Here is a 72,089-nt window from a genome sequence, read left to right on the forward strand (position 1 = left end):
TGAGATGTGATATCCAAATCCTTCCCGTTCCAAACCTGAGACCCTTCCTTTAGCATGAGATGTGATATCCAGCACCTTCCCATTCCAATCCTGAGACACTTCCTATAGCATGAGATGTGATATCTCAATGCTTCTAATATCAAAACTGAGACCCTCCCTATAGCATGATATGTGATATCTAAGTCCTTCCCATTCCAATCCTGAGACCCTCCCTATAGCATGAGATGTGATATCCAACTCCTTCCCATTCCAATCCTGAGACCCTTCCTATAGCATGAGATATGATATCTCAATACTTCTAATACCAAACGTGAGATCCTTCCGATAACATGAGATGTGATATCCAAATCCTTCCCCTTCAAATCCTGAGACCCTCCCTTTAGCATGAGATGTGATATCCAACTCCTTCCTATTCCAATCCTGAGACTCTTCTGATAGCATGAGATGTGATATCTCAATGCTTCTAATACCAAACCTGAGATCCTTCCTATAACATGAGATGTGATATCCAAATCCTTCCCCTTCCAAACCTGAGACCCTCCCTTTAGCATGAGATGTGATATCCAACTCCTTCCCATTCCATTCCTGAGACCCTTCTGATAGCATGAGATGTGATATCTCAATGCCTCTAATACCAAACCTGAGATCCTACCTCTAACATGAAATGTGATATCCAACTCTTTCCCCTTCCAAACCTGAGAGCCTTCATATAGCATGAGATGTGATATCCAAGTCCTTCCCATTCCAATCCTGAGACCCTTCCTTTATCATGAGATGTGATATCCAACTCCTTCCCATTCCAATCCTGAGACCCTTCCTATAGCATGAGATGTGATATCTCAATGCTTCTAATACCAAACCTGAGACCCTTCCTATAACATGAGATGGGAATATCCAACTCCTTCCCATTCCAATCCTGAGACCCTTCCGATAGCAGAGATGTGATATCTCAATGCTTATACCAAACCTGAGATCCTTCCTATAACATGAGATGTGATATCCAACTCCTTCCCATTCCAATCCTGAGACACTTACTATAGCATGAGATGTGATATCTCACTGCTTATACCAAACCTGAGACCCTTCCCATAGCATGAGATGTGATATCCAACTCCTTCCCATTCCAATCCTCAGACCCTTCCTATAGCATGAGATGTGATATCTCAATGCTTCTAATATCAAACTTGAGACCCTACCTATAGCATGAGATGTGATATCCAAGTCCTTCCCATTACAATCCTGAGACACTTCCTATAGCATGAGATGTGATATCCAACTCCTTCCCATTCCAATCCTGAGACCCTTCCTATAGCATGAGGTATGATATCTCAATACTTCTAATACCAAACGTGAGATCCTTCTGATAACATGAGTTGTGATATCCAAATCCTTCCCCTTCCAAACCTGAGACCCTACCTTTAGCATGAGATGTGATATCCAACTCCTTCCCATTCCAATCCTGAGACCCTTCTGATAGCATGAGATGTGATATCTCAATGCTTCTAATACCAAACCTGAGATCCTTCCGATAGCATGAGATGTGATATCTCAATGCTTCTAATACCAAACCTGAGATCCTTCCTATAACATGAGATGTGATATCCAAATCCTTCCCCTTCCAAACCTGAGACCCTCCCTTTAGCATGAGATGTGATATCCAACTCCTTCCCATTCCATTCCTGAGACCCTTCTGATAGCATGAGATGTGATATCCAAGTCCTTCCCATTCCAATTCTGAGACCCTTCCTATAGCTTGAGATGTGATATCCAACTCCTTCCCATTCCAATTCTGAGACCCTTCCTATACTCTGAGACTTGATATCTCAATGCTTCTAATACCAAACCTCAGACCCGTAATATAACATGAGATGTGATATCCAAATCCTTCCCCTTCCAAACCTTAGACCCTTCCTTTATCATGAGATGTGATATCCAACTCCTTCCCATTCCAATCCTGAGACCCTTCCGATATCATGAGATGTGATATCTCAAAGCTTCTAATATCAAACTTGAGACCCTCCCTATAGCATGAGATGTGAGATCCAAGTCCTTCCCATTCCAATCCTGAGACCCTTCCTATAGCATGAGATGTGATATCTCTATGCTTCTAATACCAAACCTGAGACCCTTCCTATAACATGAGATGGGAATATCCAACTCCTTCCCATTCCAATCCTGAGACCCTTCCGATAGCAGAGATGTGATATCTCAATGCTTATACCAAACCTGAGACCCTTCGTATGGCATGAGATGTGATATCCAACTCCTTGCCATTCAAATCCTGAGACCCTTCCTATAGCATGAGAAGGGATATCCAACTCCTTCCCAATCCAATCCTGAGACCCTTCCGATAGCAGAGATGTGATATCTCAATGCTTCTACCAAACCTGAGACCCTTCCTTTAGCATGAGACGTGATATCCAAATCCTTCACATTCCAATCCTGAAACCCTTCCTATAGCATGAGATGTGATATCTCAATGCTTCTAATACCAAACCTGAGATCCTTCCTATAACATGAGATGTGATATCCAATTCCTTCCCATTCCAAACCTGAGACCCTTCCTATTGGATGAGTTGTGATATCCAACTCCTTCCCATTCCAACCCTGAGACCCTTCCTATAGCATGAGATGTGATGTCTCAATGATTCTAATACCAAACCTGAGATCCTTCCTATAACATGAGATGTGATATCCAACTCCTTCCATTCCAATCCTGAGACCCGTCCTATAGCATGAGATGTGATATCTCAATGCTTATACCAAACCTGAGACCCTTCCTATAGCATGAGATGTGATATCCAACTACTTCCCATTCCAATCCTGAGACCCTTCCTATAGCATGAGATGTGATATCTCAATGCTTCTAATACCAAACCTGAGATCCTTCCTCTAACATGAAATGTGATATCCAACTCCTTCCCTTTCCAAACCTAAGAGCCTATCTATAGCATGAGATGTGATATCCAGGTCCTTCCTATTCCAATCCTTAGACCCTTCCTACAGCATGCAATATGATATCTCAATGATTCTAATAACAAACCTGAGACCCGTCCTATAGCATGAGATATGATATCCAAGTCCTTCCCATTCCAATCCTGAGACCCTTCCTATAACATGAAATGTGATATCCAACTCCTTCCCATTCCAACCTGAGACCCTTCCTATAGCATGAGATGGGATATCCATCTTCTTCAAAATCCAATACTGATACCCTTCCGATAGCATGAGATGTGATATCCCAATGCTTCTACCAAACCTGAGACCCATACTATGGCATGAGATGTGATATCAAACTCCTTCCCATTCCAATCCTGAGACCCTTCCTATAGCTTGAGGTGTGATATCCAACTCCTTCCCATTCCAATTCTGAGACCATTCTTATACCATGAGACTTGATATCTCAATGCTTCTAATACCAAACCTGAGACCCGTCCTATAACATGAGATGTGATATCCAAATCCTTCCCCTTCCAAACCTTAGACCCTTCCTTTATCATGAGATGTGACATCCAAGTCTTTCCCATTCCAATCCTGAGACCCTTCCTATAGCATGAGATGTGATATCTCTATGCTTCTAATACCAAACCTGAGACCCTTCCTATAACATGAGATGGGATATCCAACTCCTTCCCATTCCAATCCTGAGACCTTTCCGATAGCAGAGATGTGATATCTCAATGCTTATACCAAACCTGAGAACCTTCCTATGGCCTGAGATGTCATATACAACTCCTTCCCATTCCAATCCTGAGACCCTTCCTTTAGCATGAGATGTGATATCTCAATGCTTATACCAAATCTGCGACCCTTCCTATAGCATGAGATGTGATATCCAATTCCTTCCCATTCCAATCCTGAGACCCTTCCTATAGCATGAGATGTGATATCTCAATGCTTATACCAAACCTGAGAGCCTACCTATAGCATGAGATGTGATATCCAAGTCCATCCCATTCCAATCCTTAGACCCTTCCTACAGCATGCGATGTGATATCTCAATGATTCTAATACCAAACCAGAGACTCTTCCTATAACATGAGATGGGATATCCAACTCCTTCCCATTCCAATTCTGAGACCCTTCCTATACTCTGAGACTTGATATCTCAATTCTTCTAATACCAAACCTGAGACCCGTAATATAACATGAGATGTGATATCCAAATCCTTCCCCTTCCAAACCTTAGACCCTTCCTTTATCATGAGATGTGATATCCAACTCCTTCCCATTCCAAACCTGAGACCCTTCCGATATCATGAGATGTGATATCTCAAAGCTTCTAATATCAAACTTGAGACCCTCCCTATAGCATGAGATGTGAGATCCAAGTCCTTCCCATTCCAATCCTGAGACCCTTCCTATAGCATGAGATGTGATATCTCTATGCTTCTAATACCAAACCTGAGACCCTTCCTATAACATGAGATGGGAATATCCAACTCCTTCCCATTCCAATCCTGAGACCCTTCCGATAGCAGAGATGTGATATCTCAATGCTTATACCAAACCTGAGACCCTTCGTATGGCATGAGATGTGATATCCAACTCCTTGCCATTCAAATCCTGAGACCCTTCCTATAGCATGAGAAGGGATATCCAACTCCTTCCCAATCCAATCCTGAGACCCTTCCGATAGCAGAGATGTGATATCTCAATGCTTCTACCAAACCTGAGACCCTTCCTTTAGCATGAGATGTGATATCCAAATCCTTCACATTCCAATCCTGAAACCCTTCCTATAGCATGAGATGTGATATCTCAATGCTTCTAATACCAAACCTGAGATCCTTCCTATAACATGAGATGTGATATCCAATTCCTTCCCATTCCAAACCTGAGACCCTTCCTATTGGATGAGTTGTGATATCCAACTCCTTCCCATTCCAACCCTGAGACCCTTCCTATAGCATGAGATGTGATGTCTCAATGATTCTAATACCAAACCTGAGATCCTTCCTATAACATGAGATGTGATATCCAACTCCTTCCATTCCAATCCTGAGACCCGTCCTATAGCATGAGATGTGATATCTCAATGCTTATACCAAACCTGAGACCCTTCCTATAGCATGAGATGTGATATCCAACTACTTCCCATTCCAATCCTGAGACCCTTCCTATAGCATGAGATGTGATATCTCAATGCTTCTAATACCAAACCTGAGATCCTTCCTCTAACATGAAATGTGATATCCAACTCCTTCCCTTTCCAAACCTAAGAGCCTATCTATAGCATGAGATGTGATATCCAGGTCCTTCCTATTCCAATCCTTAGACCCTTCCTACAGCATGCAATATGATATCTCAATGATTCTAATAACAAACCTGAGACCCGTCCTATAGCATGAGATATGATATCCAAGTCCTTCCCATTCCAATCCTGAGACCCTTCCTATAACATGAAATGTGATATCCAACTCCTTCCCATTCCAACCTGAGACCCTTCCTATAGCATGAGATGGGATATCCATCTTCTTCAAAATCCAATACTGATACCCTTCCGATAGCATGAGATGTGATATCCCAATGCTTCTACCAAACCTGAGACCCATACTATGGCATGAGATGTGATATCAAACTCCTTCCCATTCCAATCCTGAGACCCTTCCTATAGCTTGAGGTGTGATATCCAACTCCTTCCCATTCCAATTCTGAGACCCTTCTTATACCATGAGACTTGATATCTCAATGCTTCTAATACCAAACCTGAGACCCGTCCTATAACATGAGATGTGATATCCAAATCCTTCCCCTTCCAAACCTTAGACCCTTCCTTTATCATGAGATGTGACATCCAAGTCTTTCCCATTCCAATCCTGAGACCCTTCCTATAGCATGAGATGTGATATCTCTATGCTTCTAATACCAAACCTGAGACCCTTCCTATAACATGAGATGGGATATCCAACTCCTTCCCATTCCAATCCTGAGACCTTTCCGATAGCAGAGATGTGATATCTCAATGCTTATACCAAACCTGAGAACCTTCCTATGGCCTGAGATGTCATATACAACTCCTTCCCATTCCAATCCTGAGACCCTTCCTTTAGCATGAGATGTGATATCTCAATGCTTATACCAAATCTGAGACCCTTCCTATAGCATGAGATGTGATATCCAATTCCTTCCCATTCCAATCCTGAGACCCTTCCTATAGCATGAGATGTGATATCTCAATGCTTATACCAAACCTGAGAGCCTACCTATAGCATGAGATGTGATATCCAAGTCCATCCCATTCCAATCCTTAGACCCTTCCTACAGCATGCGATGTGATATCTCAATGATTCTAATACCAAACCAGAGACTCTTCCTATAACATGAGATGGGATATCCAACTCCTTCCCATTCCAATCCTGAGCCGCTTCCGATAGCAGAGATGTGATATCTCAATGCTTATACCAAACCTGAGACCCTTCCTATAACATGAGATGTGATATCCAACTCCTTCCCGTTCCAAACCTGAGACACTAACTATAGCATATGTGATATCCAACTCCTTCCCATTCCAAACATGAGACCCTTCCTATAGCAAGAAAGTAATATCCAACTCCTACCCATTCCAATCCTGAGACCCTTCCTATAGCAAGAGATGTGATATCCAAATCCTTCCCATTCCAATCCTGAGACCCTTCCTATAACATGAGATGTGATATCCAACTCCTTCCCATTCCAACCTGAGACACTTCCTATAGCATGAGAAGGGATATCCAACTCCTTCCCAATCCAATCCTGAGACCCTTCCGATAGCAGAGATGTGATATCTCAATGCTTATACCAAACCTGAGACCCTTCCTATAGCATGAAAAGGGATATCCAACTCCTTCCCAATCCAATCCTGAGACCCTTCCGATAGCAGAGACGTGATATCTCAATGCTTCTACCAAACCTGAGACCCTTCCTTTAGCATGAGATGTGATATCCAAATCCTTCACATTCCAATCCTGAGACCCTTCCTATAGCATGAGATTTGATATCTCAATGCTTCTAATACCAAACCTGAGATCCTTCCTATAACATGAGATGTGATATCCAATTCCTTCCCATTCCAAACCTGAGACCCTTCCTATTGGATGAGATGTGATATCCAACTCCTTCCCATTTCAACCCTGAGACCCTTCCTATTGCATGAGATGTGATGTCTCAATGCTTCTAATACCAAACCTGAGATCCTTCCTATAACATGAGATGTGATATCCAACTCCTTCCATTCCAATCCTGAGACCCGTCCTATAGCATGAGATGTGATATCTCAATGCTTATACCAAACCTGAGACCCTTCCTATAGCATGAGATGTGATATCCAACTCCTTCCCATTCCAATCCTGAGACCCTTCCTATAGCATGAGATGTGATATCTCAATGCTTCTAATACCAAACCTGGGATCCTTCCTCTAACATGAAATGTGATATCCAACTCCTTCCCTTTCCAAACCTAAGAGCCTATCTATAGCATGAGATGTGATATCCAAGTCCTTCTCATTCCAACCCTTAGACCCTTCCTACAGCATGCAATATGATATCTCAATGATTCTAATAACAAACCTGAGACCCGTCCTATAACATGAGATGGGATATCCAACTCCTTCCCATTCCAATCCTGAGACACTTCCGATAGCAGAGATGTGATATCTCAATGTTTATACCAAACCTGAGACCCTTCCTATAACATGAGATGTGAAATTTAACTCCTTCCCGTTCCCAACCTGAGACCCTTCCTTTAGCATGAGATGTGATATCCAGCTCCTTCCCATTCCAATCCTGAGACACTTCCGATAGCATGAGATGTGATATCTCAATGCTTCTAATATCAAAACTGAGACCCTCCCTATAGCATGATATGTGATATCTAAGTCCTTCCCATTCCAATCCTGAGACCCTTCCTATAGCATGAGATGTGATATCTCAATGCTTCTACCAAACCTGAGACCCTTCCTTTAGCATGAGATGTGATATCCAACTCCTTCCCATTCCAATCCTGAGACCCTTCCTATAGCATGAGATGTGATATCTCAATACTTCTAATACCAAACCTGAGATCCTTCCGATAACATGAGATGTGATATCTCAATACTTCTAATACCAAACCTGAGATCCATCCTATAACATGAGATGTGATATCCAACTCCTTCCCTTTCCAAACCTAAGAGCCTATCTATAGCATGAGATGTGATATCCAGGTCCTTCCCATTCCAATCCTTAGACCCTTCCTACAGCATGCAATATGATATCTCAATGATTCTAATAACAAACCTGAGACCCGTCCTATAGCATGAGATATGATATCCAAGTCCTTCCCATTCCAATCCTGAGACCCTTCCTATAACATGAAATGTGATATCCAACTCCTTCCCATTCCACCCTGAGACCCTTCCTATAGCATGAGATGGGATATCCAACTTCTTCCAAATCCAATACTGATACCCTTCCGATAGCATGAGATGTGATATCCCAATAGTTCTACCAAACCTGAGACCCATACTATGGCATGAGATGTGATATCAAACTCCTTCCCATTCCAATCCTGAGACCCTTCCTATAGCTTGAGGTGTGATATCCAACTCCTTCCCATTCCAATTCTGAGACCCTTCTTATACCATGAGACTTGATATCTCAATGCTTCTAATACCAAACCTGAGACCCGTCCTATAACATGAGATGTGATAACCAAATCCTTCCCCTTCCAAACCTTAGACCCTTCCTTTATCATGAGATGTGATATCCAACTCCTTCCCATTCCAATCCTGAGACCCTTCCGATATCATGAGATTTGTTATCTCAATGCTTCTAATATCAAACTTGAGACCCTCCCTATAGCATGAGATGTGACATCCAAGTCCTTCCCATTCCAATCCTGAGACCCTTCCTATAGCATGAGATGTGATATCTCTATGCTTCTAATACCAAACCTGAGACCCTTCCTATAACATGAGATGGGATATCCAACTCCTTCCCATTCCAATCCTGAGACCTTTCCGATAGCAGAGATGTGATATCTCAATGCTTATACCAAACCTGAGAACCTTCCTATGGCCTGAGATGTCATATACAACTCCTTCCCATTCCAATCCTGAGACCCTTCCTTTACCATGAGATGTGATATCTCAATGCTTATACCAAATCTGAGACCCTTCCTATAGCATGAGATGTGATATCCAATTCCTTCCCATTCCAATCCTGAGACCCTTCCTATAGCATGAGATGTGATATCTCAATGCTTATACCAAACCTGAGAGCCTACCTATAGCATGAGATGTGATATCCAAGTCCACCCCATTCCAATCCTTAGACCCTTCCTACAGCATGCGATGTGATATCTCAATGATTCTAATACCAAACCAGAGACTCTTCCTATAACATGAGATGGGATATCCAACTCCTTCCCATTCCAATCCTGAGCCGCTTCCGATAGCAGAGATGTGATATCTCAATGCTTATACCAAACCTGAGACCCTTCCTATAACATGAGATGTGATATCCAACTCCTTCCCGTTCCAAACCTGAGACACTAACTATAGCATCTGTGATATCCAACTCCTTCCCATTCCAAACATGAGACCCTTCCTATAGCAAGAAAGTAATATCCAACTCCTACCCATTCCAATCCTGAGACCCTTCGTATAGCAAGAGATGTGATATCCAAATCCTTCCCATTCCAATCCTGAGACCCTTCCTATAACATGAGATGTGATATCCAACTCCTTCCCATTCCAACCTGAGACACTTCCTATAGCATGAGAAGGGATATCCAACTCCTTCCCAATCCAATCCTGAGACCCTTCCGATAGCAGAGATGTGATATCTCAATGCTTATACCAAACCTGAGACCCTTCCTATGGCATGTGATGTGATATCCAACTCCTTGCCATTCAAATCCTGAGACCCTTCCTATAGCATGAAAAGGGATATCCAACTCCTTCCCAATCCAATCCTGAGACTCTTCCGATAGCAGAGACGTGATATCTCAATGCTTCTACCAAACCTGAGACCCTTCCTTTAGCATGAGATGTGATATCCAAATCCTTCACATTCCAATCCTGAGACCCTTCCTATAGCATGAGATTTGATATCTCAATGCTTCTAATACCAAACCTGAGATCCTTCCTATAACATGAGATGTGATATCCAATTCCTTCCCATTCCAAACCTGAGACCCTTCCTATTGGATGAGATGTGATATCCAACTCCTTCCCATTCCAACCCTGAGACCCTTCCTATAGCATGAGATGTGATGTCTCAATGCTTCTAATACCAAACCTGAGATCCTTCCTATAACATGAGATGTGATATCCAACTCCTTCCATTCCAATCCTGAGACCCGTCCTATAGCATGAGATGTGATATCTCAATGCTTATACCAAACCTGAGACCCTTCCTATAGCATGAGATGTGATATCCAACTCCTTCCCATTCCAATCCTGAGACCCTTCCTATAGCATGAGATGTGATATCTCAATGCTTCTAATACCAAACCTGAGATCCTTCCTCTAACATGAAATGTGATATCCAACTCCTTCCCTTTCCAAACCTAAGAGCCTATCTATAGCATGAGATGTGATATCCAAGTCCTTCACATTCCAACCCTTAGACCCTTCCTACAGCATGCAATATGATATCTCAATGATTCTAATAACAAACCTGAGACCCGTCCTATAGCATGAGATATGATATCCAAGTCCTTCCCATTCCAATCCTGAGACCCTTCCTATAACATGAAATGTGATATCCAACTCCTTCCCATTCCAACCTGAGACCCTTCCTATAGCATGAGATGGGATATCCAACTTCTTCAAAATCCAATACTGATACCCTTCCGATAGCATGAGATGTGATATCCCAATGCTTCTACCAAACCTGAGACCCATACTATGGCATGAGATGTGATATCAAACTCCTTCCCATTCCAATCCTGAGACCCTTCCTATAGCTTGAGGTGTGATATCCAACTCCTTCCCATTCCAATTCTGAGACCCTTCTTATACCATGAGACTTGATATCTCAATGCTTCTAATACCAAACCTGAGACCCGTCCTATAACATGAGATGTGATATCCAAATCCTTCCCCTTCCAAACCTTAGACCCTTCCTTTATCATGAGATGTGACATCCAAGTCCTTCCCATTCCAATCCTGAGACCCTTCCTATAGCATGAGATGTGATATCTCTATGCTTCTAATACCAAACCTGAGACCCTTCCTATAACATGAGATGGGATATCCAACTCCTTCCCATTCCAATCCTGAGACCTTTCCGATAGCAGAGATGTGATATCTCAATGCTTATACCAAACCTGAGAACCTTCCTATGGCCTGAGATGTCATATACAACTCCTTCCCATTCCAATCCTGAGACCCTTCCTTTAGCATGAGATGTGATATCTCAATGCTTATACCAAATCTGAGACCCTTCCTATAGCATGAGATGTGATATCCAATTCCTTCCCATTCCAATCCTGAGACCCTTCCTATAGCATGAGATGTGATATCTCAATGCTTATACCAAACCTGAGAGCCTACCTATAGCATGAGATGTGATATCCAAGTCCATCCCATTCCAATCCTTAGACCCTTCCTACAGCATGCGATGTGATATCTCAATGATTCTAATACCAAACCAGAGACTCTTCCTATAACATGAGATGGGATATCCAACTCCTTCCCATTCCAATCCTGAGCCGCTTCCGATAGCAGAGATGTGATATCTCAATGCTTATACCAAACCTGAGACCCTTCCTATAACATGAGATGTGATATCCAACTCCTTCCCGTTCCAAACCTGAGACACTAACTATAGCATATGTGATATCCAACTCCTTCCCATTCCAAACATGAGACCCTTCCTATAGCAAGAAAGTAATATCCAACTCCTACCCATTCCAATCCTGAGACCCTTCCTATAGCAAGAGATGTGATATCCAAATCCTTCCCATTCCAATCCTGAGACCCTTCCTATAACATGAGATGTGATATCCAACTCCTTCCCATTCCAACCTGAGACACTTCCTATAGCATGAGAAGGGATATCCAACTCCTTCCCAATCCAATCCTGAGACCCTTCCGATAGCAGAGATGTGATATCTCAATGCTTATACCAAACCTGAGACCCTTCCTATAGCATGAAAAGGGATATCCAACTCCTTCCCAATCCAATCCTGAGACCCTTCCGATAGCAGAGACGTGATATCTCAATGCTTCTACCAAACCTGAGACCCTTCCTTTAGCATGAGATGTGATATCCAAATCCTTCACATTCCAATCCTGAGACCCTTCCTATAGCATGAGATTTGATATCTCAATGCTTCTAATACCAAACCTGAGATCCTTCCTATAACATGAGATGTGATATCCAATTCCTTTCCATTCCAAACCTGAGACCCTTCCTATTGGATGAGATGTGATATCCAACTCCTTCCCATTTCAACCCTGAGACCCTTCCTATAGCATGAGATGTGATGTCTCAATGCTTCTAATACCAAACCTGAGATCCTTCCTATAACATGAGATGTGATATCCAACTCCTTCCATTCCAATCCTGAGACCTGTCCTATAGCATGAGATGTGATATCTCAATGCTTATACCAAACCTGAGACCCTTCCTATAGCATGAGATGTGATATCCAACTCCTTCCCATTCCAATCCTGAGACCCTTCCTATAGCATGAGATGTGATATCTCAATGCTTCTAATACCAAACCTGAGATCCTTCCTCTAACATGAAATGTGATATCCAACTCCTTCCCTTTCCAAACATAAGAGCCTATCTATAGCATGAGATGTGATATCCAAGTCCTTCACATTCCAACCCTTAGACCCTTCCTACAGCATGCAATATGATATCTCAATGATTCTAATAACAAACCTGAGACCCGTCCTATAACATGAGATGGGATATCCAACTCCTTCCCATTCCAATCCTGAGACACTTCCGATAGCAGAGATGTGATATCTCAATGTTTATACCAAACCTGAGACCCTTCCTATAACATGAGATGTGAAATTTAACTCCTTCCCGTTCCCAACCTGAGACCCTTCCTTTAGCATGAGATGTGATATCCAGCTCCTTCCCATTCCAATCCTGAGACACTTCCGATAGCATGAGATGTGATATCTCAATGCTTCTAATATCAAAACTGAGACCCTCCCTATAGCATGATATGTGATATCTAAGTCCTTCCCATTCCAATCCTGAGACCCTTCCTATAGCATGAGATGTGATATCTCAATGCTTCTACCAAACCTGAGACCCTTCCTTTAGCATGAGATGTGATATCCAACTCCTTCCCATTCCAATCCTGAGACCCTTCCTATAGCATGAGATGTGATATCTCAATACTTCTAATACCAAACCTGAGATCCATCCTATAACATGAGATGTGATATCCAACTCCTTCCCTTTCCAAACCTAAGAGCCTATCTATAGCATGAGATGTGATATCCAGGTCCTTCCCATTCCAATCCTTAGACCCTTCCTACAGCATGCAATATGATATCTCAATGATTCTAATAACAAACCTGAGACCCGTCCTATAGCATGAGATATGATATCCAAGTCCTTCCCATTCCAATCCTGAGACCCTTCCTATAACATGAAATGTGATATCCAACTCCTTCCCATTCCAACCTGAGACCCTTCCTATAGCATGAGATGGGATATCCAACTTCTTCCAAATCCAATACTGATACCCTTCCGATAGCATGAGATGTGATATCCCAATGCTTCTACCAAACCTGAGACCCATACTATGGCATGAGATGTGATATCAAACTCCTTCCCATTCCAATCCTGAGACCCTTCCTATAGCTTGAGGTGTGATATCCAACTCCTTCCCATTCCAATTCTGAGACCCTTCTTATACCATGAGAATTGATATCTCAATGCTTCTAATACCAAACCTGAGACCCGTCCTATAACATGAGATGTGATAACCAAATCCTTCCCCTTCCAAACCTTAGACCCTTCCTTTATCATGAGATGTGATATCCAACTCCTTCCCATTCCAATCCTGAGACCCTTCCGATATCATGAGATTTGTTATCTCAATGCTTCTAATATCAAACTTGAGACCCTCCCTATAGCATGAGATGTGACATCCAAGTCCTTCCCATTCCAATCCTGAGACCCTTCCTATAGCATGAGATGTGATATCTCTATGCTTCTAATACCAAACCTGAGACCCTTCCTATAACATGAGATGGGATATCCAACTCCTTCCCATTCCAATCCTGAGACCTTTCCGATAGCAGAGATGTGATATCTCAATGCTTATACCAAACCTGAGAACCTTCCTATGGCCTGAGATGTCATATACAACTCCTTCCCATTCCAATCCTGAGACCCTTGCTTTACCATGAGATGTGATATCTCAATGCTTATACCAAATCTGAGACCCTTCCTATAGCATGAGATGTGATATCCAATTCCTTCCCATTCCAATCCTGAGACCCTTCCTATAGCATGAGATGTGATATCTCAATGCTTATACCAAACCTGAGAGCCTACCTATAGCATGAGATGTGATATCCAAGTCCACCCCATTCCAATCCTTAGACCCTTCCTACAGCATGCGATGTGATATCTCAATGATTATAATACCAAACCAGAGACCCTTCCTTTAGCATGAGATGTGATATCCAAATCCTTCACATTCCAATCCTGAGACCCTTCCTATAGCATGAGATTTGATATCTCAATGCTTCTAATACCAAACCTGAGATCCTTCCTATAACATGAGATGTGATATCCAATTCCTTCCCATTCCAAACCTGAGACCCTTCCTATTGGATAAGATGTGATATCCAACTCCTTCCCATTCCAACCCTGAGACCCTTCCTATAGCATGAGATGTGATGTCTCAATGCTTCTAATACCAAACCTGAGATCCTTCCTATAACATGAGATGTGATATCCAACTCCTTCCATTCCAATCCTGAGACCCGTCCTATAGCATGAGATGTGATATCTCAATGCTTATACCAAACCTGAGACCCTTCCTATAGCATGAGATGTGATATCCAACTCCTTCCCATTCCAATCCTGAGACCCTTCCTATAGCATGAGATGTGATATCTCAATGCTTCTAATACCAAACCTGAGATCCTTCCTCTAACATGAAATGTGATATCCAACTCCTTCCCTTTCCAAACCTAAGAGCCTATCTATAGCATGAGATGTGATATCCAAGTCCTTCACATTCCAACCCTTAGACCCTTCCTACAGCATGCAATATGATATCTCAATGATTCTAATAACAAACCTGAGACCCTTCCTTTAGCATGAGATGTGATATCCAGCTCCTTCCCATTCCAATCCTGAGACACTTCCGATAGCATGAGATGTGATATCTCAATGCTTCTAATATCAAAACTGAGACCCTCCCTATAGCATGATATGTGATATCTAAGTCCTTCCCATTCCAATCCTGAGACCCTTCCTATAGCATGAGATGTGATATCTCAATGCTTCTACCAAACCTGAGACCCTTCCTTTAGCATGAGATTTGATATCCAACTCCTTCCCATTCCAACCTGAGACCCTTCCTATAGCATGAGATGGGATATCCAACTTCTTCCAAATCCAATACTGATACCCTTCCGATAGCATGAGATGTGATATCCCAATGCTTCTACCAAACCTGAGACCCATACTCTGGCATGAGATGTGATATCAAACTCCTTCCCATTCCAATCCTGAGACCCTTCCTAAAGCTTGAGGTGTGATATCCAACTCCTTCCCATTCCAATTCTGAGACCCTTCTTATACCATGAGACTTGATATCCAAATCCTTCCCCCTCCAAACCTTAGACCCTTCCTTTATCATGAGATGTGATATCCAACTCCTTCCCATTCCAATCCTGAGACCCTTCCGGTATCATGAGATTTGTTATCTCAATGCTTCTAATATCAAACTTGAGACCCTCCCTATAGCATGAGATGTGACATCCAAGTCCTTCCCATTCCAATCCTGAGACCCTTCCTATAGCATGAGATGTGATATCTCTATGCTTCTAATACCAAACCTGAGACCCTTCCTATAACATGAGATGGGATATCCAACTCCTTCCCATTCCAATCCTGAGACCTTTCCGATAGCAGAGATGTGATATCTCAATGCTTATACCAAACCTGAGAACCTTCCTATGGCCTGAGATGTCATATACAACTCCTTCCCATTCCAATCCTGAGACCCTTCCTTTAGAATGAGATGTGATATCTCAATGCTTATACCAAATCTTAGACCCTTCCTATAGCATGAGATGTGATATCTCAATGCTTATACCAAACCTGAGAGCCTACCTATAACATGAGATGTGATATCCAAGTCCATCCCATTCCAATCCTTAGACCCTTCCTACAGCATGCGATGTGATATCTCAATGATTCTAATACCAAACCAGAGACTCTTCCTATAACATGAGATGGGATATCCAACTCCTTCCCATTCCAATCCTGAGGTGCTTCCGATAGCAGAGATGTGATATCTCAATGCTTATACCAAACCTGAGACCCTTCCTATAACATGAGATGTGATATCCAACTCCTTCCCGTTCCAAACCTGAGACACTAACTATAGCATATGTGATATCCACCTCCTTCCCATTCCAAACATGAGACCCTTCCTATAGCAAGAAAGTAATATCCAACTCCTACCCATTCCAATCCTGAGACCCTTCCTATAGCAAGAGATGTGATATCCAAATCCTTCCCATTCCAATCCTGAGACCCTTCCTATAACATGAGATGTGATATCCAACTCCTTCCCATTCCAACCTGAGACACTTCCTATAGCATGAGAAGGGATATCCAACTCCTTCCCAATCCAATCCTGAGACCCTTCCGATAGCAGAGATGTGATATCTCAATGCTTATACCAAACCTGAGACCCTTCCTATGGCATGAGATGTGATATCCAACTCCTTGCCATTCAAATCCTGAGACCCTTCCTATAGCATGAGAAGGGATATCCAACTCCTTCCCAATCCAATCCTGAGACCCTTCCGATAGCAGAGACGTGATATCTCAATGCTTCTACCAAACCTGAGACCCTTCCTTTAGCATGAGATGTGATATCCAAATCCTTCACATTCCAATCCTGAGACCCTTCCTATAGCATGAGATGTGATATCTCAATGCTTCTAATACCAAACCTGAGATCCTTCCTATAACATGAGATGTGATATCCAATTCCTTCCCATTCCAAACCTGAGACCCTTCCTATTGGATGAGATGTGATATCCAACTCCTTCCCATTCCAACCCTGAGACCCTTCCTATAGCATGAGATGTGATGTCTCAATGATTCTAATATCAAACCTGAGATCCTTCCTATAACATGAGATGTGATATCCAACTCCTTCCCATTCCAATCCTGAGACCCTTCCGATAGCAGAGATGTGATATCTCAATGCTTATACCAAACCTGAGACCCTTCGTATGGCATGAGATGTGATATCCAACTCCTTGCCATTCAAATCCTGAGACCCTTCCTATAGCATGAGAAGGGATATCCAACTCCTTCCCAATCCAATCCTGAGACCCTTCCGATAGCAGAGACGTGATATCTCAATGCTTCTACCAAACCTGTGACCCTTCCTTTAGCATGAGATGTGATATCCAAATCCTTCACATTCCAATCCTGAAACCCTTCCTATAGCATGAGATGTGATATCTCAATGCTTCTAATACCAAACCTGAGATCCTTCCTATAACATGAGATGTGATATCCAATTCCTTCCCATTCCAAACCTGAGACCCTTCCTTTATCATGAGATGTGACATCCAAATCCTTCCCATTCCAATCCTGAGACCCTTCCTATAGCATGAGATGTGATATCTCTATGCTTCTAATACCAAACCTTTGACCCTTCCTATAACATGAGATGGGATATCCAACTCCTTCCCATTCCAATCCTGAGACCTTTCCGATAGCGGAGATGTGATATCTCAATGCTTATACCAAACCTGAGAACCTTCCTATGGCCTGAGATGTCATATACAACTCCTTCCCATTCCAATCCTGAGACCCTTCCTTTAGCATGAGATGTGATATCTCAATGCTTATACCAAATCTGAGACCCTTCCTATAGCATGAGATGTGATATCCAATTCCTTCCAATTCCAATCCTGAGACCCTTCCTATAGCATGAGATGTGATATCTCAATGCTTATACCAAACCTGAGATCCTTCCTATAACATGAGATGTGATATCCAACTCCTTCCATTCCAATCCTGAGACCCGTCCTATAGCATGAGATGTGATATCTCAATGCTTATACCAAACCTGAGACCCTTCCTATAGCATGAGATGTGATATCCAACTACTTCCCATTCCAATCATGAGACCCTTCCTATAGCATGAGATGTGATATCTCAATGCTTCTAATACCAAACCTGAGATCCTTCCTCTAACATGAAATGTGATATCCAACTCCTTCCCTTTCCAAACCTAAGAGCCTATCTATGGCATGAGATGTGATATCCAGGTCCTTCCTATTCCAATCCTTAGACCCTTCCTACAGCATGCAATATGATATCTCAATGATTCTAATAACAAACCTGAGACCCGTCCTATAGCATGAGATATGATATCCAAGTCCTTCCCATTCCAATCCTGAGACCCTTCCTATAACATGAAATGTGATATCCAACTCCTTCCCATTCCAACCTGAGACCCTTCCTATAGCATGAGATGGGATATCCAACTTCTTCAAAATCCAATACTGATACCCTTCCGATAGCATGAGATGTGATATCCCAATGCTTCTACCAAACCTGAGACCCATACCATGGCATGAGATGTGATATCAAACTCCTTCCCATTCCAATCCTGAGACCCTTCCTATAGCTTGAGGTGTGATATCCAACTCCTTCCCATTCCAATTCTGAGACCCTTCTTATACCATGAGACTTGATATCTCAATGCTTCTAATACCAAACCTGAGACCCGTCCTATAACATGAGATGTGATATCCAAATCCTTCCCCTTCCAAACCTTAGACCCTTCCTTTATCATGAGATGTGACATCCAAGTCCTTCCCATTCCAATCCTGAGACCCTTTCCGATAGCAGAGATGTGATATCTCAATGCTTATACCAAACCAGAGAACCTTCCTATGGCCTGAGATGTCATATACAACTCCTTCCCATTCCAATCCTGAGACCCTTCCTTTAGCATGAGATGTGATATCTCAATGCTTATACCAAATCTGAGACCCTTCCTATAGCATGAGATGTGATATCTCTATGCTTCTAATACCAAACCTGAGACCCTTCCTATAACATGAGATGGGATATCCAACTCCTTCCATTCCAATCCTGAGACCTTTCCGATAGCAGAGATGTGATATCTCAATGCTTATACCAAACCTGAGAACCTTCCTATGGCCTGAGATGTCATATACAACTCCTTCCCATTCCAATCCTGAGACCCTTCCTTTAGCATGAGATGTGATATCTCAATGCTTATACCAAATCTGAGACCCTTCCTATAGCATGAGATGTGATATCCAAGTCCATCCCATTCCAATCCTTAGACCCTTCCTACAGCATGCGATGTGATATCTCAATGATTCTAATACCAAACCAGAGACTCTTCCTATAACATGAGATGGGATATCCAACTCCTTCCCATTCCAATCCTGAGCCGCTTCCGATAGCAGAGATGTGATATCTCAATGCTTATACCAAACCTGAGACCCTTCCTATAACATGAGATGTGATATCCAACTCCTTCCCGTTCCAAACCTGAGACACTAACTATAGCATATGTGATATCCAACTCCTTCCCATTCCAAACATGAGACCCTTCCTATAGCAAGAAAGTAATATCCAACTCCTACCCATTCCAATCCTGAGACCCTTCCTATAGCAAGAGATGTGATATCCAAATCCTTCCCATTCCAATCCTGAGACCCTTCCTATAACATGAGATGTGATATCCAACTCCTTCCCATTCCAACCTGAGACACTTCCTATAGCATGAGAAGGGATATCCAACTCCTTCCCAATCCAATCCTGAGACCCTTCCGATAGCAGAGATGTGATATCTCAATGCTTATACCAAACCTGAGACCCTTCCTATAGCATGAAAAGGGATATCCAACTCCTTCCCAATCCAATCCTGAGACCCTTCCGATAGCAGAGACGTGATATCTCAATGCTTCTACCAAACCTGAGACCCTTCCTTTAGCATGAGATGTGATATCCAAATCCTTCACATTCCAATCCTGAGACCCTTCCTATAGCATGAGATTTGATATCTCAATGCTTCTAATACCAAACCTAAGATCCTTCCTATAACATGAGATGTGATATCCAATTCCTTCCCATTCCAAACCTGAGACCCTTCCTATTGGATGAGATGTGATATCCAACTCCTTCCCATTTCAACCCTGAGACCCTTCCTATAGCATGAGATGTGATGTCTCAATGCTTCTAATACCAAACCTGAGATCCTTCCTATAACATGAGATGTGATATCCAACTCCTTCCATTCCAATCCTGAGACCCGTCCTATAGCATGAGATGTGATATCTCAATGCTTATACCAAACCTGAGACCCTTCCTATAGCATGAGATGTGATATCTCAATGCTTCTAATACCAAACCTGAGATCCTTCCTCTAACATGAAATGTGATATCCAACTCCTTCCCTTTCCAAACCTAAGAGCCTATCTATAGCATGAGATGTGATATCCAACTCCTTCCATTCCAATCCTGAGACCCGTCCTATAGCATGAGATGTGATATCTCAATGCTTATACCAAACCTGAGACCCTTCCTATAGCATGAGATGTGATATCCAACTACTTCCCATTCCAATCATGAGACCCTTCCTATAGCATGAGATGTGATATCTCAATGCTTCTAATACCAAACCTGAGATCCTTCCTCTAACATGAAATGTGATATCCAACTCCTTCCCTTTCCAAACCTAAGAGCCTATCTATAGCATGAGATGTGATATCCAGGTCCTTCCCATTCCAATCCTTAGACCCTTCCTACAGCATGCAATATGATATCTCAATGATTCTAATAACAAACCTGAGACCCGTCCTATAGCATGAGATATGATATCCAAGTCCTTCCCATTCCAATCCTGAGACCCTTCCTATAACATGAAATGTGATATCCAACTCCTTCCCATTCCAACCTGAGACCCTTCCTATAGCATGAGATGGGATATCCAACTTCTTCCAAATCCAATACTGATACCCTTCCGATAGCATGAGATGTGATATCCCAATGCTTCTACCAAACCTGAGACCCATACTATGGCATGAGATGTGATATCAAACTCCTTCCCATTCCAATCCTGAGACCCTTCCTATAGCTTGAGGTGTGATATCCAACTCCTTCCCATTCCAATTCTGAGACCCTTCTTATACCATGAGACTTGATATCTCAATGCTTCTAATACCAAACCTGAGACCCGTCCTATAACATGAGATGTGATAACCAAATCCTTCCCCTTCCAAACCTTAGACCCTTCCTTTATCATGAGATGTGATATCCAACTCCTTCCCATTCCAATCCTGAGACCCTTCCAATATCATGAGATTTGTTATCTCAATGCTTCTAATATCAAACTTGAGACCCTCCCTATAGCATGAGATGTGACATCCAAGTCCTTCCCATTCCAATCCTGAGACCCTTCCTAAAGCATGAGATGTGATATCTCTATGCTTCTAATACCAAACCTGAGACCCTTCCTATAACATGAGATGGGATATCCAACTCCTTCCCATTCCAATCCTGAGACCTTTCCGATAGCAGAGATGTGATATCTCAATGCTTATACCAAACCTGAGAACCTTCCTATGGCCTGAGATGTCATATACAACTCCTTCCCATTCCAATCCTGAGACCCTTCCTTTACCATGAGATGTGATATCTCAATGCTTATACCAAATCTGAGACCCTTCCTATAGCATGAGATGTGATATCCAATTCCTTCCCATTCCAATCCTGAGACCCTTCCTATAGCATGAGATGTGATATCTCAATGCTTATACCAAACCTGAGAGCCTACCTATAGCATGAGATGTGATATCCAAGTCCACCCCATTCCAATCCTTAGACCCTTCCTACAGCATGCGATGTGATATCTCAAGGCCTCTAATACCAAACCTGAGATCCTTCCTATAACATGAGATGTGATATCCAACTCCTTCCCATTCCAATCCTGAGACCCTTCCTATAGCATGAGATGTGCTATCTCAATGCTTATACCAAACCTGAGACCCTTCCTAAAGCTTGAGATGTGATATCCAACTCCTTCCCATTCCAATCCCGAGACCCTTCCTATAGCATGAGATGTGATATCTCAAGGCCTCTAATACCAAACCTGAGATCCTTCCTCTAACATGAAATGTGATATCCAACTCCTTCCCCTTCCAAACCTGAGAGCCTTCCTATAGCATGAGATATGATATCCAAGTCCTTCCCATTCCAATCCTGAGACCCTTCCTATAACATGAAATGTGATATCCAACTCCTTCCCATTCCAACCTGAGACCCTTCCTATAGCATGAGATGGGATATCCAACTCCTTCCAAATCCAATACTGATACCCTTCCAATAGCATGAGATGTGATATCCCAATGCTTCTACCAAACCTGAGACCCATACTATGGCATGAGATGTGATATCAAACTCCTTCCCGTTCCAATCCTGAGACTCTTCCTATAGCTTGAGATGTGATATCCAACTCCTTCACATTCCAATTCTGAGACCCTTCCTATGCCATGAGACTTGATATCTCAATGCTTCTAATACCAAACCCGAGACCCGTCCTATAACATGAGATGTGATATCCAAATCTTTCCCCTTCCAAACCTTAGACCCTTCCTTTATCATGAGATGTGATATCCAACTCCTTCCCATTCCAATCCTGAGACCCTTCCGATATCATGAGATTTGTTATCTCAATGCTTCTAATATCAAACTTGAGACCCTCCCTATAGCATGAGATGTGACATCCAAGTCCTCCCCATTCCAATCCTGAGACCCTTCCTATAGCATGAGATGTGATATATCAATGCTTATACCAAATCTGAGACACTTTCTATAGCATGAGATGTGATATCCAACTCCTTCCCATTCCAATCCTGAGACCCTTCCTATAGCATGAGATGTGATGTCTCAATGCTTCTAATACCAAACCTGAGATCCTTCCAATAACATGAGATGTGATATACAACTCCTTCCCATTCCAATCCTGAGACCCTTATGATAGCATGAGATGTGATATCTCAATGCCTCTAATACCAAACCTGAGATACTTCCGATAGCATGAGATGTGATATCTCAATGCTTCTAATACCAAACCTGAGATCCTTCCTATAACATGAGATGTGATTTCCAAATCCTTCCCCTTCCAAACCTGAGACCCTCCATTTAGCATGAGATGTGATATACAACTCCTTCCCATTCCAATCCTGAGACCCTTCTGATAGCATGAGATGTGATATCTCAATGCCTCTAATACCAAACCTGAGATCCCATCTCTAACATGAAATGTGATATCCATCTCCTTCCCTTTCCAAATCTGAGGCCCTGCCTATAGCATGAGATGTGATATCCAAGTCCTTCCCATTCCAATCCTGAGACCCTTCCTATAGCATGTGATGTGATATCTCAATGCTTATACCAAACCTGAGACCCTTCCTATGGCATGAGATGTCATATACAACTCCTTCCCATTCCAATCCCGAGACCCTTCCTATAGCATGAGATGTGATATCTCAATGCTTATACCAAACCTGAGACCCTTCCTATAGCATGAGATGTGATATCCAACTTCTTCCCATTCCAATCCTGAGACCCTTCCTATAACATGAGATGTGATGTCTCAATGCTTCTAATACCAAACCTGAGATATTTCCTATAACATGAGATGTGATATCCAACTCCTTCCCATTCCAATCCTGAGACCCTTCCTATAGCATGAGATGTGATATCTCAATGCTTATACCAAACCTGAGACCCTTCCTATAGCTTGAGATGTGATATCCAACTCCTTCCCATTCCAATCCAGAGACCCTTCCTATAGCATGAGATGTGATATCTCAAGGCCTCTAATACCAAACCTGAGATCCTTCCTCTAACATGAAATGTGATATCCAACTCCTTCCCCTTCCAAACCTGAGAGCCTTCCTATAGCATGAGATATGATATCCAAGTCCTTCCCATTCCAATCCTGAGACCCTTTCTATAACATGAAATGTGATATCCAACTCCTTCCCATTCCAACCTGAGACCCTTCCTATAGCATGAGATGGGATATCCAACTCCTTCCAAATCCAATACTGATACCCTTCCGATAGCATGAGATGTGATATCCCAATGCTTCTACCAAACCTGAGACCCATACTATGGCATGAGATGTGATATCAAACTCCTTCCCATTCCAATCCTGAGACCCTTCCTATAGCTTGAGGTGTGATATCCAACTCCTTCCCATTCCAATTCTGAGACCCTTCTTATACCATGAGACTTGATATCTCAATGCTTCTAATACCAAACCTGAGACCCGTCCTATAACATGAGATGTGATATCCAAATCCTTCCCCTTCCAAACCTCAGACCCTTCCTTTATCATGAGATGTGATATCCAACTCCTTCCCATTCCAATCCTGAGACCCTTCCGATATCATGAGATTTGTTATCTAAATGCTTCTAATATCAAACTTGAGACCCTCCCTATAGCATGAGATGTGACATCCAAGTCCTTCCCATTCCAATCCTGAGACCATTCCTATAGCATGAGATGTGATATCTCTATGCTTCTAATACCAAACCTGAGACCCTTCCTATAACATGAGATGGGATATCCAACTCCTTCCCATTCCAATCCTGAGACCCTTCCGATAGCAGAGATGTGATATCTCAATGCTTATACCAAACCTGAGACCCTTCCTATGGCCTGGGATGTCATATACAACTCCTTCCCATTCCAATCCTGAGACCCTTCCTATAGCATGAGATGTGATATCTCAATGCTTATACCAAATCTGAGACCCTTCCTATAGCATGAGATGTGATATCCAATTCCTTCCCATTCCAATCCTGAGACCCTTCCTATAGCATGAGATGTGATATCTCAATGCTTATGCCAAACCTGAGAGCCTACCTATAGCATGAGATGTGATATCCAAGTCCATCCCATTCCAATCCTTAGACCCTTCCTACAGCATGCGATGTGATATCTCAATGATTCTAATACCAAACCAGAGACTCGTCCTATAACATGAGATGGGATATCCAACTCCTTCCCATTCCAATCCTTTGCCAATTCCGATAGCAGAGATGTGATATCTCAATGCTTATACCAAACCTGAGACCCTTCCTATAACATGAGATGTGATATCCAACTCCTTCCCGTTCCAAACCTGAGACACTAACTATAGCATATGTGATATCCAACTCCTTCCCATTCCAAACATGAGACGCTTCCTATAGCAAGAAAGTAATATCCAACTCCTACCCATTCCAATCCTGAGACCCTTCCTATAGCAAGAGATGTGATATCCAAATCCTTCCCATTCCAATCCTGAGACCCTTCCTATAACATGAGATGTGATATCCAACTCCTTCCCATTCCAACCTGAGACACTTCCTATAGCATGAGAAGGGATATCCAACTCCTTCCCAATCCAATCCTGAGACCCTTCCGATAGCAGAGACGTGATATCTCAATGCTTCTACCAAACCTGAGACCCTTCCTTTAGCATGAGATGTGATATCCAAATCCTTCACATTCCAATCCTGAGACCCTTCCTATAGCATGAGAAGGGATATCTCAATGCTTCTAATACCAAACCTGAGATCCTTCCTATAACATGAGATGTGATATCCAATTCCTTCCCATTCCAATCCTGAGACCCTTCCGATAGCAGAGATGTGATATCTCAATGCTTATACCAAACCTGAGACACTTCCTATGGCCTGAGATGTCATATACAACTCCTTCCCATTCCAATCCTGAGACCCTTCCTATAGCATGAGATGTGATATCTCAATGCTTATACCAAATCTGAGACCCTTCCTATAGCATGAGATCTGATATCCAACTCCTTCCCATTCCAATCATGAGACCCTTCCTATAGCATGAGATGCAATGTCTCAATGCTTCTAATACCAAACCTGAGATCCTTCCTATAACATGAGATGTGATATCCAACTCCTTCCCATTCCAATCCTGAGACCCTTATGAAAGCATGAGATGTGATATCTCAATGCTTCTAATACCAAACCTGAGATCCTTCCTATAACATGAGATGTGATTTCCAAATCCTTCCCCTTCCAAACCTGAGACCCCCCCCTTTAGCATGAGATGTGATATCCAACTCCTTCCCATTCCAATCCTGAGACCCTTCTGATAGCATGAGATGTGATATCTCAATGCCTCTAATACCAAACCTGAGATCCTACCTCTAACATGAAATGTGATATCCATCTCATTCCCTTTCCAAACCTGAGACCCTGCCTATAGCATGAGATGTGATATCCAAGTCCTTCCCATTCCAATCCTGAGACCCTTCCTATAGCATGTGATGTGATATCTCAATGCTTATACCAAACCTGAGACCCTTCCTATGGCATGAGATGTCATATACAACTCCTTCCCATTCCAATCCTGAGACCCTTCCTATAGCATGAGATGTGATATCTCAATGCTTATACCAAATCTGAGACCTTTCCAAAAGCAAGAGATGTGATATCCAACTTCTTCCCATTCCAATCCTGAGACCCTTCCTATAACATGAGATGTGATGTCTCAATGCTTCTAATACCAAACCTGAGATCTTTCCTATAACATGAGATGTGATATCCAACTCCTTCCCATTCCAATGCTGAGACCCTTCCTATAGCATGAGATGTGATATCACAATGCTTATACCAAACCTGAGACCGTTCCTATAGCTTGAGATGTGATATCCAACTCCTTCCCATTCCAATCCTGAGACCCTTCCTATAGCATGAGATGTGATATCTCAAGGCCTCTAATACCAAACCTGAGATCCTTCCTCTAACATGAAATGTGATATCCAACTCCTTCCCCTTCCAAACCTGAGAGCCTTCCTATAGCATGGGATATGATATCCAAGTCCTTCCCATTCCAATCCTGAGACCCTTCCTATAACATGAAATGTGATATCCAACTCCTTCCCATTCCAACCTGAGACCCTTCCTATATCATGAGATGGGATATCTCAATGCTTCTAATACCAAACCTGAGACTCTTCCTATAACATGAGATGGGATATCCAACTCCTTCCCATTCCAATCCTAAGACCCTTTCGATAGCAGAGATGTGATATCTCAATGCTTATACCAAACCTGAGACCCTTCCTACGGCATGAGATGTCATATACAACTCCTTCCCATTCCAATCCTGAGACCCTTCCTATAGCACGAGATGTGATATCTCAATGCTTATACCAAATCTGAGACCCTTCCTCTAGCATGAGATGTGATATCCAACTCCTTCCCATTCCAATCCTGAGAGCCTATCTATAGCATGAGATGTGATATCCAAGTCCTTCCCATTCCAATCCTGAGACACTTCCGATAGCAGAGATGTGATATCTCAATGCTTATACCAAACCTGAGACCCTTCCTATAACATGAGATGTGATATCCAACTCCTTCCCTTTCCAAACCTGAGAGCCTATCTATAGCATGAGATGTGATATCCAATTCCTTCCCATTCCAATCCTGAGACACTTCCGATAGCAGAGATGTGATATCTCAATGCTTATACCAAACCTGAGACCCTTCCTATAACATGAGATGTGATATCCAGCTCCTTCCCATTCCAATCCTGAGACACTTCCGATAGCATGAGATGTGATATCTCAATGCTTCTAATATCAAAACTGAGACCCTCCCTATAGCATGAGATGTGATATCTCACTGCTTATACCAAACCTGAGACCCTCCCTATAGCATGAGATGTGATATCCAACTCCTTCCCGTTCCAAACCTGAGACCCTTCCTTTAGCATGAGATGTGATATCCAGCTCCTTCCCATTCCAATCCTGAGACACTTCCGATAGCATGAGATGTGATATCTCAATGCTTCTAATATCAAAACTGAGACGCTCCCTATAGCATGATATGTGATATCTAAGTCCTTCCCATTCCAATCCTGAGACCCTTCCTATAGCATGAGATGTGATATCTCAATGCTTCTACCAAACCTGAGACCCTTCCTTTAGCATGAGATGTGATAACCAACTCCTTACCATTCCAATCCTGAGACCCTTCCTATAGCATGAGATGTGATATCCAACTCCTTCCCATTCCAATCCTGAGACCCTTCCGATATCATGAGATTTGTTATCTCAATGCTTCTAATATCAAACTTGAGACCCTCCCTATAGCATGAGATGTGACATCCAAGTCCTTCCCATTCCAATCCTGAGACCCTTCCTATAGCATGAGATGTGATATCTCTATGCTTCTAATACCAAACCTGAGACCCTTCCTATAACATGAGATGGGATATCCAACTCCTTCCCATTCCAATCCTGAGACCTTTCCGATAGCAGAGATGTGATATCTCAATGCTTATACCAAACCTGAGAACCTTCCTATGGCCTGAGAAGTCATATACAACTCCTTCCCATTCCAATCCTGAGACCCTTGCTTTACCATGAGATGTGATATCTCAATGCTTATACCAAATCTGAGACCCTTCCTATAGCATGAGATGTGATATCCAATTCCTTCCCATTCCAATCCTGAGACCCTTCCTATAACATGAGATGTGATGTCTCAATGCTTCTAATACCAAACCTGAGATCTTTCCTATAACATGAGATGTGATATCCAACTCCTTCCCATTCCAATGCTGAGACCCTTCCTATAGCATGAGATGTGATATCACAATGCTTATACCAAACCTGAGACCGTTCCTATAGCTTGAGATGTGATATCCAACTCCTTCCCATTCCAATCCTGAGACCCTTCCTATAGCATGAGATGTGATATCTCAAGGCCTCTAATACAAAACCTGAGATCCTTCCTCTAACATGAAATGTGATATCCAACTCCTTCCCCTTCCAAACCTGAGAGCCTTCCTATAGCATGGGATATGATATCCAAGTCCTTCCCATTCCAATCCTGAGACCCTTCCTATAACATGAAATGTGATATCCAACTCCTTCCCATTCCAACCTGAGACCCTTCCTATATCATGAGATGGGATATCTCAATGCTTCTAATACCAAACCTGAGACTCTTCCTATAACATGAGATGGGATATCCAACTCCTTCCCATTCCAATCCTAAGACCCTTTCGATAGCAGAGATGTGATATCTCAATGCTTATACCAAACCTGAGACCCTTCCTACGGCATGAGATGTCATATACAACTCCTTCCCATTCCAATCCTGAGACCCTTCCTATAGCACGAGATGTGATATCTCAATGCTTATACCAAATCTGAGACCCTTCCTCTAGCATGAGATGTGATATCCAACTCCTTCCCATTCCAATCCTGAGAGCCTATCTATAGCATGAGATGTGATATCCAAGTCCTTCCCATTCCAATCCTGAGACACTTCCGATAGCAGAGATGTGATATCTCAATGCTTATACCAAACCTGAGACCCTTCCTATAACATGAGATGTGATATCCAACTCCTTCCCTTTCCAAACCTGAGAGCCTATCTATAGCATGAGATGTGATATCCAATTCCTTCCCATTCGAATCCTGAGACACTTCCGATAGCAGAGATGTGATATCTCAATGCTTATACCAAACCTGAGACCCTTCCTATAACATGAGATGTGATATCCAGCTCCTTCCCATTCCAATCCTGAGACACTTCCGATAGCATGAGATGTGATATCTCAATGCTTCTAATATCAAAACTGAGACCCTCCCTATAGCATGAGATGTGATATCTCACTGCTTATACCAAACCTGAGACCCTCCCTATAGCATGAGATGTGATATCCAACTCCTTCCCGTTCCAAACCTGAGACCCTTCCTTTAGCATGAGATGTGATATCCAGCTCCTTCCCATTCCAATCCTGAGACACTTCCGATAGCATGAGATGTGATATCTCAATGCTTCTAATATCAAAAATGAGACGCTCCCTATAGCATGATATGTGATATCTAAGTCCTTCCCATTCCAATCCTGAGACCCTTCCTATAGCATGAGATGTGATATCTCAATGCTTCTACCAAACCTGAGACCCTTCCTTTAGCATGAGATGTGATAACCAACTCCTTACCATTCCAATCCTGAGACCCTTCCTATAGCATGAGATGTGATATCCAACTCCTTCCCATTCCAATCCTGAGACCCTTCCGATATCATGAGATTTGTTATCTCAATGCTTCTAATATCAAACTTGAGACCCTCCCTATAGCATGAGATGTGACATCCAAGTCCTTCCCATTCCAATCCTGAGACCCTTCCTATAGCATGAGATGTGATATCTCTATGCTTCTAATACCAAACCTGAGACCCTTCCTATAACATGAGATGGGATATCCAACTCCTTCCCATTCCAATCCTGAGACCTTTCCGATAGCAGAGATGTGATATCTCAATGCTTATACCAAACCTGAGAACCTTCCTATGGCCTGAGATGTCATATACAACTCCTTCCCATTCCAATCCTGAGACCCTTGCTTTACCATGAGATGTGATATCTCAATGCTTATACCAAATCTGAGACCCTTCCTATAGCATGAGATGTGATATCCAATTCCTTCCCATTCCAATCCTGAGACCCTTCCTATAGCATGAGATGTGATATCTCAATGCTTATACCAAACCTGAGAGCCTACCTATAGCATGAGATGTGATATCCAAGTCCACCCCATTCCAATCCTTAGACCCTTCCTACAGCATGCGATGTGATATCTCAATGATTCTAATACCAAACCAGAGACTCTTCCTATAACATGAGATGGGATATCCAACTCCTTCCCATTCCAATCCTGAGCCGCTTCCGATAGCAGAGATGTGATATCTCAATGCTTATACCAAACCTGAGACCCTTCCTATAACATGAGATGTGATATCCAACTCCTTCCCGTTCCAAACCTGAGACACTAACTATAGCATATGTGATATCCAACTCCTTCCCATTCCAAACATGAGACCCTTCCTATAGCAAGAAAGTAATATCCAACTCCTACCCATTCCAATCCTGAGACCCTTCGTGTAGCAAGAGATGTGATATCCAAATCCTTCCCATTCCAATCCTGAGACCCTTCCTATAACATGAGATGTGATATCCAACTCCTTCCCATTCCAACCTGAGACACTTCCTATAGCATGAGAAGGGATATCCAACTCCTTCCCAATCCAATCCTGAGACCCTTCCGATAGCAGAGATGTGATATCTCAATGCTTATACCAAACCTGAGACCCTTCCTATGGCATGAGATGTGATATCCAACTCCTTGCCATTCAAATCCTGAGACCCTTCCTATAGCATGAAAAGGGATATCCAACTCCTTCCCAATCCAATCCTGAGACCCTTCCGATAGCAGAGACGTGATATCTCAATGCTTCTACCAAACCTGAGACCCTTCCTTTAGCATGAGATGTGATATCCAAATCCTTCACATTCCAATCCTGAGACCCTTCATATAGCATGAGATTTGATATCTCAATGCTTCTAATACCAAACCTGAGATCCTTCCTATAACATGAGATGTGATATCCAATTCCTTCCCATTCCAAACCTGAGACCCTTCCTATTGGATGAGATGTGATATCCAACTCCTTCCCATTCCAACCCTGAGACCCTTCCTATAGCATGAGATGTGATGTCTCAATGCTTCTAATACCAAACCTGAGATCCTTCCTATAACATGAGATGTGATATCCAACTCCTTCCATTCCAATCCTGAGACCCGTCCTATAGCATGAGATGTGATATCTCAATGCTTATACCAAACCTGAGACCCTTCCTATAGCATGAGATGTGATATCCAACTCCTTCCCATTCCAATCCTGAGACCCTTCCTATAGCATGAGATGTGATATCTCAATGCTTCTAATACCAAACCTGAGATCCTTCTTCTAACATGAAATGTGATATCCAACTCCTTCCCTTTCCAAACCTAAGAGCCTATCAATAGCATGAGATGTGATATCCAAGTCCTTCACATTCCAACCCTTAGACCCTTCCTACAGCATGCAATATGATATCTCAATGATTCTAATACCAAACCTGAGACCCTTCCTTTAGCATGAGATGTGATATCCAAATCCTTCACATTCCAATCCTGAGACCCTTCCTATAGCATGAGATTTGATATCTCAATGCTTCTAATACCAAACCTGAGATCCTTCCTATAACATGAGATGTGATATCCAATTCCTTCCCATTCCAAACCTGAGACCCTTCCTATTGGATAAGATGTGATATCCAACTCCTTCCCATTCCAACCCTGAGACCCTTTCTATAGCATGAGATGTGATGTCTCAATGCTTCTAATACCAAACCTGAGATCCTTCCTATAACATGAGATGTGATATCCAACTCCTTCCATTCCAATCCTGAGACCCGTCCTATAGCATGAGATGTGATATCTCAATGCTTATACCAAACCTGAGACCCTTCCTATAGCATGAGATGTGATATCCAACTCCTTCCCATTCCAATCCTGAGACCCTTCCTATAGCATGAGATGTGATATCTCAATGCTTCTAATACCAAACCTGAGATCCTTCCTCTAACATGAAATGTGATATCCAACTCCTTCCCTTTCCAAACCTAAGAGCCTATCTATAGCATGAGATGTGATATCCAAGTCCTTCACATTCCAACCCTTAGACCCTTCCTACAGCATGCAATATGATATCTCAATGATTCTAATAACAAACCTGAGACCCGTCCTATAACATGAGATGTGATATCCAACTCCTTCCCGTTCCAAACCTGAGACCCTTCCTTTAGCATGAGATGTGATATCTAAGTCCTTCCCATTCCAATCCTGAGACCCTTCCTATAGCATGAGATGTGATATCTCAATGCTTCTACCAAACCTGAGACCCTTCCTTTAGCATGAGATTTGATATCCAACTCCTTCCCATTCCAACCTGAGACCCTTCCTATAGCATGAGATGGGATATCCAACTTCTTCCAAATCCAATACTGATACCCTTCCGATAGCATGAGATGTGATATCCCAATGCTTCTACCAAACCTGAGACCCATACTCTGGCATGAGATGTGATATCAAACTCCTTCCCATTCCAATCCTGAGACCCTTCCTAAAGCTTGAGGTGTGATATCCAACTCCTTCCCATTCCAATTCTGAGACCCTTCTTATACCATGAGACTTGATATCCAAATCCTTCCCCCTCCAAACCTAAGACCCTTCCTTTATCATGAGATGTGATATCCAACTCCTTCCCATTCCAATCCTGAGACCCTTCCGGTATCATGAGATTTGTTATCTCAATGCTTCTAATATCAAACTTGAGACCCTCCCTATAGCATGAGATGTGACATCCAAGTCCTTCCCATTCCAATCCTGAGACCCTTCCTATAGCATGAGATGTGATATCTCTATGCTTCTAATACCAAACCTGAGACCCTTCCTATAACATGAGATGGGATATCCAACTCCTTCCCATTCCAATCCTGAGACCTTTCCGATAGCAGAGATGTGATATCTCAATGCTTATACCAAACCTGAGAACCTTCCTATGGCCTGAGATGTCATATACAACTCCTTCCCATTCCAATCCTGAGACCCTTCCTTTAGCATGAGATGTGATATCTCAATGCTTATACCAAATCTTAGACCCTTCCTATAGCATGAGATGTGATATCTCAATGCTTATACCAAACCTGAGAGCCTACCTATAACATGAGATGTGATATCCAAGTCCATCCCATTCCAATCCTTAGACCCTTCCTACAGCATGCGATGTGATATCTCAATGATTCTAATACCAAACCAGAGACTCTTCCTATAACATGAGATGGGATATTCAACTCCTTCCCATTCCAATCCTGAGGCGCTTCCGATAGCAGAGATGTGATATCTCAATGCTTATACCAAACCTGAGACCCTTCCTATAACATGAGATGTGATATCCAACTCCTTCCCGTTCCAAACCTGAGACACTAACTATAGCATATGTGATATCCACCTCCTTCCCATTCCAAACATGAGACCCTTCCTATAGCAAGAAAGTAATATCCAACTCCTACCCATTCCAATCCTGAGACCCTTCCTATAGCAAGAGATGTGATATCCAAATCCTTCCCATTCCAATCCTGAGACCCTTCCTATAACATGAGATGTGATATCCAACTCCTTCCCATTCCAACCTGAGACACTTCCTATAGCATGAGAAGGGATATCCAACTCCTTCCCAATCCAATCCTGAGACCCTTCCGATAGCAGAGATGTGATATCTCAATGCTTATACCAAACCTGAGACCCTTCCTATGGCATGAGATGTGATATCCAACTCCTTGCCATTCAAATCCTGAGACCCTTCCTATAGCATGAGAAGGGATATCCAACTCCTTCCCAATCCAATCCTGAGACCCTTCCGATAGCAGAGACGTGATATCTCAATGCTTCTACCAAACCTGAGACCCTTCCTTTAGCATGAGATGTGATATCCAAATCCTTCACATTCCAATCCTGAGACCCTTCCTATAGCATGAGATGTGATATCTCAATGCTTCTAATACCAAACCTGAGATCCTTCCTATAACATGAGATGTGATATCCAATTCCTTCCCATTCCAAACCTGAGACCCTTCCTATTGGATGAGATGTGATATCCAACTCCTTCCCATTCCAACCCTGAGACCCTTCCTATAGCATGAGATGTGATGTCTCAATGATTCTAATATCAAACCTGAGATCCTTCCTATAACATGAGATGTGATATCCAACTCCTTCCCATTCCAATCCTGAGACCCTTCCGATAGCAGAGATGTGATATCTCAATGCTTATACCAAACCTGAGACCCTTCGTATGGCATGAGATGTGATATCCAACTCCTTGCCATTCAAATCCTGAGACCCTTCCTATAGCATGAGAAGGGATATCCAACTCCTTCCCAATCCAATCCTGAGACCCTTCCGATACAGAGACGTGATATCTCAATGCTTCTACCAAACCTGTGACCCTTCCTTTAGCATGAGATGTGATATCCAAATCCTTCACATTCCAATCCTGAAACCCTTCCTATAGCATGAGATGTGATATCTCAATGCTTCTAATACCAAACCTGAGATCCTTCCTATAACATGAGATGTGATATCCAATTCCTTCCCATTCCAAACCTGAGACCCTTCCTTTATCATGAAATGTGACATCCAAATCCTTCCCATTCCAATCCTGAGACCCTTCCTATAGCATGAGATGTGATATCTCTATGCTTCTAATACCAAACCTTTGACCCTTCCTATAACATGAGATGGGATATCCAACTCCTTCCCATTCCAATCCTGAGACCTTTCCGATAGCAGAGATGTGATATCTCAATGCTTATACCAAACCTGAGAACCTTCCTATGGCCTGAGATGTCATATACAACTCCTTCCCATTCCAATCCTGAGACCCTTCCTTTAGCATGAGATGTGATATCTCAATGCTTATACCAAATCTGAGACCCTTCCTATAGCATGAGATGTGATATCCAATTCCTTCCCATTCCAATCCTGAGACCCTTCCTATAGCATGAGATGTGATATCTCAATGCTTATACCAAACCTGAGATCCTTCCTATAACATGAGATGTGATATCCAACTCCTTCCATTCCAATCCTGAGACCCGTCCTATAGCATGAGATGTGATATCTCAATGCTTATACCAAACCTGAGACCCTTCCTATAGCATGAGATGTGATATCCAACTACTTCCCATTCCAATCATGAGACCCTTCCTATAGCATGAGATGTGATATCTCAATGCTTCTAATACCAAACCTGAGATCCTTCCTCTAACATGAAATGTGATATCCAACTCCTTCCCTTTCCAAACCTAAGAGCCTATCTATAGCATGAGATGTGATATCCAGGTCCTTCCTATTCCAATCCTTAGACCCTTCCTACAGCATGCAATATGATATCTCAATGATTCTAATAACAAACCTGAGACCCGTCCTATAGCATGAGATATGATATCCAAGTCCTTCCCATTCCAATCCTGAGACCCTTCCTATAACATGAAATGTGATATCCAACTCCTTCCCATTCCAACCTGAGACCCTTCCTATAGCATGAGATGGGATATCCAACTTCTTCAAAATCCAATACTGATACCCTTCCGATAGCATGAGATGTGATATCCCAATGCTTCTACCAAACCTGAGACCCATACCATGGCATGAGATGTGATATCAAACTCCTTCCCATTCCAATCCTGAGACCCTTCCTATAGCTTGAGGTGTGATATCCAACTCCTTCCCATTCCAATTCTGAGACCCTTCTTATACCATGAGACTTGATATCTCAATGCTTCTAATACCAAACCTGAGACCCGTCCTATAACATGAGATGTGATATCCAAATCCTTCCCCTTCCAAACCTTAGACCCTTCCTTTATCATGAGATGTGACATCCAAGTCCTTCCCATTCCAATCCTGAGACCCTTTCCGATAGCAGAGATGTGATATCTCAATGCTTATACCAAACCTGAGAACCTTCCTATGGCCTGAGATGTCATATACAACTCCTTCCCATTCCAATCCTGAGACCCTTCCTTTAGCATGAGATGTGATATCTCAATGCTTATACCAAATCTGAGACCCTTCCTATAGCATGAGATGTGATATCTCTATGCTTCTAATACCAAACCTGAGACCCTTCCTATAACATGAGATGGGATATCCAACTCCTTCCCATTCCAATCCTGAGACCTTTCCGATAGCAGAGATGTGATATCTCAATGCTTATACCAAACCTGAGAACCTTCCTATGGCCTGAGATGTCATATACAACTCCTTCCCATTCCAATCCTGAGACCCTTCCTTTAGCATGAGATGTGATATCTCAATGCTTATAAAAAATCTGAGACCCTTCCTATAGCATGAGATGTGATATCCAATTCCTTCCCATTCCAATCCTGAGACCCTTCCTATAGCATGAGATGTGATATCTCAATGCTTATACCAAACCTGAGAGCCTACCTATAGCATGAGATGTGATATCCAAGTCCATCCCATTCCAATCCTTAGACCCTTCCTACAGCATGCGATGTGATATCTCAATGATTCTAATACCAAACCAGAGACTCTTCCTATAACATGAGATGGGATATCCAACTCCTTCCCATTCCAATCCTGAGCCGCTTCCGATAGCAGAGATGTGATATCTCAATGCTTATACCAAACCTGAGACCCTTCCTATAACATGAGATGTGATATCCAACTCCTTCCCGTTCCAAACCTGAGACACTAACTATAGCATATGTGATATCCAACTCCTTCCCATTCCAAACATGAGACCCTTCCTATAGCAAGAAAGTAATATCCAACTCCTACCCATTCCAATCCTGAGACCCTTCCTATAGCAAGAGATGTGATATCCAAATCCTTCCCATTCCAATCCTGAGACCCTTCCTATAACATGAGATGTGATATCCAACTCCTTCCCATTCCAACCTGAGACACTTCCTATAGCATGAGAAGGGATATCCAACTCCTTCCCAATCCAATCCTGAGACCCTTCCGATAGCAGAGATGTGATATCTCAATGCTTATACCAAACCTGAGACCCTTCCTATAGCATGAAAAGGGATATCCAACTCCTTCCCAATCCAATCCTGAGACCCTTCCGATAGCAGAGACGTGATATCTCAATGCTTCTACCAAACCTGAGACCCTTCCTTTAGCATGAGATGTGATATCCAAATCCTTCACATTCCAATCCTGAGACCCTTCCTATAGCATGAGATTTGATATCTCAATGCTTCTAATACCAAACCTAAGATCCTTCCTATAACATGAGATGTGATATCCAATTCCTTCCCATTCCAAACCTGAGACCCTTCCTATTGGATGAGATGTGATATCTCAATGCTTATACCAAACCTGAGACCCTTCCTATAGCATGAGATGTGATATCCAACTACTTCCCATTCCAATCATGAGACCCTTCCTATAGCATGAGATGTGATATCTCAATGCTTCTAATACCAAACCTGAGATCCTTCCTCTAACATGAAATGTGATATCCAACTCCTTCCCTTTCCAAACCTAAGAGCCTATCTATAGCATGAGATGTGATATCCAGGTCCTTCCTATTCCAATCCTTAGACCCTTCCTACAGCATGCAATATGATATCTCAATGATTCTAATAACAAACCTGAGACCCGTCCTATAGCATGAGATATGATATCCAAGTCCTTCCCATTCCAATCCTGAGACCCTTCCTATAACATGAAATGTGATATCCAACTCCTTCCCATTCCAACCTGAGACCCTTCCTATAGCATGAGATGGGATATCCAACTTCTTCAAAATCCAATACTGATACCCTTCCGATAGCATGAGATGTGATATCCCAATGCTTCTACCAAACCTGAGACCCATACCATGGCATGAGATGTGATATCAAACTCCTTCCCATTCCAATCCTGAGACCCTTCCTATAGCTTGAGGTGTGATATCCAACTCCTTCCCATTCCAATTCTGAGACCCTTCTTATACCATGAGACTTGATATCTCAATGCTTCTAATACCAAACCTGAGACCCGTCCTATAACATGAGATGTGATATCCAAATCCTTCCCCTTCCAAACCTTAGACCCTTCCTTTATCATGAGATGTGACATCCAAGTCCTTCCCATTCCAATCCTGAGACCCTTTCCGATAGCAGAGATGTGATATCTCAATGCTTATACCAAACCTGAGAACCTTCCTATGGCCTGAGATGTCATATACAACTCCTTCCCATTCCAATCCTAAGACCCTTCCTTTAGCATGAGATGTGATATCTCAATGCTTATACCAAATCTGAGACCCTTCCTATAGCATGAGATGTGATATCTCTATGCTTCTAATACCAAACCTGAGACCCTTCCTATAACATGAGATGGGATATCCAACTCCTTCCCATTCCAATCCTGAGACCTTTCCGATAGCAGAGATGTGATATCTCAATGCTTATACCAAACCTGAGAACCTTCCTATGGCCTGAGATGTCATATACAACTCCTTCCCATTCCAATCCTGAGACCCTTCCTTTAGCATGAGATGTGATATCTCAATGCTTATACCAAATCTGAGACCCTTCCTATAGCATGAGATGTGATATCCAATTCCTTCCCATTCCAATCCTGAGACCCTTCCTATAGCATGAGATGTGATATCTCAATGCTTATACCAAACCTGAGAGCCTACCTATAGCATGAGATGTGATATCCAAGTCCATCCCATTCCAATCCTTAGACCCTTCCTACAGCATGCGATGTGATATCTCAATGATTCTAATACCAAACCAGAGACTCTTCCTATAACATGAGATGGGATATCCAACTCCTTCCCATTCCAATCCTGAGCCGCTTCCGATAGCAGAGATGTGATATCTCAATGCTTATACCAAACCTGAGACCCTTCCTATAACATGAGATGTGATATCCAACTCCTTCCCGTTCCAAACCTGAGACACTAACTATAGCATATGTGATATCCAACTCCTTCCCATTCCAAACATGAGACCCTTCCTATAGCAAGAAAGTAATATCCAACTCCTACCCATTCCAATCCTGAGACCCTTCCTATAGCAAGAGATGTGATATCCAAATCCTTCCCATTCCAATCCTGAGACCCTTCCTATAACATGAGATGTGATATCCAACTCCTTCCCATTCCAACCTGAGACACTTCCTATAGCATGAGAAGGGATATCCAACTCCTTCCCAATCCAATCCTGAGACCCTTCCGATAGCAGAGATGTGATATCTCAATGCTTATACCAAACCTGAGACCCTTCCTATAGCATGAAAAGGGATATCCAACTCCTTCCCAATCCAATCCTGAGACCCTTCCGATAGCAGAGACGTGATATCTCAATGCTTCTACCAAACCTGAGACCCTTCCTTTAGCATGAGATGTGATATCCAAATCCTTCACATTCCAATCCTGAGACCCTTCCTATAGCATGAGATTTGATATCTCAATGCTTCTAATACCAAACCTAAGATCCTTCCTATAACATGAGATGTGATATCCAATTCCTTCCCATTCCAAACCTGAGACCCTTCCTATTGGATGAGATGTGATATCCAACTCCTTCCCATTTCAACCCTGAGACCCTTCCTATAGCATGAGATGTGATGTCTCAATGCTTCTAATACCAAACCTGAGATCCTTCCTATAACATGAGATGTGATATCCAACTCCTTCCATTCCAATCCTGAGACCCGTCCTATAGCATGAGATGTGATATCTCAATGCTTATACCAAACCTGAGACCCTTCCTATAGCATGAGATGTGATATCTCAATGCTTCTAATACCAAACCTGAGATCCTTCCTCTAACATGAAATGTGATATCCAACTCCTTCCCTTTCCAAACCTAAGAGCCTATCTATAGCATGAGATGTGATATCCAACTCCTTCCATTCCAATCCTGAGACCCGTCCTATAGCATGAGATGTGATATCTCAATGCTTATACCAAACCTGAGACCCTTCCTATAGCATGAGATGTGATATCCAACTACTTCCCATTCCAATCATGAGACCCTTCCTATAGCATGAGATGTGATATCTCAATGCTTCTAATACCAAACCTGAGATCCTTCCTCTAACATGAAATGTGATATCCAACTCCTTCCCTTTCCAAACCTAAGAGCCTATCTATAGCATGAGATGTGATATCCAGGTCCTTCCCATTCCAATCCTTAGACCCTTCCTACAGCATGCAATATGATATCTCAATGATTCTAATAACAAACCTGAGACCCGTCCTATAGCATGAGATATGATATCCAAGTCCTTCCCATTCCAATCCTGAGACCCTTCCTATAACATGAAATGTGATATCCAACTCCTTCCCATTCCAACCTGAGACCCTTCCTATAGCATGAGATGGGATATCCAACTTCTTCCAAATCCAATACTGATACCCTTCCGATAGCATGAGATGTTATATCCCAATGCTTCTACCAAACCTGAGACCCATACTATGGCATGAGATGTGATATCAAACTCCTTCCCATTCCAATCCTGAGACCCTTCCTATAGCTTGAGGTGTGATATCCAACTCCTTCCCATTCCAATTCTGAGACCCTTCTTATACCATGAGACTTGATATCTCAATGCTTCTAATACCAAACCTGAGACCCGTCCTATAACATGAGATGTGATAACCAAATCCTTCCCCTTCCAAACCTTAGACCCTTCCTTTATCATGAGATGTGATATCCAACTCCTTCCCATTCCAATCCTGAGACCCTTCCGATATCATGAGATTTGTTATCTCAATGCTTCTAATATCAAACTTGAGACCCTCCCTATAGCATGAGATGTGACATCCAAGTCCTTCCCATTCCAATCCTGAGACCCTTCCTAAAGCATGAGATGTGATATCTCTATGCGTCTAATACCAAACCTGAGACCCTTCCTATAACATGAGATGGGATATCCAACTCCTTCCCATTCCAATCCTGAGACCTTTCCGATAGCAGAGATGTGATATCTCAATGCTTATACCAAACCTGAGAACCTTCCTATGGCCTGAGATGTCATATACAACTCCTTCCCATTCCAATCCTGAGACCCTTCCTTTACCATGAGATGTGATATCTCAATGCTTATACCAAATCTGAGACCCTTCCTATAGCATGAGATGTGATATCCAATTCCTTCCCATTCCAATCCTGAGACCCTTCCTATAGCATGAGATGTGATATCTCAATGCTTATACCAAACCTGAGAGCCTACCTATAGCATGAGATGTGATATCCAAGTCCACCCCATTCCAATCCTTAGACCCTTCCTACAGCATGCGATGTGATATCTCAAGGCCTCTAATACCAAACCTGAGATCCTTCCTATAACATGAGATGTGATATCCAACTCCTTCCCATTCCAATCCTGAGACCCTTCCTATAGCATGAGATGTGCTATCTCAATGCTTATACCAAACCTGAGACCCTTCCTAAAGCTTGAGATGTGATATCCAACTCCTTCCCATTCCAATCCCGAGACCCTTCCTATAGCCTGAGATGTGATATCTCAAGGCCTCTAATACCAAACCTGAGATCCTTCCTCTAACATGAAATGTGATATCCAACTCCTTCCCCTTCCAAACCTGAGAGCCTTCCTATAGCATGAGATATGATATCCAAGTCCTTCCCATTCCAATCCTGAGACCCTTCCTATAACATGAAATGTGATATCCAACTCCTTCCCATTCCAACCTGAGACCCTTCCTATAGCATGAGATGGGATATCCAACTCCTTCCAAATCCAATACTGATACCCTTCCAATAGCATGAGATGTGATATCCCAATGCTTCTACCAAACCTGAGACCCATACTATGGCATGAGATGTGATATAAAACTCCTTCCCATTCCAATCCTGAGACTCTTCCTATAGCTTGAGATGTGATATCCAACTCCTTCACATTCCAATTCTGAGACCCTTCCTATGCCATGAGACTTGATATCTCAATGCTTCTAATACCAAACCCGAGACCCGTCCTATAACATGAGATGTGATATCCAAATCTTTCCCCTTCCAAACCTTAGACCCTTCCTTTATCATGAGATGTGATATCCAACTCCTTCCCATTCCAATCCTGAGACCCTTCCGATATCATGAGATTTGTTATCTCAATGCTTCTAATATCAAACTTGAGACCCTCCCTATAGCATGAGATGTGACATCCAAGTCCTCCCCATTCCAATCCTGAGACCCTTCCTATAGCATGAGATGTGATATATCAATGCTTATACCAAATCTGAGACACTTTCTATAGCATGAGATGTGATATCCAACTCCTTCCCATTCCAATCCTGAGACCCTTCCTATAGCATGAGATGTGATGTCTCAATGCTTCTAATACCAAACCTGAGATCCTTCCAATAACATGAGATGTGATATACAACTCCTTCCCATTCCAATCCTGAGACCCTTATGATAGCATGAGATGTGATATCTCAATGCCTCTAATACCAAACCTGAGATACTTCCGATAGCATGAGATGTGATATCTCAATGCTTCTAATACCAAACCTGAGATCCTTCCTATAACATGAGATGTGATTTCCAAATCCTTCCCCTTCCAAACCTGAGACCCTCCATTTAGCATGAGATGTGATATACAACTCCTTCCCATTCCAATCCTGAGACCCTTCTGATAGCATGAGATGTGATATCTCAATGCCTCTAATACCAAACCTGAGATCCCATCTCTAACATGAAATGTGATATCCATCTCCTTCCCTTTCCAAATCTGAGGCCCTGCCTATAGCATGAGATGTGATATCCAAGTCCTTCCCATTCCAATCCTGAGACCCTTCCTATAGCATGTGATGTGATATCTCAATGCTTATACCAAACCTGAGACCCTTCCTATGGCATGAGATGTCATATACAACTCCTTCCCATTCCAATCCCGAGACCCTTCCTATAGCATGAGATGTGATATCTCAATGCTTATACCAAACCTGAGACCCTTCCTATAGCATGAGATGTGATATCCAACTTCTTCCCATTCCAATCCTGAGACCCTTCCTATAACATGAGATGTGATGTCTCAATGCTTCTAATACCAAACCTGAGATATTTCCTATAACATGAGATGTGATATCCAACTCCTTCCCATTCCAATCCTGAGACCCTTCCTATAGCATGAGATGTGATATCTCAATGCTTATACCAAACCTGAGACCCTTCCTATAGCTTGAGATGTGATATCCAACTCCTTCCCATTCCAATCCAGAGACCCTTCCTATAGCATGAGATGTGATATCTCAAGGCCTCTAATACCAAACCTGAGATCCTTCCTCTAACATGAAATGTGATATCCAACTCCTTCCCCTTCCAAACCTGAGAGCCTTCCTATAGCATGAGATATGATATCCAAGTCCTTCCCATTCCAATCCTGAGACCCTTTCTATAACATGAAATGTGATATCCAACTCCTTCCCATTCCAACCTGAGACCCTTCCTATAGCATGAGATGGGACATCCAACTCCTTCCAAATCCAATACTGATACCCTTCCGATAGCATGAGATGTGATATCCCAATGCTTCTACCAAACCTGAGACCCATACTATGGCATGAGATGTGATATCAAACTCCTTCCCATTCCAATCCTGAGACCCTTCCTATAGCTTGAGGTGTGATATCCAACTCCTTCCCATTCCAATTCTGAGACCCTTCTTATACCATGAGACTTGATATCTCAATGCTTCTAATACCAAACCTGAGACCCGTCCTATAACATGAGATGTGATATCCAAATCCTTCCCCTTCCAAACCTCAGACCCTTCCTTTATCATGAGATGTGATATCCAACTCCTTCCCATTCCAATCCTGAGACCCTTCCGATATCATGAGATTTGTTATCTAAATGCGTCTAATATCAAACTTGAGACCCTCCCTATAGCATGAGATGTGACATCCAAGTCCTTCCCATTCCAATCCTGAGACCATTCCTATAGCATGAGATGTGATATCTCTATGCTTCTAATACCAAACCTGAGACCCTTCCTATAACATGAGATGGGATATCCAACTCCTTCCCATTCCAATCCTGAGACCCTTCCGATAGCAGAGATGTGATATCTCAATGCTTATACCAAACCTGAGACCCTTCCTATGGCCTGGGATGTCATATACAACTCCTTCCCATTCCAATACTGAGACCCTTCCTATAGCATGAGATGTGATATCTCAATGCTTATACCAAATCTGAGACCCTTCCTATAGCATGAGATGTGATATCCAATTCCTTCCCATTCCAATCCTGAGACCCTTCCTATAGCATGAGATGTGATATCTCAATGCTTATACCAAACCTGAGAGCCTACCTATAGCATGAGATGTGATATCCAAGTCCATCCCATTCCAATCCTTAGACCCTTCCTACAGCATGCGATGTGATATCTCAATGATTCTAATACCAAACCAGAGACTCGTCCTATAACATGAGATGGGATATCCAACTCCTTCCCATTCCAATCCTGAGCCAATTCCGATAGCAGAGATGTGATATCTCAATGCTTATACCAAACCTGAGACCCTTCCTATAACATGAGATGTGATATCCAACTCCTTCCCGTTCCAAACCTGAGACACTAACTATAGCATATGTGATATCCAACTCCTTCCCATTCCAAACATGAGACCCTTCCTATAGCAAGAAAGTAATATCCAACTCCTACCCATTCCAATCCTGAGACCCTTCCTATAGCAAGAGATGTGATATCCAAATCCTTCCCATTCCAATCCTGAGACCCTTCCTATAACATGAGATGTGATATCCAACTCCTTCCCATTCCAACCTGAGACACTTCCTATAGCATGAGAAGGGATATCCAACTCCTTCCCAATCCAATCCTGAGACCCTTCCGATAGCAGAGACGTGATATCTCAATGCTTCTACCAAACCTGAGACCCTTCCTTTAGCATGAGATGTGATATCCAAATCCTTCACATTCCAATCCTGAGACCCTTCCTATAGCATGAGAAGGGATATCTCAATGCTTCTAATACCAAACCTGAGATCCTTCCTATAACATGAGATGTGATATCCAATTCCTTCCCATTCCAATCCTGAGACCCTTCCGATAGCAGAGATGTGATATCTCAATGCTTATACCAAACCTGAGACACTTCCTATGGCCTGAGATGTCATATACAACTCCTTCCCATTCCAATCCTGAGACCCTTCCTATAGCATGAGATGTGATATCTCAATGCTTATACCAAATCTGAGACCCTTCCTATAGCATGAGATGTGATATCCAACTCCTTCCCATTCCAATCATGAGACCCTTCCTATAGCATGAGATGCAATGTCTCAATGCTTCTAATACCAAACCTGAGATCCTTCCTATAACATGAGATGTGATATCCAACTCCTTCCCATTCCAATCCTGAGACCCTTATGAAAGCATGAGATGTGATATCTCAATGCTTCTAATACCAAACCTGAGATCCTTCCTATAACATGAGATGTGATTTCCAAATCCTTCCCCTTCCAAACCTGAGACCCCCCCTTTAGCATGAGATGTGATATCCAACTCCTTCCCATTCCAATCCTGAGACCCTTCTGATAGCATGAGATGTGATATCTCAATGCCTCTAATACCAAACCTGAGATCCTACCTCTAACATGAAATGTGATATCCATCTCATTCCCTTTCCAAACCTGAGACCCTGCCTATAGCATGAGATGTGATATCCAAGTCCTTCCCATTCCAATCCTGAGACCCTTCCTATAGCATGTGATGTGATATCTCAATGCTTATACCAAACCTGAGACCCTTCCTATGGCATGAGATGTCATATACAACTCCTTCCCATTCCAATCCTGAGACCCTTCCTATAGCATGAGATGTGATATCTCAATGCTTATACCAAATCTGAGACCTTTCCAAAAGCAAGAGATGTGATATCCAACTTCTTCCCATTCCAATCCTGAGACCCTTCCTATAACATGAGATGTGATGTCTCAATGCTTCTAATACCAAACCTGAGATCTTTCCTATAACATGAGATGTGATATCCAACTCCTTCCCATTCCAATGCTGAGACCCTTCCTATAGCATGAGATGTGATATCACAATGCTTATACCAAACCCGAGACCGTTCCTATAGCTTGAGATGTGATATCCAACTCCTTCCCATTCCAATCCTGAGACCCTTCCTATAGCATGAGATGTGATATCTCAAGGCCTCTAATACCAAACCTGAGATCCTTCCTCTAACATGAAATCTGATATCCAACTCCTTCCCCTTCCAAACCTGAGAGCCTTCCTATAGCATGGGATATGATATCCAAGTCCTTCCCATTCCAATCCTGAGACCCTTCCTATAACATGAAATGTGATATCCAACTCCTTCCCATTCCAACCTGAGACCCTTCCTATATCATGAGATGGGATATCTCAATGCTTCTAATACCAAACCTGAGACTCTTCCTATAACATGAGATGGGATATCCAACTCCTTCCCATTCCAATCCTAAGACCCTTTCGATAGCAGAGATGTGATATCTCAATGCTTATACCAAACCTGAGACCCTTCCTACGGCATGAGATGTCATATACAACTCCTTCCCATTCCAATCCTGAGACCCTTCCTATAGCACGAGATGTGATATCTCAATGCTTATACCAAATCTGAGACCCTTCCTCTAGCATGAGATGTGATATCCAACTCCTTCCCATTCCAATCCTGAGAGCCTATCTATAGCATGAGATGTGATATCCAAGTCCTTCCCATTCCAATCCTGAGACACTTCCGATAGCAGAGATGTGATATCTCAATGCTTATACCAAACCTGAGACCCTTCCTATAACATGAGATGTGATATCCAACTCCTTCCCTTTCCAAACCTGAGAGCCTATCTATAGCATGAGATGTGATATCCAATTCCTTCCCATTCCAATCCTGAGACACTTCCGATAGCAGAGATGTGATATCTCAATGCTTATACCAAACCTGAGACCCTTCCTATAACATGAGATGTGATATCCAGCTCCTTCCCATTCCAATCCTGAGACACTTCCGATAGCATGAGATGTGATATCTCAATGCTTCTAATATCAAAACTGAGACCCTCCCTATAGCATGAGATGTGATATCTCACTGCTTATACCAAACCTGAGACCCTCCCTATAGCATGAGATGTGATATCCAACTCCTTCCCGTTCCAAACCTGAGACCCTTCCTTTAGCATGAGATGTGATATCCAGCTCCTTCCCATTCCAATCCTGAGACACTTCCGATAGCATGAGATGTGATATCTCAATGCTTCTAATATCAAAACTGAGACGCTCCCTATAGCATGATATGTGATATCTAAGTCCTTCCCATTCCAATCCTGAGACCCTTCCTATACCATGAGATGTGATATCTCAATGCTTCTACCAAACCTGAGACCCTTCCTTTAGCATGAGATGTGATAACCAACTCCTTACCATTCCAATCCTGAGACCCTTCCTATAGCATGAGATGTGATATCTCAATACTTCTAATACCAAACCTGAGATCCTTCCGATAACATGAGATGTGATATCCAAACCCTTCCCCTTCCAAACCTGAGACCCTCCCTTTAGCATGAGATGTGATATCCAACTCATTCCCATTCCAATCCTGAGAACCTTCTAATAGCATGAGATGTGATATCTCAATGCTTCTATACCAAACCTGAGATCCTTCCGATAGCATGAGATGTGATATCTCAATGCTTCTAATACCAAACCTGAGATCCTTCCTATAACATGAGATGTGATATCCAAATCCTTCCCCTTCCCAACCTGAGACCCTCCCTTTAGCATGAGATGTGATATCCAACTCCTTCCCATTCCAATCCTGAGACTCTTCTGATAGCATGAGATGTGATATCTCAATGCCTCTAATACCAAACCTGAGATCCTACCTCTAACATGAAATGTGATATCCAACTCTTTCCCCTTCCAAACCTGAGAGCCTTCCTATAGCATGAGATGTGATATCCAAGTCCTTCTAATTCCAATCCTGAGACCCTTCCTATAGCATGAGATGGGATATCCAACTCCTTCCAAATCCAATCCTGATACCCTTCCGATAGCATGAGATGTGATATCCCAATGCTTCTACCAAACCTGAGACCCATACTATGGCATGAGATGTGATATCAAACTCCTTCCCCTTCCAAACCTTAGACACTTCCTTTATCATGAGATGTGATATCCAACTCCTTCCCATTCCATCCCTGAGACCCTTCCGATATCATGAGATGTGATATCTCAATGCTTCTAATATCAAACTTGAGACCCTCCTTATAGCATGAGATGTGATATCCAAGTCCTTCCCATTCCAATCCTGAGACCCTTCCTATAGCATGAGATGTGATATCTCAATGCTTCTATTACCAAACCTGAGACCCTTCCTATAACATGAGATGGGAATATCCAACTTCTTCCCATTCCAATCCTGAGACCCTTCCGATAGTAGAGATGTGATATCTCAATGCTTATACCAAACCTGAGATCCTTCCTATAACATGAGATGTGATATCCAACTCCTTCCCATTCCAATCCTGAGACACTTCCTATAGCATGAGATGTGATATCTCACTGCTTATACCAAACCTGAGACCCTCCCTATAGCATGAGATGTGATATCCAACTCCTTCCCATTCCAATCCTGAGACCCTTCGTATAGCATGAGATGTGATATCTCAATGCCTCTAATACCAAACCTGAGATCCTTCCTCTAACATGGAATGTGATATCCAACTCCTTCCCATTCCAATCCTGAGACACTTCCTATAGCATGAGATGTGATATCTAAATGCTTCTAATACCAAACTTGGGACTCTTCCTATAACATGAGATGGGATATCCAACTCCTTCCCATTCCAATCCTTAGACCCTTCCTACAGCATGCAATATGATATCTCAATGATTCTAATAACAAACCTGAGACCCGTCCTATAACATGAGATGGGATATCCAACACCTTCCCATTCCAATCCTGAGACACTTCCGATAGCAGAGATGTGATATCTCAATGCTTATACCAAACCTGAGACCCTTCCTATAACATGAGATGTGATATCCAACTCCTTCCCGTTCCAAACCTGAGACCCTTCCTATAGCATATGTGATATCCAACACATTCCCATTCCAAACATGAGACCCTTCCTATAGCAGGAATGTAATATCCAACTCCTTCCCATTCCAATCCTGAGACCATTCCTATAGCATGAGATGTGATATCTCAATGCTTCTAATACCAAACCTGAGATCCTTCCTATGACATGAGATGTGATATCCAATTCCTCCCCATTCCAAACCTGAGAACCTTCCTACAGCATGCAATGTGATATCTCAATGCTTCTAATACCAAACCTGAGACCAGTCCTATAACATGAGATTGGATATCCAACTCCTTCCCCTTCCAAACCTGAGACCCTTCCTATAGCATGAGATGTGATATCCAACTTCTTCCCATTCCAATCCTGAGACCCTTCCTATAACATGAGATGTGATGTCTCAATGCTTCTAATACCAAACCTGAGATCTTTCCTATAACATGAGATGTGATATCCAACTCCTTCCCATTCCAATCCTGAGACCCTTCCTATAGCATGAGATGTGCTATCTCAATGCTTATACCAAACCTGAGACCCTTCCTAAAGCTTGAGATGTGATATCCAACTCCTTCCCATTCCAATCCTGAGACCCTTCCTATAACATGAAATGTGATATCCAACTCCTTCCCATTCCAACCTGAGACCCTTTCTATAGCATGAGATGTGATATCTCAAGGCCTCTAATACCAAACCTGAGATCCTTCCTCTAACATGAAATGTGATATCCAACTCCTTCTCCTTCCAAACCTGAGAGCCTTCCTATAGCATGAGATATGATATCCAAGTCCTTCCCATTCCAATCCTGAGACCCTTCCTATAACATGAAATGTGATATCCAACTCCTTCCCATTCCAACCTGAGACCCTTCCTATAGCATGAGATGGGATATCCAACTCCTTCCAAATCCAATACTGATACCCTTCCAATAGCATGAGATGTGATATCCCAATGCTTCTATCAAACCTGAGAACCATACTATGGCATGAGATGTGATATCAAACTCCTTCCCATTCCAATCCTGAGACTCTAACTATAGCTTGAGATGTGATATCCAACTCCTTCCCATTCCAATTCTGAAACCCTTCCTATACCATGAGACTTGATATCTCAATGCTTCTAATACCAAACCTGAGACCCGTCCTATAACATGAGATGTGATATCCAAATATTTCCCCTTCCAAACCTTAGACCCTTCCTTTATCATGAGATGTGATATCCAACTCCTTCCCATTCCAATCCTGAGACCCTTCCGATATCATGAGATTTGTTATCTCAATGCTTCTAATATCAAAATTGAGACCCTCCCTATAGCATGAGATGGGATATCCAATTCCTTCCCATTCCAATCCTGAGACCCTTCCGATAGCAGAGATGTGATATCTCAATGCTTATACCAAATCTGAGACCCTTCCTATAGCATGAGATGTGATGTCTCAATGCTTCTAATACCAAACCTGAGATCCTTCCTATAACATGAGATGTGATATCCAACTCCTTCCCATTCCAATCCTGAGACCCTTCCTATAGCATGAGATGTGCTATCTCAATGCTTATACCAAACCTGAGACCCTTCCTAAAGCTTGAGATGTGATATCCAACTCCTTCCCATTCCAATCCCGAGACCCTTCCTATAGCATGAGATGTGATATCTCAAGGCCTCTAATACCAAACCTGAGATCCTTCCTCTAACATGAAATGTGATATCCAACTCCTTCCCCTTCCAAACCTGAGAGCCTTCCTATAGCATGAGATATGATATCCAAGTCCTTCCCATTCCAATCCTGAGACCCTTTCTATAACATGAAATGTGATATCCAACTCCTTCCCATTCCAACCTGAGACCCTTCCTATAGCATGAGATGGGATATCCAACTCCTTCCAAATCCAATACTGATACCCTTCCGATAGCATGAGATGTGATATCCCAATGCTTCTACCAAACCTGAGACCCATACTATGGCATGAGATGTGATATCAAACTCCTTCCCATTCCAATCCTGAGACCCTTCCTATAGCTTGAGGTGTGATATCCAACTCCTTCCCATTCCAATTCTGAGACCCTTCTTATACCATGAGACTTGATATCTCAATGCTTCTAATACCAAACCTGAGACCCGTCCTATAACATGAGATGTGATATCCAAATCCTTCCCCTTCCAAACCTCAGACCCTTCCTTTATCATGAGATGTGATATCCAACTCCTTCCCATTCCAATCCTGAGACCCTTCCGATATCATGAGATTTGTTATCTAAATGCTTCTAATATCAAACTTGAGACCCTCCCTATAGCATGAGATGTGACATCCAAGTCCTTCCCATTCCAATCCTGAGACCATTCCTATAGCATGAGATGTGATATCTCTATGCTTCTAATACCAAACCTGAGACCCTTCCTATAACATGAGATGGGATATCCAACTCCTTCCCATTCCAATCCTGAGACCCTTCCGATAGCAGAGATGTGATATCTCAATGCTTATACCAAACCTGAGACCCTTCCTATGGCCTGGGATGTCATATACAACTCCTTCCCATTCCAATCCTGAGACCCTTCCTATAGCATGAGATGTGATATCTCAATGCTTATACCAAATCTGAGACCCTTCCTATAGCATGAGATGTGATATCCAATTCCTTCCCATTCCAATCCTGAGACCCTTCCTATAGCATGAGATGTGATATCTCAATGCTTATACCAAACCTGAGAGCCTACCTATAGCATGAGATGTGATATCCAAGTCCATCCCATTCCAATCCTTAGACCCTTCCTACAGCATGCGATGTGATATCTCAATGATTCTAATACCAAACCAGAGACTCGTCCTATAACATGAGATGGGATATCCAACTCCTTCCCATTCCAATCCTGAGCCAATTCCGATAGCAGAGTTGTGATATCTCAATGCTTATACCAAACCTGAGACCCTTCCTATAACATGAGATGTGATATCCAACTCCTTCCCGTTCCAAACCTGAGACACTAACTATAGCATATGTGATATCCAACTCCTTCCCATTCCAAACATGAGACCCTTCCTATAGCAAGAAAGTAATATCCAACTCCTACCCATTCCAATCCTGAGACCCTTCCTATAGCAAGAGATGTGATATCCAGATCCTTCCCATTCCAATCCTGAGACCCTTCCTATAACATGAGATGTGATATCCAACTCCTTCCCATTCCAACCTGAGACACTTCCTATAGCATGAGAAGGGATATCCAACTCCTTCCCAATCCAATCCTGAGACCCTTCCGATAGCAGAGACGTGATATCTCAATGCTTCTACCAAACCTGAGACCCTTCCTTTAGCATGAGATGTGATATCCAAATCCTTCACATTCCAATCCTGAGACCCTTCCTATAGCATGAGAAGGGATATCTCAATGCTTCTAATACCAAACCTGAGATCCTTCCTATAACATGAGATGTGATATCCAATTCCTTCCCATTCCAATCCTGAGACCCTTCCGATAGCAGAGATGTGATATCTCAATGCTTATACCAAACCTGAGACACTTCCTATGGCCTGAGATGTCATATACAACTCCTTCCCATTCCAATCCTGAGACCCTTCCTATAGCATGAGATGTGATATCTCAATGCTTATACCAAATCTGAGACCCTTCCTATAGCATGAGATGTGATATCCAACTCCTTCCCATTCCAATCATGAGACCCTTCCTATAGCATGAGATGTAATGTCTCAATGCTTCTAATACCAAACCTGAGATCCTTCCTATAACATGAGATGTGATATCCAACTCCTTCCCATTCCAATCCTGAGACCCTTATGAAAGCATGAGATGTGATATCTCAATGCTTCTAATACCAAACCTGAGATCCTTCCTATAACATGAGATGTGATTTCCAAATCCTTCCCCTTCCAAACCTGAGACCCCCCCCTTTAGCATGAGATGTGATATCCAACTCCTTCCCATTCCAATCCTGAGACCCTTCTGATAGCATGAGATGTGATATCTCAATGCCTCTAATACCAAACCTGAGATCCTACCTCTAACATGAAATGTGATATCCATCTCATTCCCTTTCCAAACCTGAGACCCTGCCTATAGCATGAGATGTGATATCCAAGTCCTTCCCATTCCAATCCTGAGACCCTTCCTATAGCATGTGATGTGATATCTCAATGCTTATACCAAACCTGAGACCCTTCCTATGGCATGAGATGTCATATACAACTCCTTCCCATTCCAATCCTGAGACCCTTTCTATAGCATGAGATGTGATATCTCAATGCTTATACCAAATCTGAGACCTTTCCAAAAGCAAGAGATGTGATATCCAACTTCTTCCCATTCCAATCCTGAGACCCTTCCTATAACATGAGATGTGAGGTCTCAATGCTTCTAATACCAAACCTGAGATCTTTCCTATAACATGAGATGTGATATCCAACTCCTTCCCATTCCAATGCTGAGACCCTTCCTATAGCATGAGATGTGATATCACAATGCTTATACCAAACCTGAGACCGTTCCTATAGCTTGAGATGTGATATCCAACTCCTTCCCATTCCAATCCTGAGACCCTTCCTATAGCATGAGATGTGATATCTCAAGGCCTCTAATACCAAACCTGAGATCCTTCCTCTAACATGAAATGTGATATCCAACTCCTTCCCCTTCCAAACCTGAGAGCCTTCCAATAGCATGGGATATGATATCCAAGTCCTTCCCATTCCAATCCTGAGACCCTTCCTATAACATGAAATGTGATATCCAACTCCTTCCCATTCCAACCTGAGACCCTTCCTATATCATGAGATGGGATATCTCAATGCTTCTAATACCAAACCTGAGACTCTTCCTATAACATGAGATGGGATATCCAACTCCTTCCCATTCCAATCCTAAGACCCTTTTGATAGCAGAGATGTGATATCTCAATGCTTATACCAAACCTGAGACCCTTCCTACGGCATGAGATGTCATATACAACTCCTTCCCATTCCAATCCTGAGACCCTTCCTATAGCACGAGATGTGATATCTCAATGCTTATACCAAATCTGAGACCCTTCCTCTAGCATGAGATGTGATATCCAACTCCTTCCCATTCCAATCCTGAGAGCCTATCTATAGCATGAGATGTGATATCCAAGTCCTTCCCATTCCAATCCTGAGACACTTCCGATAGCAGAGATGTGATATCTCAATGCTTATACCAAACCTGAGACCCTTCCTATAACATGAGATGTGATATCCAACTCCTTCCCTTTCCAAACCTGAGAGCCTATCTATAGCATGAGATGTGATATCCAATTCCTTCCCATTCCAATCCTGAGACACTTCCGATAGCAGAGATGTGATATCTCAATGCTTATACCAAACCTGAGACCCTTCCTATAACATGAGATGTGATATCCAGCTCCTTCCCATTCCAATCCTGAGACACTTCCGATAGCATGAGATGTGATATCTCAATGCTTCTAATATCAAAACTGAGACCCTCCCTATAGCATGAGATGTGATATCTCACTGCTTATACCAAACCTGAGACCCTCCCTATAGCATGAGATGTGATATCCAACTCCTTCCCGTTCCAAACCTGAGACCCTTCCTTTAGCATGAGATGTGATATCCAGCTCCTTCCCATTCCAATCCTGAGACACTTCCGATAGCATGAGATGTGATATCTCAATGCTTCTAATATCAAAACTGAGACCCTCCCTATAGCATGATATGTGATATCTAAGTCCTTCCCATTCCAATCCTGAGACCCTTCCTATAGCATGAGATGTGATATCTCAATGCTTCTACCAAACCTGAGACCCTTCCTTTAGCATGAGATGTGATAACCAACTCCTTACCATTCCAATCCTGAGACCCTTCCTATAGCATGAGATGTGATATCTCAATACTTCTAATACCAAACCTGAGATCCTTCCGATAACATGAGATGTGATATCCAAACCCTTCCCCTTCCAAACCTGAGACCCTCCCTTTAGCATGAGATGTGATATCCAACTCATTCCCATTCCAATCCTGAGAACCTTCTGATAGCATGAGATGTGATATCTCAATGCTTCTATACCAAACCTGAGATCCTTCCGATAGCATGAGATGTGATATCTCAATGCTTCTAATACCAAACCTGAGATCCTTCCTATAACATGAGATGTGATATCCAAATCCTTCCCCTTCCCAACCTGAGACCCTCCCTTTAGCATGAGATGTGATATCCAACTCCTTCCCATTCCAATCCTGAGACTCTTCTGATAGCATGAGATGTGATATCTCAATGCCTCTAATACCAAACCTGAGATCCTACCTCTAACATGAAATGTGATATCCAACTCTTTCCCCTTCCAAACCTGAGAGCCTTCCTATAGCATGAGATGTGATATCCAAGTCCTTCTAATTCCAATCCTGAGACCCTTCCTATAGCATGAGATGGGATATCCAACTCCTTCCAAATCCAATCCTGATACCCTTCCGATAGCATGAGATGTGATATCCCAATGCTTCTACCAAACCTGAGACCCATACTATGGCATGAGATGTGATATCAAACTCCTTCCCCTTCCAAACCTTAGACACTTCCTTTATCATGAGATGTGATATCCAACTCCTTCCCATTCCATCCCTGAGACCCTTCCGATATCATGAGATGTGATATCTCAATGCTTCTAATATCAAACTTGAGACCCTCCTTATAGCATGAGATGTGATATCCAAGTCCTTCCCATTCCAATCCTGAGACCCTTCCTATAGCATGAGATGTGATATCTCAATGCTTCTATTAACAAACCTGAGACCCTTCCTATAACATGAGATGGGAATATCCAACTCCTTCCCATTCCAATCCTGAGACCCTTCCGATAGTAGAGATGTGATATCTCAATGCTTATACCAAACCTGAGATCCTTCCTATAACATGAGATGTGATATCCAACTCCTTCCCATTCCAATCCTGAGACCCTTCCTATAGCATGAGATGTGATATCTCAATGCCTCTAATACCAAACCTGAGATCCTTCCTCTAACATGAAATGTGATATCCAACTCCTTCCCATTCCAATCCTGAGACACTTCCTATAGCATGAGATGTGATATCTAAATGCTTCTAATACCAAACTTGAGACTCTTCCTATAACATGAGATGGGATATCCAACTCCTTCCCATTCCAATCCTTAGACCCTTCCTACAGCATGCAATATGATATCTCAATGATTCTAATAACAAACCTGAGACCCGTCCTATAACATGAGATGGGATATCCAACACCTTCCCATTCCAATCCTGAGACACGTCCGATAGCAGAGATGTGATATCTCAATGCTTATACCAAACCTGAGACCCTTCCTATAACATGAGATGTGATATCCAACTCCTTCCCGTTCCAAACCTGAGACCCTTCCTATAGCATATGTGATATCCAACACATTCCCATTCCAAACATGAGACCCTTCCTATAGCAGGAATGTAATATCCAACTCCTTCCCATTCCAATCCTGAGACCATTCCTATAGCATGAGATGTGATATCTCAATGCTTCTAATACCAAACCTGAGATCCTTCCTATGACATGAGATGTGATATCCAATTCCTCCCCATTCCAAACCTGAGAACCTTCCAACAGCATGCAATGTGATATCTCAATGCTTCTAATACCAAACCTGAGACCAGTCCTATAACATGAGATTGGATATCCAACTCCTTCCCCTTCCAAACCTGAGACCCTTCCTATAGCATGAGATGTGATATCCAACTTCTTCCCATTCCAATCCTGAGACCCTTCCTATAACATGAGATGTGATGTCTCAATGCTTCTAATACCAAACCTGAGATCTTTCCTATAACATGAGATGTGATATTCAACTCCTTCCCATTCCAATCCTGAGACCCTTCCTATAGCATGAGATGTGCTATCTCAATGCTTATACCAAACCTGAGACCCTTCCTAAAGCTTGAGATGTGATATCCAACTCCTTCCCATTCCAATCCTGAGACCCTTCCTATAACATGAAATGTGATATCCAACTCCTTCCCATTCCAACCTGAGACCCTTTCTATAGCATGAGATGTGATATCTCAAGGCCTCTAATACCAAACCTGAGATCCTTCCTCTAACATGAAATGTGATATCCAACTCCTTCTCCTTCCAAACCTGAGAGCCTTCCTATAGCATGAGATATGATATCCAAGTCCTTCCCATTCCAATCCTGAGACCCTTCCTATAACATGAAATGTGATATCCAACTCCTTCCCATTCCAACCTGAGACCCTTCCTATAGCATGAGATGGGATATCCAACTCCTTCCAAATCCAATACTGATACCCTTCCAATAGCATGAGATGTGATATCCCAATGCTTCTATCAAACCTGAGAACCATACTATGGCATGAGATGTGATATCAAACTCCTTCCCATTCCAATCCTGAGACTCTTCCTATAGCTTGAGATGTGATATCCAACTCCTTCCCATTCCAATTCTGAAACCCTTCCTATACCATGAGACTTGATATCTCAATGCTTCTAATACCAAACCTGAGACCCGTCCTATAACATGAGATGTGATATCCAAATCTTTCCCCTTCCAAACCTTAGACCCTTCCTTTATCATGAGATGTGATATCCAACTCCTTCCCATTCCAATCCTGAGACCCTTCCGATATCATGAGATTTGTTATCTCAATGCTTCTAATATCAAAATTGAGACCCTCCCTATAGCATGAGATGGGATATCCAATTCCTTCCCATTCCAATCCTGAGACCCTTCCGATAGCAGAGATGTGATATCTCAATGCTTATACCAAATCTGAGACCCTTCCTATAGCATGAGATGTGATGTCTCAATGCTTCTAATACCAAACCTGAGATCCTTCCTATAACATGAGATGTGATATCCAACTCCTTCCCATTCCAATCCTGAGACCCTTCCTATAGCATGAGATGTGCTATCTCAATGCTTATACCAAACCTGAGACCCTTCCTAAAGCTTGAGATGTGATATCCAACTCCTTCCCATTCCAATCCCGAGACCCTTCCTATAGCATGAGATGTGATATCTCAAGGCCTCTAATACCAAACCTGAGATCCTTCCTCTAACATGAAATGTGATATCCAACTCCTTCCCCTTCCAAACCTGAGAGCCTTCCTATAGCATGAGATGTGATATACAACTCCTTCCCATTCCAATCCTGAGACCCTTCTGATAGCATGAGATGTGATATCTCAATGCCTCTAATACCAAACCTGAGATCCCATCTCTAACATGAAATGTGATATCCATCTCCTTCCCTTTCCAAATCTGAGGCCCTGCCTATAGCATGAGATGTGATATCCAAGTCCTTCCCATTCCAATCCTGAGACCCTTCCTATAGCATGTGATGTGTTATCTCAATGCTTCTAATATCAAAATTGAGACCCTCCCTATAGCATGAGATGGGATATCCAATTCCTTCCCATTCCAATCCTGAGACCCTTCCGATAGCAGAGATGTGATATCTCAATGCTTATACCAAATCTGAGACCCTTCCTATAGCATGAGATGTGATGTCTCAATGCTTCTAATACCAAACCTGAGATCCTTCCTATAACATGAGATGTGATATCCAAGTCCTTCCCATTCCAATCCTGAGACCCTTCCTATAGCATGTGATGTGTTATCTCAATGCTTCTAATATCAAAATTGAGACCCTCCCTATAGCATGAGATGGGATATCCAATTCCTTCCCATTCCAATCCTGAGACCCTTCCGATAGCATGAGATGTGATATATCAATGCTTATACCAAATCTGAGACACTTCCTATAGCATGAGATGTGATATCCAAATCTTTCCCCTTCCAAACCTTAGACCCTTCCTTTATCATGAGATGTGATATCCAACTCCTTCCCATTCCAATCCTGAGACCCTTCCGATATCATGAGATTTGTTATCTCAATGCTTCTAATATCAAACTTGAGACCCTCCCTATAGCATGAGATGTAACATCCAAGTCCTCCCCATTCCAATCCTGAGACCCTTCCTATAGCATGAGATGTGATATATCAATGCTTATACCAAATCTGAGACACTTCCTATAGCATGAGATGTGATATCCAACTCCTTCCCATTCCAATCCTGAGACCCTTCCTATAGCATGAGATGTGATGTCTCAATGCTTCTAATACCAAACCTGAGATCCTTCCAATAACATGAGATGTGATATACAACTCCTTCCCATTCCAATCCTGAGACCCTTATGATAGCATGAGATGTGATATCTCAATGCCTCTAATACCAAACCTGAGATACTTCCGATAGCATGAGATGTGATATCTCAATGCTTCTAATACCAAACCTGAGATCCTTCCTATAACATGAGATGTGATTTCCATATCCTTCCCCTTCCAAACCTGAGACCCTCCATTTAGCATGAGATGTGATATACAACTCCTTCCCATTCCAATCCTGAGACCCTTCTGATAGCATGAGATGTGATATCTCAATGCCTCTAATACCAAACCTGAGATCCCATCTCTAACATGAAATGTGATATCCATCTCCTTCCCTTTCCAAATCTGAGGCCCTGCCTATAGCATGAGATGTGATATCCAAGTCCTTCCCATTCCAATCCTGAGACCCTTCCTATAGCATGTGATGTGTTATCTCAATGCTTCTAATATCAAAATTGAGACCCTCCCTATAGCATGAGATGGGATATCCAATTCCTTCCCATTCCAATCCTGAGACCCTTCCGATAGCAGAGATGTGATATCTCAATGCTTATACCAAATCTGAGACCCTTCCTATAGCATGAGATGTGATGTCTCAATGCTTCTAATACCAAACCTGAGATCCTTCCTATAACATGAGATGTGATATCCAACTCCTTCCCATTCCAATCCTGAGACCCTTCCTATAGCATGAGATGTGCTATCTCAATGCTTATACCAAACCTGAGACCCTTCCTAAAGCTTGAGATGTGATATCCAACTCCTTCCCATTCCAATCCCGAGACCCTTCCTATAGCATGAGATGTGATATCTCAAGGCCTCTAATACCAAACCTGAGATCCTTCCTCTAACATGAAATGTGATATCCAACTCCTTCCCCTTCCAAACCTGAGAGCCTTCCTATAGCATGAGATATGATATCCAAGTCCTTCCCATTCCAATCCTGAGACCCTTCCTATAACATGAAATGTGATATCCAACTCCTTCCCATTCCAACCTGAGACCCTTCCTATAGCATGAGATGGGATATCCAACTCCTTCCAAATCCAATACTGATACCCTTCCAATAGCATGAGATGTGATATCCCAATGCTTCTACCAAACCTGAGACCCATACTATGGCATGAGATGTGATATCAAACTCCTTCCCATTCCAATCCTGAGACTCTTCCTATAGCTTGAGATGTGATATCCAACTCCTTCACATTCCAATTCTGAGACCCTTCCTATGCCATGAGACTTGATATCTCAATGCTTCTAATACCAAACCCGAGACCCGTCCTATAACATGAGATGTGATATCCAAATCTTTCCCCTTCCAAACCTTAGACCCTTCCTTTATCATGAGATGTGATATCCAACTCCTTCCCATTCCAATCCTGAGACCCTTCCGATATCATGAGATTTGTTATCTCAATGCTTCTAATATCAAACTTGAGACCCTCCCTATAGCATGAGATGTAACATCCAAGTCCTCCCCATTCCAATCCTGAGACCCTTCCTATAGCATGAGATGTGATATATCAATGCTTATACCAAATCTGAGACACTTCCTATAGCATGAGATGTGATATCCAACTCCTTCCCATTCCAATCCTGAGACCCTTCCTATAGCATGAGATGTGATGTCTCAATGCTTCTAATACCAAACCTGAGATCCTTCCAATAACATGAGATGTGATATACAACTCCTTCCCATTCCAATCCTGAGACCCTTATGATAGCATGAGATGTGATATCTCAATGCCTCTAATACCAAACCTGAGATACTTCCGATAGCATGAGATGTGATATCTCAATGCTTCTAATACCAAACCTGAGATCCTTCCTATAACATGAGATGTGATTTCCATATCCTTCCCCTTCCAAACCTGAGACCCTCCATTTAGCATGAGATGTGATATACAACTCCTTCCCATTCCAATCCTGAGACCCTTCTGATAGCATGAGATGTGATATCTCAATGCCTCTAATACCAAACCTGAGATCCCATCTCTAACATGAAATGTGATATCCATCTCCTTCCCTTTCCAAATCTGAGGCCCTGCCTATAGCATGAGATGTGATATCCAAGTCCTTCCCATTCCAATCCTGAGACCCTTCCTATAGCATGTGATGTGATATCTCAATGCTTATACCAAACCTGAGACCCTTCCTATGGCATGAGATGTCATATACAACTCCTTCCCATTCCAATCCCGAGACCCTTCCTATAGCATGAGATGTGATATCTCAATGCTTATACCAAACCTGAGACCCTTCCTATAGCATGAGATGTGATATCCAACTTCTTCCCATTCCAATCCTGAGACCCTTCCTATAACATGAGATGTGATGTCTCAATGCTTCTAATACCAAACCTGAGATATTTCCTATAACATGAGATGTGATATCCAACTCCTTCCCATTCCAATCCTGAGACCCTTCCTATAGCATGAGATGTGATATCTCAATGCTTATACCAAACCTGAGACCCTTCCTATAGCTTGAGATGTGATATCCAACTCCTTCCCATTCCAATCCTGAGACCCTTCCTATAGCATGAGATGTGATATCTCAAGGCCTCTAATACCAAACCTGAGATCCTTCCTCTAAAATGAAATGTGATATCCAACTCCTTCCCCTTCCAAACCTGAGAGCCTTCCTATAGCATGAGATATGATATCCACGTCCTTCCCATTCCAATCCTGAGACCCTTCCTATAACATGAAATGTGATATCCAACTCCTTCCCATTCCAACCTGAGACCCTTCCTATAGCATGAGATGGGATATCCAACTTCTTCCAAATCCAATACTGATACCCTTCCGATAGCATGAGATGTGATATCCCAATGCTTCTACCAATCCTGAGACCCTTCCTATAACATGAAATGTGATATTCAAGTCCTTCCCATTCCAATCCTGAGACCCTTCCTATAGCTTGAGGTGTGATATCCAACTCCTTCCCATTCCAATTCTGAGACCCTTCTTATACCATGAGACTTGATATCTCAATGCTTCTAATACCAAACCTGAGACCCGTCCTATAACATGAGATGTGATATCCAAATCCTTCCCCTTCCAAACCTTAGACCCTTCCTTTATCATGAGATGTGATATCCAACTCCTTCCCATTCCAATCCTGAGACCCTTCCGATATCATGAGATTTGTTATCTCAATGCTTCTAATATCAAACTTGAGACCCTCCCTATAGCATGAGATGTGACATCCAAGTCCTTCCCATTCCAATCCTGAGACCCTTCCTATAGCATGAGATGTGATATCTCTATGCTTCTAATACCAACCCTGAGACCATTCCTATAACATGAGATGGGATATCCAACTCCTTCTCATTCCAATCCTGAGACCCTTCTGATAGCAGAGATGTGATATCTCAATGCTTATACCAAACCTGAGACCCTTCCTATGGCCTGAGATGTCATATACAACTCCTTCCCATTCCAATCCTGAGACCCTTCCTTTAGCATGAGATGTGATATCTCAATGCTTATACCAAATCTGAGACCCTTCCTATAGCATGAGAGGTGATATCCAATTCCTTCCCATTCCAATCCTGAGACCCTTCCTATAGCATGAGATGTGATATCTCAATGCTTATACCAAAAATGAGAGCCTACCTATAGCATGAGATGTGATATCCAAGTCCATCCCATTCCAATCCTTAGACCCTTCCTACAGCATGCGATGTGATATCTCAATGATTCTAATACCAAACCAGAGACTCTTCCTATAACATGAGATGGGATATCCAACTCCTTCCCATTCCAATCCTGAGCCGCTTCCGATAGCAGAGATGTGATATCTCAATGCTTATACCAAACCTGAGACCCTTCCTATAACATGAGATGTGATATCCAACTCCTTCCCGTTCCAAACCTGAGACACTAACTATAGCATATGTGATATCCAACTGCTTCCCATTCCAAACATGAGACCCTTCCTATAGCAAGAAAGTAATATCCAACTCCTACCCATTCCAATCCTGAGACCCTTCCTATAGCAAAAGATGTGATATCCAAATCCTTCCCATTCCAATCCTGAGACCCTTCCGATAACATGAGATGTGATATCCAACTCCTTCCCAATCAAATCCTGAGACCCTTCGTATAGCATGAGAAGGGATATCCAACTCCTTCCCAATCCAATCCTGAGACCCTTCCGATAGCAGAGACGTGATATCTCAATGCTTCTACCAAACCTGAGACCCTTCCTTTAGCATGAGATGTGATATCCAAATCCTTCACATTCCAATCCTGAGACCCTTCCTATAGCATGAGATGTGATATCTCAATGCTTCTAATACCAAACCTGAGATCCTTCCTATAACATGAGATGTGATATCCAATTCCTTCCCATTCCAAACCTGAGACCCTTCCTATTGGATGAGATGCGATATCCAACTCCTTCCCATTCCAACCCTGAGACCCTTCCTATAGCATGAGATGTGATGTCTCAATGCTTCTAATACCAAACCTGAGATCCTTCCTATAACATGAGATGTGATATCCAACTCCTTCCATTCCAATCCTGAGACCCGTCCTATAGCATGAGATGTGATATCTCAATGCTTATACCAAACCTGAGACAATTCCTATAGCATGAGATGTGATATCCAACTACTTCCCATTCCAATCCTGAGACCCTTCCTATAGCATGAGATGTGATATCTCAATGCTTCTAATACCAAACCTGAGATCCTTCCTCTAACATGAAATGTGATATCCAACTCCTTCCCTTTCCAAACCTAAGAGCCTATCTATAGCATGAGATGTGATATCCAAGTCCTTCCCATTCCAATCCTTAGACCCTTCCTACAGCATGCAATATGATATCTCAATGATTCTAATAACAAACCTGAGACCCGTCCTATAGCATGAGATATGATATCCAAGTCCTTCCCATTCCAATCCTGAGACCCTTCCTATAACATGAAATGTGATATCCAACTCCTTCCCATTCCAACCTGAGACCCTTCCTATAGCATGAGATGGGATATCCAACTTCTTCCAAATCCAATACTGATACCCTTCCGATAGCATGAGATGTGATATCCCAATGCTTCTACCAAACCTGAGACCCATACTATGGCATGAGATGTGATATCAAACTCCTTCCCATTCCGATCCTGAGACCCTTCCTATAGCTTGAGGTGTGATATCCAACTCCTTCCCATTCCAATTCTGAGACCCTTCTTATACCATGAGACTTGATATCTCAATGCTTCTAATACCAAACCTGAGACCCGTCCTATAACATGAGATGTGATATCCAAATCCTTCCCCTTCCAAACCTTAGACCCTTCTTTTATCATGAGATGTGGTATCCAACTCCTTCCCATTCCAATCCTGAGACCCTTCCTATAGCATGAGATGTGATATCTCTATGCTTCTAATACCAAACCTGAGACCCTTCCTATAACATGAGATGGGATATCCAACTCCTTCCCATTCCAATCCTGAGACCCTTCCGATAGCAGAGATGTGATATCTCAATGCTTATACCAAACCTGAGACCCTTCCTATGGCCTTAGATGTCATATACAACTCCTTCCCATTCCAATCCTGAGACCCTTCCTTTAGCATGAGATGTGATATCTCAATGCTTATACCACATCTGAGACCCTTCCTATAGCATGAGATGTGATATCCAAATCCTTCCCATTCCAATCCTGAGACCCTTCCTATAGCATGAGATGTGATATCTCAATGCTTATACCAAACCTGAGAGCCTACCTATAGCATGAGATGTGATATCCAAGTCCATCCCATTCCAATCCTTAGACCCTTCCTACAGCATGCGATGTGATATCTCAATGATTCTAATACCAAACCAGAGACTCTTACTATAACATGAGATGGGATATCCAACTTCTTCCCATTCCAATCCTGAGCCGCTTCCGATAGCAGAGATGTGATATCTCAATGCTTATACCAAACCTGAGACCCTTCCTATAACATGAGATGTGATATCCAACTCCTTCCCGTTCCAAACCTGAGACACTAACTATAGCATATGTGATATCCAACTCCTTCCCATTCCAAACATGAGACCCTTCCTATAGCAAGAAAGTAATATCCAACTCCTACCCATTCCAATCCCGAGACCCTTCCTATAGCAAGAGATGTGATATCCAAATCCTTCCCATTCCAATCCTGAGACCCTTCCTATGGCATGAGATGTGATATCCAACTCCTTGCCATTCAAATCCTGAGACCCTTCCTATAGCATGAGAAGGGATATCCAACTCCTTCCCAATCCAATCCTGAGACCCTTCCGATAGCAGAGACGTGATATCTCAATGCTTCTACCAAACCTGAGACCCTTCCTTTAGCATGAGATGTGCTATCCAAATCCTTCACATTCCAATCCTGAGACCCTTCCTATAGCATGAGATGTGATATCTCAATGCTTCTAATACCAAACCTGAGATCCTTCCTATAACATGAGATGTGATATCCAATTCCTTCCCATTCCAAACCTGAGACCCTTCCTATTGGATGAGATGTGATATCCAACTCCTTCCCATTCCAACCCTGAGACCCTTCCTATAGCATGAGATGTGATGTCTCAATGCTTCTAATACCAAACCTGAGATCCTTCCTATAACATGAGATGTGATATCCAACTCCTTCCATTCCAATCCTGAGACCCGTCCTATAGCATGAGATGTGATATCTCAATGCTTATACCAAACCTGAGACCCTTCCTATAGCATGAGATGTGATATCCAACTACTTCCCATTCCAATCCTGAGACCCTTCCTATAGCATGAGATGTGATATCTCAATGCTTCTAATACCAAACCTGAGATCCTTCGTCTAACATGAAATGTGATATCCAACTCCTTCCCTTTCCAAACCTAAGAGCCTATCTATAGCATGAGATGTGATATCCAAGTCCTTCCCATTCCAACCCTTAGACCCTTCCTACAGCATGCAATATGATATCTCAATGATTCTAATAACAAACCTGAGACCCGTCCTATAACATGAGATGTGATATCCAACTCCTTCCCATTCCAATCCTGAGACACTTCCGATAGCAGAGATGTGATATCTCAATGCTTATACCAAACCTGAGACCCTTCCTATAACATGAGATGTGATATCCAAATCCTTCCCGTTCCAAACCTGAGACCCTTCCTTTAGCTTGAGATGTGATATCCAGCTCCTTCCCATTCCAATCCTGAGACACTTCCGATAGCATGAGATGTGATATCTCAATGCTTCTAATATCAAAACTGAGACCCTCCCTATAGCATGATATGTGATATCTAAGTCCTTCCCATTCCAATCCTGAGACACTCCCTATAGCATGAGATGTGATATCCAACTCTTTCCCATTCCAATCCTGAGACCCTTCCTATAGCATGAGATATGATATCTCAATACTTCTAATACCAAACGTGAGATCCTTCCGATAACATGAGATGTGATATCCAAATCCTTCCCCTTCCAAACCTGAGACCCTCCCTTTAGCATGAGATGTGATATCCAACTCCTTCCAATTCCAATCCTGAGACCCTTCTGATAGCATGAGATGTGATATCTCAATGCTTCTAATTCCAAACCTGAGATCCTTCCGATAGCATGAGATGTGATATCTCAATGCTTCTAATACCAAACCTGAGATCCTTCCTATAACATGAGATGTGATATCCAAATCCTTCCCCTTCCAAACCTGAGACCCTCCCTTTAGCATGAGATGTGATATCCAACTCCTTCCCATTCCATTCCTGAGACCCTTCTGATAGCATGAGATGTGATATCTCAATGCCTCTAATACTAAACCTGAGATCCTACCTCTAACATGAAATGTGATATCCAACTCTTTCCCCTTCCAAACCTGAGAGCCTTCCTATAGCATGAGATGTGATATCTAAGTCCTTCCCATTCCAATCCTGAGACCCTTCCTATAGCTTGAGATGTGATATCCAACTCCTTCCCATTCCAATTCTGAGACCCTTCCTATACTCTGAGACTTGATATCTCAATGCTTCTAATACCAAACCTGAGACCCGTAATATAACATGAGATGTGATATCCAAATCCTTCCCCTTCCAAACCTTAGACCCTTCCTTTATCATGAGATGTGATATCCAACTCCTTCCCATTCCAATCCTGAGACCCTTCCGATATCATGAGATGTGATATCTCAAAGCTTCTAATATCAAACTTGAGACCCTCCCTATAGCATGAGATGTGATATCCAAGTCCTTCCCATTCCAATCCTGAGACCTTTCCTATAGCATGAGATGTGATATCTCAATGCTTCTAATACCAAACCTGTGACCCTTCCTATAACATGAGATGGGAATATCCAACTCCTTCCCATTCCAATCCTGAGACCCTTCCGATAGCAGAGATGTGATATCTCAATGCTTATACCAAACCTGATACCCTTCCTATGGCATGAGATGTGATATCCAACTCCTTGCCATTCAAATCCTGAGACCCTTCCTATAGCATGAGAAGGTATATCCAACTCCTTCCCAATCCAATCCTGAGACCCTTCCGATTGCAGAGACGTGATATCTCAATGCTTCTACCAAACCTGAGACCCTTCCTTTAGCATGAGATGTGATATCCAAATCCTTCACATTCCAATCCTGAGACCCTTCCTATAGCATGAGATTTGATATCTCAATGCTTCTAATACCAAACCTGATATCCTTCCTATAACATGAGACGTGATATCCAATTCCTTCCCATTCCAAACCTGAGACCCTTCCTATTGGATGAGATGTGATATCCAACTCCTTCCCATTCCAACCCTGAGACCCTTCCTATAGCATGAGATGTGATGTCTCAATGCTTCTAATACCAAACATGAGATCCTTCCTATAACATGAGATGTGATATCCAACTCCTTCCATTCCAATCCTGAGACCCGTCCTATAGCATGAGATGTGATATCTCAATGCTTATACCAAACCTGAGACCCTTCCTATAGCATGAGATGTGATATCCAACTACTTCCCATTCCAATCCTGAGACCCTTCGTATAGCATGAGATGTGATATCTCAATGCTTCTAATACCAAACCTGAGATCCTTCCTCTAACATGAAATGTGATATCCAACTCCTTCCCTTTCCAAACCTAAGAGCCTATCTATAGCATGAGATGTGATATCCAAGTCCTTCCCATTCCAATCCTTAGACCCTTCCTACAGCATGCAATATGATATCTCAATGATTCTAATAACAAACCTGAGACCCGTCCTATAGCATGAGAAATGATATCCAAGTCCTTCCCATTCCAATCCTGAGACCCTTCCTATAACATGAAATGTGATATCCAACTCCTTCCCATTCCAACCTGAGACCCTTCCTATAGCATGAGATGGGATATCCAACTTCCTCCAAATCCAATACTGATACCCTTCCGATAGCATGAGATGTGATATCCCAATGCTTCTACCAAACCGGAGACCCATACTATGGCATGAGATGTGATATCAAACTCCTTCCCATTCCAATCCTGAGACCCTTCCTATAGCTTGAGGTGTGATATCCAACTCCTTCCCATTCCAATTCTGAGACCCTTCTTATACCATGAGACTTGATATCTCAATGCTTCTAATACCAAACCTGAGACCCGTCCTATAACATGAGATGTGATATCCAAATCCTTCCCCTTCCAAACCTTAGACCCTTCCTTTATCATGAGATGTGATATCCAACTCCTTCCCATTCCAATCCTGAGACCCTTCCGATATCATGAGATTTGTTATCTCAATGCTTCTAATATCAAACTTGAGACCCTCCCTATAGCATGAGATGTGACATCCAAGTCCTTCCCATTCCAATCCTGAGACCCTTCCTATAACATGAGATGTGATATCCAACTCCTTCCCATTCCAACCTGAGACACTTCCTATAGCATGAGAAGGGATATCTAACTCCTTCCCAATCCAATCCTGAGACCCTTCCGATAGCAGAGATGTGATATCTCAATGCTTATACCAAACCTGAGACCCTTCCTATGGCATGAGATGTGATATCCAACTCCTTGCCATTCACATCCTGAGACCCTTCCTATAGCATGAGGTGTGATATCTCTATGCTTCTAATACCAAACCTGAGACCCTTCCTATAACATGAGATGGGATATCCAACTCCTTCCCATTCCAATCCTGAGACCCTTCCGATAGCAGAGATGTGATATCTCAATGCTTATACCAAACCTGAGAACCTTCCTATGGCCTGAGATGTCATATACAACTCCTTCCCATTCCAATCCTGAGACCCTTCCTATAGCATGAGATGTGATATCTCAATGCTTATACCAAACCTGAGAGCCTACCTATAGCATGAGATGTTATATCCAAGTCCATCCCATTCCAATCCTTAGACCCTTCCTACAGCATGCGATGTGATATCTCAATGATTCTAATACCAAACCAGAGACTCTTCCTATAACATGAGATGGGATATCCAACTCCTTCCCATTCCAATCCTGAGCCGCTTCCGATAGCAGAGATGTGATATCTCAATGCTTATACCAAACCTGAGACCCTTCCTATAACATGAGATGTGATATCCAACTCCTTCCCGTTCCAAACCTGAGACACTAACTATAGCATATGTGATATCCAACTCCTTCCCATTCCAAACATGAGACCCTTCCTATAGCAAGAAAGTAATATCCAACTCCTACCCATTCCAATCCTGAGACCCTTCCTATAGCAAGAGATGTGATATCCAAATCCTTCCCATTCCAATCCTGAGACCCTTTCTATAACATGAGATGTGATATCCAACTCCTTCCCATTCCAACCTGAGACACTTCCTATAGCATGAGAAGGGATATCCAACCCCTTCCCAATCCAATCCTGAGACCCTTCCGATAGCAGAGATGTGATATCTCAATGCTTATACCAAACCTGAGACCCTTCCTATGGCATGAGATGTGATATCCAACTCCTTCCCAATCCAATCCTGAGACCCTTCCGATAGCAGAGACGTGATATCTCAATGCTTCTACCAAACCTGAGACCCTTCCTTTAGCATGAGATGTGATATCCAAATCCTTCACATTCCAATCCTGAGACCCTTCCTATAGCATGAGATGTGATAGCTCAATGCTTCTAATACCAAACCTGAGATCCTTCCTATAACATGAGATGTGATATCCAATTCCTTCCCATTCCAAACCTGAGACCCTTCCTATTGGATGAGATGTGATATCCAACTCCTTCCCATTCCAACCCTGAGACCCTTCCTATAGCATGAGATGTGATGTCTCAATGCTTCTAATACCAAACGTGAGATCCTTCCTATAACATGAGATGTGATATCCAACTCCTTCCATTCCAATCCTGAGACCCGTCCTATAGCATGAGATGTGATATCTCAATGCTTATACCAAACCTGAGACCCTTCCTATAGCATGAGATGTGATATCCAACTGCTTCCCATTCCAATCCTGAGACCCTTCTTATAGCATGAGATGTGATATCTCAATGCTTCTAATACCAAACCTGAGATCCTTCCTCTAACATGAAATGTGATATCCAACTCCTTCCCTTTCCAAACCTAAGTGCCTATCTATAGCATGAGATCTGATATCCAAGTCCTTCCCATTCCAACCCTTAGACCCTTCCTACAGCATGCAATATGATATCTCAATGATTCTAATAACAAACCTGAGACCCGTCCTATAACATGAGATGGGATATCCAACTCCTTCCCATTCCAATCCTGAGACACTTCCGATAGCAGAGATGTGATATCTCAATGCTTATACCAAACCTGAGACCCTTCCTATAACATGAGATGTGATATCCAAATCCTTCCCGTTCCAAACCTGAGACCCTTCCTTTAGCATGAGATGTGATATCCAGCACCTTCCCATTCCAATCCTGAGACACTTCCTATAGCATGAGATGTGATATCTCAATGCTTCTAATATCAAAACTGAGACCCTCCCTATAGCATGATATGTGATATCTAAGTCCTTCCCATTCCAATCCTGAGACCCTCCCTATAGCATGAGATGTGATATCCAACTCCTTCCCATTCCAATCCTGAGACCCTTCCTATAGCATGAGATATGATATCTCAATACTTCTAATACCAAACGTGAGATCCTTCCGATAACATGAGATG

This window comes from Ambystoma mexicanum, chromosome 12 (assembly GCF_040938575.1).
Source record: "Ambystoma mexicanum isolate Mex_15411 chromosome 12, UKY_AmexF1_1, whole genome shotgun sequence".
NCBI lineage: Eukaryota > Metazoa > Chordata > Amphibia > Caudata > Ambystomatidae > Ambystoma > Ambystoma mexicanum.